The following is a 59,046-nucleotide window of genomic DNA, read 5'->3' as shown; positions in this document are numbered from 1 at the left end:
GAAAGAAATGGAAGCTAGGGATTTGACATGGAGTGGTGTAATAAATAAAGTTAGAAAGGTGGTAAATATGTGGAGGGGGAGGTCTTTGAAATTAAAAGGGAAAGTAATTGTCATAAATTCATTGTTGATGTCAATATTTATTTATGTAATGAATGTTTTAGATATGCCAGAATGGGTTTTATCTGAAATGAATAAAATTGTAGTTGATTTTTTATGGGAAGGGAAGGGGGTGAGAATAGCTTTTAAAACTTTGATTGCAGGTTATGAGGAGGGGGGTTTGAAGTTGGTAGATTTAAGTGTAAGGAAAACAGCAATTAGAGTAAAAATGGTACGGAAATATTTATTTGGTGAATTGGATTATGGGTGGAAAAGGTTTTTTAAAGAGTATTTGCAGGAGGTTGGGAGGATGGGGGACAATGGTTTATTGATGAGTATGAAGAAGGAAATGTTAGGTAATATACCTTTGTTTTACAGAGAAGTGTTTGAGGCTTGGGGGCGGTTTTTACCAAATATTTATTATGAATGTACCAGTTTAGAAAATATTTTAAATCAGCCGATATTTTTAAATCCAAAGATAAAGTGCAATAATATGATGTTGTTTTGTAAATATTTTATGAGGGCTGGGATGAGGCAGATAGGTGACATAGCATATGAGGTAATTCCTGGGTTTCTTCCATTTCAGGCTATATATGACAATGTGGTTGAAGTAGATGAAGAAATAAGTAAAACTACTGTGGAGAATATGTACAAGAAAATATTAGGATGTATTCCCGGGGAGTGGGTGATTTTAATAAACAAAGAGGTGGTCAAAAGATCTAGGGCTTTACCAGTTTTATATTATGAAAGTAATGGGGAGAAACATGATTTATCAGGTCTAAAAGTTAAAATGGTTTATAGAAAATGTATTTTAAAAGAGATAAAAAGTCCTGCTGCGGAGAAAGTGTGGTCTAGGGTGTTTCCAAACATGGATGTAAAATCAATATGGAAGAATGTAAATGTAAAATATAATTTTATAGAATGTGAAGACAATGATTTTAAATTGAAACATAATAGGATTTTTACAAATGTGGTTTTGCATCAAATAAATAGGGATATTAAAAGAGAATGTGATATTTGTGGTACGGGGGTGGAAAATTTGATGCACTTTTTTATTGAATGTAGTAGGTTGAAAGATTTTCATGAGTTTTTAAAAGGACTTTTAGTAAAACATTGGGGAGAAGAGATTTTTACTGGGGTGGAGTGGAGGAGGTTGTTTCTTTTTGGTTTAAATGGGAAAAGTAAAGTTTTAAATATTAATTTGGTGAATTTTGTAATAAGTCATGCTAGATATGCGATAAGATTAAGAAGGAATTTAGGTCATTATGAAGGGAAAATTGTGAGTGTGGAAGGTTTTTTTAGGAGCATATTAGAGAGAGATATAGAGATAATATATAGATACGGTGGAGGAAATTTTGAAAAATTGTTTGTGTGGGGGAGTACTTTTATTGAAATTCTGTCAAATGGGAAACTTGTATTTCATTATTAAGTGGATGATTGTGTTTTTTAATAGGTTTTATTTTATTTATTTTTTATTTTTTTATTTTGTAAAAGGATGAATTGTTCATCCTTTTTTATTATTGATTGAATGTTGTAAATATTATGTGTTTTTTCATAATAAAAGATAAAAAAAAAAAAAATACGCCCGATCTCGTCCGATCTCGGAAGCTAAGCAGGGTCGGGCCTGGTTAGTACTTGGATGGGAGACCGCCTGGGAATACCAGGTGCTGTAAGCTTTTTGCTCCAGTAGAGGGTTCTCTTGTGTCATGCGTGGAGCAACTGCCTTTTATTTATCGCCCTAATAATATCATGTCTTTTATTGGACTAAATGCAGTTTGTTAGTGCTTCCCTGCCCTGCCCTGATCAAATCAAATAATGGACAGTGCGTTTCCCTCAAAATGTAGGAAGTACATTCAGCATTTGTTTTTAGGCTAGGAGACTGTCAATGTCTGTAGTCCGTTAGGGCCCTGTAAAATCCCTTCAATGTTTTGCCTGATCCCCCCCCCCCCCCCCCCCCCCCAAATTCCCCCTTTTCTCCATTTACTTTTCCCCGTTCGTCCCTGTTTCTGCAGGTTTTCGCTCTCAAAATAAACCTTTTTTATTAATAGAAAAACAACACGATTGGATGTCCATGACAATGTTTAAACCCTATCAGGAGACCACTTTTGTAGTTACCCTTAAACGCAAGTGTGCGCCAGGAAGAGACCTTAGTTTGGTTAAGCGGTGTTGCTGTAGCGCTCGTGTTGTAGCGCTCGTGTTATTGCGGAGTTTGCAAAACAAATGGCCACTGGATTGATGCAAATAATCATGATATAATTCTGCCAGGCTGGCATAGGCTACTTTGCAGTTAACTTTTAATTGAGAAGGTTTTGGGGGAAGCCTTTCCTTTTCTACCAGAAGAAGGTTATATCATTAGCCTCATAAGCTAACGGCTACACAAAGTGTAGACATGCGCGCGCTCCGCACGCATGCGCACAGAAACTGGGCAGTCCTGTGCCGTTTCTGAAAGTTGCGTGGAAATACGAATCACTGATGCATTTTGTTCATGTCTTATGATTCACTTGGGCAAATGAATGCATTTTCTAACAAGTTGAAGGGATTTAGTTGACTTCCTCCTTAGTTCAACATTTTTTGAATAATGTTGAATTCCTGTTTGAATGTCTGGATTCCGTGCCGTATTTTATAGGGCCCTAGTCCATGAAGTTGTCATAAGTGTCAACATAGGATATGCCCCCCCCCCCAAGAGTGAAATATATGGCCTGGAAATGTAAGCAAGGTTTGAGCTTTTTCAGTGTGTTGAGTCACAACGTGGACATTCCTCTGTCTCCCGATGAGTGAGCGACACATTGCCTTTATATAGTGTACCAAGAGTTTGCCCTTCGCTTACGGCCATACCAGCCTGAATGCGCATTTCCTGATTGGAGAAGTGACGACAGGTGCGAGTGTCTGAGCTGTGAGTGAGTGTTTGCTGGAGAGTGTTTGCTCGAGAGCTATTTTTGTTAATTAATTGGTTTTTGCAATATAATTTATTATTTTCTTCAGTTGAATAGTTTTAAGTTTGGTTAGTCTTCCCCCTTGCAGTTTTTCTGCTTGGGGGAGAGTTTTTTGGATTCATTTTTTTACTATGACGGACAACATGGGAAAAGACAAACGGAATGGACAAAGACAACGAAAAAGGCGCAACGGAAGAAAAATGAAGATAAAGAAGAAATGAAATATGGCAAGGAATACACGGTGGCAATTGAGTTGGAAGGAGAAGACAAGGTGACGACAATGGAACTACTAAGAGCAATTAAGGAGGTGTGTGGAGAGGTGGTGGGATGCCGAATGAAAGGGGAGAAGAAGTACGAAATTACGATGAGAAATGAAAAAGGAAAAGAACGTCTAATGGATGGATTAAGAATAAAGGATACAAAGATTCTGGCGAGAGATATTAATGTGAAGGAAGTGGTGGTGTCGTTCATGAATCTCCCAGTATATGTAGAAGACGGTGTGATACTGGGCAAGCTGAGTAGCTGGGGAGTGGCGGCTGTCTCGGAGATAAGGAGGAGAGTTTGGCCAGGAACAGAGGTGGTTGACGGGACACGTTTCTGCAAGGTCAAGTTCACAGAAAAAGTGACATCATTACCTTATTCTACAAGAATTGAGACGTTGGAGGGAGCAGAATATTTCAGAGTCATCCATGACAAACAGGTCAGAGTGTGTCGTATGTGTATTCAACCCGGGCACATAGTTAAAGACTGCCCGGAATTTAAGTGTTTTAAGTGTGGCAATCAAGGACACTATGCGAGGGAATGTGATGGAGAGAAGGAAAGGAATTTTTGTGGTGGATGCAGAAAGAGAGTGGCGGAGTGCAACTGTGGAGAGGTTAGGGCTGGAGAGGGGAGTCAAACACTATTCGAGGAAGCAGTTGTATTGTCGAAAGAAGGAGAAGAAGATGGAGGAGAGGACGTGGTGGAGGGTGGAGAGACGGAGGAAGGAAGAAGGACCAGAAGATAAATGAAATTGGGAGCAGTATGGACTCAGAAGTAAGAAGAGGGAGTTTTCAGGAGGAGGGGGGGAGTGGAATGGGGGGAAGCACGGGGGACTCACAGGTTTTGGGGGAAGGCACAGCACTAACAAGTAGCTCGGGGGGTGAAGAAATGGAGGGGGTTATGGAGTTGATGACAATACCAGAGACGGTGATGAGCACGGGGAGCACAACGACTATACAAGAAGCGGAGATGAATACGGGGAGTACAACGGATGTGGATGTCAAGAGGGTGAGTTGGCTGGAAAACATGGACTTGGAAGAGATATCGGATACGGAGGATGGAGAAAAGATTGAAAGAACGAGGGAAGGATACAGGAAGAGGAAAGCGGCGGGAAGAGGGGGAGAGAAAGGGTGGAAGAGGAAAGAAACTGGATAACAGGTAGAGGAAAATGAAATTATATTTTATCATTTTATTATTTATTAGAATGGTAAATATAATGTCAATAAATGCAAATGGATTGAGGACAATGGGAAAATTTAATAGAATAATAAAAATGAAGAAGTCAGATATTTTATGTATTCAAGAGACGCACTGGGATAATGTATGTGTTTTAGAAGTTAAAAAAATATGGAGGGATTTTATATATGTAAACAACGGCAGAGGGAATTCAAGTGGGGTTGCTATTTTATTGAGGAGGGATGTGGTGGATAATGTGAAACAGATATATAATGATAATAATGGGAGGATTTTAATTGTAGATTTTGAATATATGAGTATGGTTTTTAGAATTATAAATATTTATGCGCCTAATACTGAAATAGAGCGCAAAGATTTATTTTTAGAAATAGGGAAATGGTGTGAGGGAAACTGTATTGTAGTTGGGGATTTTAATGTTAAAATGGATAGACTGGATATGACAAGAGGAGCTATTTTTAGAAGTGATGTATCTAGGGGGGTTTTAAAGAAGATGATGTTAGAAAAAGGAATAATTGATATATGGAGAGAGGAAAATCCAGAAAAAAGAGAATTTTCTAGAAGGCAGGTGGTTTTAGGGGATTTGAAACAAACGAGGATAGATCTGGTTTTAGTAAAAGAAGGTTTAAGGAATTTTATGAAAGATATTAAGTATGTTTTTACAACTTTTAGTGATCATGCAGGTTTAACATTTTCAGTGGGATTAGATAAGGAAAGAACAGGGGGTGGAATATGGTGTATGAATGCAGGGTATTTGGGAGATGAGGAATATGGGAAACAACTTAAATCTTTGATAGCATGTGAAATGGAGGATAAGCAGAAAGAGAATGATAAGTGTTCATGGTGGGATAAGGTTAAGGAAAAAATAAAAGTTTTTAGTATAGGATATGCAAGGAAAAAGAGAGGTAGGATGAAAAGAGAAGAAAATGAGTTGAGGGCTAAATTGGATAAAGAAATGAGGAAGTGTGACAGTGAACCTAATTATAATATAGGAAAGTTTTTGGAATTAAAAGCACAATTGACTAAATATGAAATAGATAAGTGTAAGGGTGCAATTATAAGAAGTAAGGCAAAGTATGTTTTGGAGGGGGAGAAATGTACTTCATTTTTTCTTGGTTTAGAGAAGAATAAACAGAGGAGAACATATATTAGAGAGATCGAAAATATAAAGGGTGAAGTTGTCAATGATTATGTAGAGGTTTTAGAAACAGTGCAGAATTTTTATAAGGATTTATTTAAGAAAGGGGAGGTGGATGAGGGGTGTGTAAAGGAGATATTGGATAGTGTGGATGTGCAAATTAATGTAGAAGGATAAACAAATGTGTGATGGGAAGATAACATTGACTGAAGTTAAAGATGCGATTAAGGGTTTACAAGTAAATAAGAGTCCTGGAGTAGATGGAATAATTGCAGAGTTTTATAAAATATATGCCAGTTTTTTAGCACCTATTTTATTGGAAGTTTATCAATATATGGAGGATAATGATAGTATTTCTGAATCTATGGTGACAGGGCTGATAACGATTTTATATAAAAATAAGGGGAGTAAATTAAAATTGGAGAATTATAGGCCAATTAGTTTATTAAATTCGGATTATAAGATTTTAGCAAAGATACTGGCAAATAGAATGAAGCAAGTTTTAAATGATATTATAGCACCTACACAGAATTATAGTGTGCCTGGTAGAGATATTGCGGATACAATTAATACAATTAGAGATGTGATAAATAAAATGAATCATGATAAGATGGGGGGAATTGTTTTAAGCATAGATTTAAATAAAGCTTTTGATAGGGTGGAACATGATTTTATGTTTAGGGTAATGGATAAATATGGTTTTGGTAATAGAATAATAGGATGGATAAAATTATTATATAAGAAGGCAAAAAGTAGGGTGAAATGTAATGGGGTTTTAACCGATTCTTTTATTCTTGAGAGATCTGTGAGACAGGGGTGTCCTTTATCAGCTTTATTATTCGTTTTATCGGTAGAACCTTTAGCAGCATTTCTTAAAAGAGATAATCTTATAAATTGTGTAGAGACTCCGCAAGGAGGTTTTAGTTTGATACATCAATACGCAGATGATACCACTATAACAGTTAGAGATGAGGGTAGTGTAAAAAGGGTGATGGAGTGTTTTAAAGTATATGGACAAGCATCGGGTGCAAAGGTTAACATGGAGAAGTCAGTAGTAATGTATATTGGGAAGATTAATGAGGGGAATTTTCCTTTTAAAGTGGTTAAAGATTATTTTAAGGTATTAGGAGTGTTTTTAGGGGTGAAAGAAATGGAAGCTAGGGATTTGACATGGAGTGGTGTAATAAATAAAGTTAGAAAGGTGGTAAATATGTGGAGGGGGAGGTCTTTGAAATTAAAAGGGAAAGTAATTGTCATAAATTCATTGTTGATGTCAATATTTATTTATGTAATGAATGTTTTGGATATGCCAGAATGGGTTTTATCTGAAATGAATAAAATTGTAGTTGATTTTTTATGGGAAGGGAAGGGGGTGAGAATAGCTTTTAAAACTTTGATTGCAGGTTATGAGGAGGGGGGTTTGAAGTTGGTAGATTTAAGTGTAAGGAAAACAGCAATTAGAGTAAAAATGGTACGGAAATATTTATTTGGTGAATTGGATTATGGGTGGAAAAGGTTTTTTAAAGAGTATTTGCAGGAGGTTGGGAGGATGGGGGACAATGGTTTATTGATGAGTATGAAGAAGGAAATGTTAGGTAATATACCTTTGTTTTACAGAGAAGTGTTTGAGGCTTGGGGGCGGTTTTTACCAAATATTTATTATGAATGTACCAGTTTAGAAAATATTTTAAATCAGCCGATATTTTTAAATCCAAAGATAAAGTGCAATAATATGATGTTGTTTTGTAAATATTTTATGAGGGCTGGGATGAGGCAGATAGGTGACATAGCATATGAGGTAATTCCTGGGTTTCTTCCATTTCAGGCTATATATGACAATGTGGTTGAAGTAGATGAAGAAATAAGTAAAACTACTGTGGAGAATATGTACAAGAAAATATTAGGATGTATTCCCGGGGAGTGGGTGATTTTAATAAACAAAGAGGTGGTCAAAAGATCTAGGGCTTTACCAGTTTTATATTATGAAAGTAATGGGGAGAAACATGATTTATCAGGGCTAAAAGTTAAAATGGTTTATAGAAAATGTATTTTAAAAGAGATAAAAAGTCCTGCTGCGGAGAAAGTGTGGTCTAGGGTGTTTCCAAACATGGATGTAAAATCAATATGGAAGAATGTAAATGTAAAATATAATTTTATAGAATGTGAAGACAATGATTTTAAATTGAAACATAATAGGATTTTTACAAATGTGGTTTTGCATCAAATAAATAGGGATATTAAAAGAGAATGCGATATTTGTGGTACGGGGGTGGAAAATTTGATGCACTTTTTTATTGAATGTAGTAGGTTGAAAGACTTTCACGAGTTTTTAAAAGGGCTTTTAGTAAAACATTGGGGAGAAGAGATTTTTACTGGGGTGGAGTGGAGGAGGTTGTTTCTTTTTGGTGTAAATGGGAAAAGTAAAGTTTTAAATTTTAATTTGGTGAATTTTATACTAAGTCATGCTAGATATGCGATAAGATTAAGAAGAAATTTAGGTCATTATGAAGGGAAAATTGTGAGTGTGGAAGGTTTTTTTAGGAGCATATTAGAGAGAGATATAGAGATAATATATAGATACGGTGGAGGAAATTTTGAAAAATTAGTTTGTGTGGGGGAGTACTTTTATTGAAATTCTGTCAAATGGGAAACTTGTATTTCATTATTAAGTGGATTTAGTGGATGATTGTGTTTTTTAATAGGTTTTATTTTATTTATTTTTTATTTTTTGATTTTGTAAAAGGATGAATTGTTCATCCTTTTTTATTATTGATTGAATGTTGTAAATATTATGTGTTTTTTCATAATAAAAGATAAAAAAAAAAAAAAATACGCCCGATCTCGTCCGATCTCGGAAGCTAAGCAGGGTCGGGCCTGGTTAGTACTTGGATGGGAGACCGCCTGGGAATACCAGGTGCTGTAAGCTTTTTGCTCCAGTAGAGGGTTCTCTTGTGTCATGCGTGGAGCAACTGCCTTTTATTTATCGCCCTAATAATATCATGTCTTTTATTGGACTAAATGCAGTTTGTTAGTGCTTCCCTGCCCTGCCCTGATCAAATCAAATAATGGACAGTGCGTTTCCCTCAAAATGTAGGAAGTACATTCAGCATTTGTTTTTAGGCTAGGAGACTGTCAATGTCTGTAGTCCGTTAGGGCCCTGTAAAATCCCTTCAATGTTTTGCCTGATCCCCCCCCCCCCCAAATTCCCCCTTTTCTCCATTTACTTTTCCCCGTTCGTCCCTGTTTCTGCAGGTTTTCGCTCTCAAAATAAACCTTTTTTATTAATATAAAAACAACACGATTGGATGTCCATGACAATGTTTAAACCCTATCAGGAGACCACTTTTGTAGTTACCCTTAAACGCAAGTGTGCGCCAGGAAGAGACCTTAGTTTGGTTAAGCGGTGTTGCTGTAGCGCTCGTGTTGTAGCGCTCGTGTTATTGCGGAGTTTGCAAAACAAATGGCCACTGGATTGATGCAAATAATCATGATATAATTCTGCCAGGCTGGCATAGGCTACTTTGCAGTTAACTTTTAATTGAGAAGGTTTTGGGGGAAGCCTTTCCTTTTCTACCAGAAGAAGGTTATATCATTAGCCTCATAAGCTAACGGCTACACAAAGTGTAGACATGCGCGCGCTCCGCACGCATGCGCACAGAAACTGGGCAGTCCTGTGCCGTTTCTGAAAGTTGCGTAGGAAATACGAATCACTGATGCATTTTGTTCATGTCTTATGATTCACTTGGGCAAATGAATGCATTTTCTAACAAGTTGAAGGGATTTAGTTGACTTCCTCCTTAGTTCAAAACATTTTTGAATAATGTTGAATTCCTGTTTGAATGTCTGGATTCCGTGCCGTATTTTATAGGGCCCTAGTCCATGAAGTTGTCATAAGTGTCAACATAGGATATGCCCCCCCCCCCAAGAGTGAAATATATGGCCTGGAAATGTAAGCAAGGTTTGAGCTTTTTCAGTGTGTTGAGTCACAACGTGGACATTCCTCTGTCTCCCGATGAGTGAGCGACACATTGCCTTTATATAGTGTACCAAGAGTTTGCCCTTCGCTTACGGCCATACCAGCCTGAATGCGCATTTCCTGATTGGAGAAGTGACGACAGGTGCGAGTGTCTGAGCTGTGAGTGAGTGTTTGCTGGAGAGTGTTTGCTCGAGAGCTATTTTTGTTAATTAATTGGTTTTTGCAATATAATTTATTATTTTCTTCAGTTGAATAGTTTTAAGTTTGGTTAGTCTTCCCCCTTGCAGTTTTTCTGCTTGGGGGAGAGTTTTTTGGATTCATTTTTTTACTATGACGGACAACATGGAAAAGACAAACGGAATGGACAAAGACAACGAAAAGGCACAACGGAAGAAAAATGAAGATAAAGAAGAAATGAAATATGGCAAGGAATACACGGTGGCAATTGAGTTGGAAGGAGAAGACAAGGTGACGACAATGGAACTACTAAGAGCAATTAAGGAGGTGTGTGGAGAGGTGGTGGGATGCCGAATGAAAGGGGAGAAGAAGTACGAAATTACGATGAGAAATGAAAAAGGAAAAGAACGTCTAATGGATGGATTAAGAATAAAGGATACAAAGATTCTGGCGAGAGATATTAATGTGAAGGAAGTGGTGGTGTCGTTCATGAATCTCCCAGTATATGTAGAAGACGGTGTGATACTGGGCAAGCTGAGTAGCTGGGGAGTGGCGGCTGTCTCGGAGATAAGGAGGAGAGTTTGGCCAGGAACAGAGGTGGTTGACGGGACACGTTTCTGCAAGGTCAAGTTCACAGAAAAAGTGACATCATTACCTTATTCTACAAGAATTGAGACGTTGGAGGGAGCAGAATATTTCAGAGTCATTCATGACAAACAGGTCAGAGTGTGTCGTATGTGTATTCAACCCGGGCACATAGTTAAAGACTGCCCGGAATTTAAGTGTTTTAAGTGTGGCAATCAAGGACACTATGCGAGGGAATGTGATGGAGAGAAGGAAAGGAATTTTTGTGGTGGATGCAGAAAGAGAGTGGCGGAGTGCAACTGTGGAGAGGTTAGGGCTGGAGAGGGGAGTCAAACAATATTCGAGGAAGCAGTTGTATTGTCGAAAGAAGGAGAAGAAGATGGAGGAGAGGACGTGGTGGAGGGTGGAGAGACGGAAGAAGGAAGAAGGAAGAAGGACCAGAAGATAAATGAAATTGGGAGCAGTATGGACTCAGAAGTAAGAAGAGGGAGTTTTCAGGAGGAGGGGGGGAGTGGAATGGGGGGAAGCACGGGGGACTCACAGGTTTTGGGGGAAGGCACAGCACTAACAAGTAGCTCGGGGGGTGAAGAAATGGAGGGGGTTATGGAGTTGATGACAATACCAGAGACGGTGATGAGCACGGGGAGCACAACGACTATACAAGAAACGGAGATGAATACGGGGAGCACAACGGATGTGGATGTCAAGAGGGTGAGTTGGCTGGAAAACATGGACTTGGAAGAGATATCGGATACGGAGGATGGAGAAAAGATTGAAAGAACGAGGGAAGGATACAGGAAGAGGAAAGCGGCGGGAAGAGGGGGAGAGAAAGGGTGGAAGAGGAAAGAAACTGGATAACAGGTAGAGGAAAATGAAATTATATTTTATCATTTTATTATTTATTAGAATGGTAAATATAATGTCAATAAATGCAAATGGATTGAGGACAATGGGAAAATTTAATAGAATAAGTAAAAATGAAGAAGTCAGATATTTTATGTATTCAAGAGACGCACTGGGATAATGTATGTGTTTTAGAAGTAAAAAAATATGGAGGGATTTTATTTATGTAAACAACGGCAGAGGGAATTCAAGTGGGGTTGCTATTTTATTGAGGAGGGATGTGGTGGATAATGTGAAACAGATATATAATGATAATAATGGGAGGATTTTAATTGTAGATTTTGAATATATGAGTATGGTTTTTAGAATTATAAATATTTATGCGCCTAATACTGAAATAGAGCGCAAAGATTTATTTTTAGAAATAGGGAAATGGTGTGAGGGAAACTGTATTGTAGTTGGGGATTTTAATGTTAAAATGGATAGACTGGATATGACAAGAGGAGCTATTTTTAGAAGTGATGTATCTAGGGGGGTTTTAAAGAAGATGATGTTAGAAAAAGGAATAATTGATATATGGAGAGAGGAAAATCCAGAAAAAAGAGAATTTTCTAGAAGGCAGGTGGTTTTAGGGGATTTGAAACAAACGAGGATAGATCTGGTTTTAGTAAAAGAAGGTTTAAGGAATTTTATGAAAGATATTAAGTATGTTTTTACAACTTTTAGTGATCATGCAGGTTTAACATTTTCAGTGGGATTAGATAAGGAAAGAACAGGGGGTGGAATATGGTGTATGAATGCAGGGTATTTGGGAGATGAGGAATATGGGAAACAACTTAAATCTTTGATAGCATGTGAAATGGAGGATAAGCAGAAAGAGAATGATAAGTGTTCATGGTGGGATAAGGTTAAGGAAAAAATAAAAGTTTTTAGTATAGGATATGCAAGGAAAAAGAGAGGTAGGATGAAAAGAGAAGAAAATGAGTTGAGGGCTAAATTGGATAAAGAAATGAGGAAGTGTGACAGTGAACCTAATTATAATATAGGAAAGTTTTTGGAATTAAAAGCACAATTGACTAAATATGAAATAGATAAGTGTAAGGGTGCAATTATAAGAAGTAAGGCAAAGTATGTTTTGGAGGGGGAGAAATGTACTTCATTTTTTCTTGGTTTAGAGAAGAATAAACAGAGGAGAACATATATTAGAGAGATCGAAAATATAAAGGGTGAAGTTGTCAATGATTATGTAGAGGTTTTAGAAACAGTGCAGAATTTTTATAAGGATTTATTTAAGAAAGGGGAGGTGGATGAGGGGTGTGTAAAGGAGATATTGGATAGTGTGGATGTGCAAATTAATGTAGAGGATAAACAAATGTGTGATGGGAAGATAACATTGACTGAAGTTAAAGATGCGATTAAGGGTTTACAAGTAAATAAGAGTCCTGGAGTAGATGGAATAATTGCAGAGTTTTATAAAATATATGCCAGTTTTTTAGCACCTATTTTATTGGAAGTTTATCAATATATGGAGGATAATGATAGTATTTCTGAATCTATGGTGACAGGGCTGATAACGATTTTATATAAAAATAAGGGGAGTAAATTAAAATTAGAGAATTATAGGCCAATTAGTTTATTAAATTCGGATTATAAGATTTTAGCAAAGATACTGGCAAATAGAATGAAGCAAGTTTTAAATGATATTATAGCACCTACACAGAATTATAGTGTGCCTGGTAGAGATATTGCGGATACAATTAATACAATTAGAGATGTGATAAATAAAATGAATCATGATAAGATGGGGGGAATTGTTTTAAGCATAGATTTAAATAAAGCTTTTGATAGGGTGGAACATGATTTTATGTTTAGGGTAATGGATAAATATGGTTTTGGTAATAGAATAATAGGATGGATAAAATTATTATATAAGAAGGCAAAAAGTAGGGTGAAATGTAATGGGGTTTTAACCGATTCTTTTATTCTTGAGAGATCTGTGAGACAGGGGTGTCCTTTATCAGCTTTATTATTCGTTTTATCGGTAGAACCTTTAGCAGCATTTCTTAAAAGAGATAATCTTATAAATTGTGTAGAGACTCCGCAAGGAGGTTTTAGTTTGATACATCAATACGCAGATGATACCACTATAACAGTTAGAGATGAGGGTAGTGTAAAAAGGGTGATGGAGTGTTTTAAAGTATATGGACAAGCATCGGGTGCAAAGGTTAACATGGAGAAGTCAGTAGTAATGTATATTGGGAAGATTAATGAGGGGAATTTTCCTTTTAAAGTGGTTAAAGATTATTTTAAGGTATTAGGAGTGTTTTTAGGGGTGAAAGAAATGGAAGCTAGGGATTTGACATGGAGTGGTGTAATAAATAAAGTTAGAAAGGTGGTAAATATGTGGAGGGGGAGGTCTTTGAAATTAAAAGGGAAAGTAATTGTCATAAATTCATTGTTGATGTCAATATTTATTTATGTAATGAATGTTTTGGATATGCCAGAATGGGTTTTATCTGAAATGAATAAAATTGTAGTTGATTTTTTATGGGAAGGGAAGGGGGTGAGAATAGCTTTTAAAACTTTGATTGCAGGTTATGAGGAGGGGGGTTTGAAGTTGGTAGATTTAAGTGTAAGGAAAACAGCAATTAGAGTAAAAATGGTACGGAAATATTTATTTGGTGAATTGGATTATGGGTGGAAAAGGTTTTTTAAAGAGTATTTGCAGGAGGTTGGGAGGATGGGGGACAATGGTTTATTGATGAGTATGAAGAAGGAAATGTTAGGTAATATACCTTTGTTTTACAGAGAAGTGTTTGAGGCTTGGGGGCGGTTTTTACCAAATATTTATTATGAATGTACCAGTTTAGAAAATATTTTAAATCAGCCGATATTTTTAAATCCAAAGATAAAGTGCAATAATATGATGTTGTTTTGTAAATATTTTATGAGGGCTGGGATGAGGCAGATAGGTGACATAGCATATGAGGTAATTCCTGGGTTTCTTCCATTTCAGGCTATATATGACAATGTGGTTGAAGTAGATGAAGAAATAAGTAAAACTACTGTGGAGAATATGTACAAGAAAATATTAGGATGTATTCCCGGGGAGTGGGTGATTTTAATAAACAAAGAGGTGGTCAAAAGATCTAGGGCTTTACCAGTTTTATATTATGAAAGTAATGGGGAGAAACATGATTTATCAGGTCTAAAAGTTAAAATGGTTTATAGAAAATGTATTTTAAAAGAGATAAAAAGTCCTGCTGCGGAGAAAGTGTGGTCTAGGGTGTTTCCAAACATGGATGTAAAATCAATATGGAAGAATGTAAATGTAAAATATAATTTTATAGAATGTGAAGACAATGATTTTAAATTGAAACATAATAGGATTTTTACAAATGTGGTTTTGCATCAAATAAATAGGGATATTAAAAGAGAATGTGATATTTGTGGTACGGGGGTGGAAAATTTGATGCACTTTTTTATTGAATGTAGTAGGTTGAAAGATTTTCATGAGTTTTTAAAAGGACTTTTAGTAAAACATTGGGGAGAAGAGATTTTTACTGGGGTGGAGTGGAGGAGGTTGTTTCTTTTTGGTTTAAATGGGAAAAGTAAAGTTTTAAATATTAATTTGGTGAATTTTGTAATAAGTCATGCTAGATATGCGATAAGATTAAGAAGGAATTTAGGTCATTATGAAGGGAAAATTGTGAGTGTGGAAGGTTTTTTTAGGAGCATATTAGAGAGAGATATAGAGATAATATATAGATACGGTGGAGGAAATTTTGAAAAATTGTTTGTGTGGGGGAGTACTTTTATTGAAATTCTGTCAAATGGGAAACTTGTATTTCATTATTAAGTGGATGATTGTGTTTTTTAATGGGTTTTATTTTATTTATTTTTGATTTTTTGATTTTGTAAAAGGATGAATTGTTCATCCTTTTTTATTATTGATTGAATGTTGTAAATATTATGTGTTTTTTCATAATAAAAGATAAAAAAAAAAAAAAATACGCCCGATCTCGTCCGATCTCGGAAGCTAAGCAGGGTCGGGCCTGGTTAGTACTTGGATGGGAGACCGCCTGGGAATACCAGGTGCTGTAAGCTTTTTGCTCCAGTAGAGGGTTCTCTTGTGTCATGCGTGGAGCAACTGCCTTTTATTTATCGCCCTAATAATATCATGTCTTTTATTGGACTAAATGCAGTTTGTTAGTGCTTCCCTGCCCTGCCCTGATCAAATCAAATAATGGACAGTGCGTTTCCCTCAAAATGTAGGAAGTACATTCAGCATTTGTTTTTAGGCTAGGAGACTGTCAATGTCTGTAGTCCGTTAGGGCCCTGTAAAATCCCTTCAATGTTTTGCCTGATCCCCCCCCCCCCCCCCCCCCAAATTCCCCCTTTTCTCCATTTACTTTTCCCCGTTCGTCCCTGTTTCTGCAGGTTTTCGCTCTCAAAATAAACCTTTTTTATTAATAGAAAAACAACACGATTGGATGTCCATGACAATGTTTAAACCCTATCAGGAGACCACTTTTGTAGTTACCCTTAAACGCAAGTGTGCGCCAGGAAGAGACCTTAGTTTGGTTAAGCGGTGTTGCTGTAGCGCTCGTGTTGTAGCGCTCGTGTTATTGCGGAGTTTGCAAAACAAATGGCCACTGGATTGATGCAAATAATCATGATATAATTCTGCCAGGCTGGCATAGGCTACTTTGCAGTTAACTTTTAATTGAGAAGGTTTTGGGGGAAGCCTTTCCTTTTCTACCAGAAGAAGGTTATATCATTAGCCTCATAAGCTAACGGCTACACAAAGTGTAGACATGCGCGCGCTCCGCACGCATGCGCACAGAAACTGGGCAGTCCTGTGCCGTTTCTGAAAGTTGCGTAGGAAATACGAATCACTGATGCATTTTGTTCATGTCTTATGATTCACTTGGGCAAATGAATGCATTTTCTAACAAGTTGAAGGGATTTAGTTGACTTCCTCCTTAGTTCAAAACATTTTTGAATAATGTTGAATTTCTGTTTGAATGTCTGGATTCCGTGCCGTATTTTATAGGGCCCTAGTCCATGAAGTTGTCATAAGTGTCAACATAGGATATGCCCCCCCCCCCCCCCCCCCAAGAGTGAAATATATGGCCTGGAAATGTAAGCAAGGTTTGAGCTTTTTCAGTGTGTTGAGTCACAACGTGGACATTCCTCTGTCTCCCGATGAGTGAGCGACACATTGCCTTTATATAGTGTACCAAGAGTTTGCCCTTCGCTTACGGCCATACCAGCCTGAATGCGCATTTCCTGATTGGAGAAGTGACGACAGGTGCGAGTGTCTGAGCTGTGAGTGAGTGTTTGCTGGAGAGTGTTTGCTCGAGAGCTATTTTTGTTAATTAATTGGTTTTTGCAATATAATTTATTATTTTCTTCAGTTGAATAGTTTTAAGTTTGGTTAGTCTTCCCCCTTGCAGTTTTTCTGCTTGGGGGAGAGTTTTTTTTGGATTCATTTTTTTACTATGACGGACAACATGGAAAAGACAAACGGAATGGACAAAGACAACGAAAAAGCACAACGGAAGAAAAAGGAAGATAAAGAAGGGATGAAATATGGAAAAGAATATACGGTGGCAATTGAGTTGGAAGGAGAAGACAAAGTGACGACAATGGAACTACTAAGAGCAATTAAGGAGGTGTGTGGAGAGGTGGTGGGATGCCGAATGAAAGGAGAAAAGAAGTACGAAATTACAATGAGAAATGAAAAAGGAAAAGAACGGTTAATGGATGGATTGCGAATAAAGGACACAAAGATTCTGGCGAGAGATATTAATGTGAAGGAATTGGTGGTGTCTTTTATGAATCTCCCAGTTTACGTAGAAGATGGTGTAATACTGGGCAAGCTGAGTAGCTGGGGAGTGGCGGCCGTCTCGGAGATAAGAAGGAGAGTTTGGCCAGGAACGGAGGTGGTTGATGGGACACGTTTCTGCAAAGTCAAGTTTACAGAAAAAGTGACATCATTACCTTATTCTACAAGAATTGAGACGTTGGAAGGAGCGGAATATTTCAGAGTCATTCATGACAAACAGGTCAGAGTGTGTCGGTTGTGCATTCAACCCGGGCACATAGTGAAAGACTGCCCGGAATTTAAGTGTTTTAAGTGTGGCAATCAAGGACACTATGCGAGAGAATGTGATGGAGAGAAGGAAAGGAATTTTTGTGGTGGATGTAGAAAGAGATTGGCGGAGTGCAACTGTGGAGAGGATCGAGCTGAAGAGGGGAGTCAAACAATACTAGAGGAAGCAGTAGTATTGTCGCAAGAAGGAGAAGAAGATGGTGGAGAAGACGTGGTGGAAGGTGGAGAGACGGAGGAAGGAAGAAGGAAGAAGGACCAGAAGATAAATGAAATTGGGAGCAGTATGGACTCGGAAATAAGAAGAGGGAGGTTTCAGGAGGAGGGGGGGAGTGGACTGGGGGGAAGCACGGGGGACTCACAGGTTTTGGGGGAAAGCACAGCACTATCAAGTACCTCGGGGGGTGAAGAAATGGAGAGGGTTTTGGGTTTGAGGACAATAACGGAGGCGGAGATGAGCACGGGGAGCACAAAGGCGACTGTACATGAGATGGAGACAAGCACGGGGAGCACAGCGATGACGGTGGCAGAAACAGAGATGAATATGGGGAGAACAACGGAGGTGGATGCCAAGAGTGGGTGTTGGCTGGATAGCATGGACTTGGAGGAGATATCGGACACAGATGATGGGGAAAAGATGGAAAGAACGAGGGAAGGATACAGGAAGAGGAAAGCGGTGGGAAGAGGGGGAGAGAAAGGGTGGAAGAGGAAAGAAACTGGATAACAGGTAGAGGAAAATGAAATTATATTTTATCATTTTATTATTTATTAGAATGGTAAATATAATGTCAATAAATGCAAATGGATTGAGGACAATGGGAAAATTTAATAGAATAATAAAAATGAAGAAGTCAGATATTTTATGTATTCAAGAGACGCACTGGGATAATGTATGTGTTTTAGAAGTAAAAAAAATATGGAGGGATTTTATTTATGTAAACAACGGCAGAGGGAATTCAAGTGGGGTTGCTATTTTATTGAGGAGGGATGTGGTGGATAATGTGAAACAGATATATAATGATAATAATGGGAGGATTTTAATTGTAGATTTTGAATATATGAGTATGGTTTTTAGAATTATAAATATTTATGCGCCTAATACTGAAATAGAGCGCAAAGATTTATTTTTAGAAATAGGGAAATGGTGTGAGGGAAACTGTATTGTAGTTGGGGATTTTAATGTTAAAATGGATAGACTGGATATGACAAGAGGAGCTATTTTTAGAAGTGATGTATCTAGGGGGGTTTTAAAGAAGATGATGTTAGAAAAAGGAATAATTGATATATGGAGAGAGGAAAATCCAGAAAAAAGAGAATTTTCTAGAAGGCAGGTGGTTTTAGGGGATTTGAAACAAACGAGGATAGATCTGGTTTTAGTAAAAGAAGGTTTAAGGAATTTTATGAAAGATATTAAGTATGTTTTTACAACTTTTAGTGATCATGCAGGTTTAACATTTTCGGTGGGATTAGATAAGGAAAGAACAGGGGGTGGAATATGGTGTATGAATGCAGGGTATTTGGGAGATGAGGAATATGGGAAACAACTTAAATCTTTGATAGCATGTGAAATGGAGGATAAGCAGAAAGAGAATGATAAGTGTTCATGGTGGGATAAGGTTAAGGAAAAAATAAAAGTTTTTAGTATAGGATATGCAAGGAAAAAGAGAGGTAGAATGAAAAGAGAAGAAAATGAGTTGAGGGCTAAATTGGATAAAGAAATGAGGAAGTGTGACAGTGAACCTAATTATAATATAGGAAAGTTTTTGGAATTAAAAGCACAATTGACTAAATATGAAATAGATAAGTGTAAGGGTGCAATTATAAGAAGTAAGGCAAAGTATGTTTTGGAGGGGGAGAAATGTACTTCATTTTTTCTTGGTTTAGAGAAGAATAAACAGAGGAGAACATATATTAGAGAGATCGAAAATATAAAGGGTGAAGTTGTCAATGATTATGTAGAGGTTTTAGAAACAGTGCAGAATTTTTATAAGGATTTATTTAAGAAAGGGGAGGTGGATGAGGGGTGTGTAAAGGAGATATTGGATAGTGTGGATGTGCAAATTAATGTAGAAGATAAACAAATGTGTGATGGGAAGATAACATTGACTGAAGTTAAAGATGCGATTAAGGGTTTACAAGTAAATAAGAGTCCTGGAGTAGATGGAATAATTGCAGAGTTTTATAAAATATATGCCAGTTTTTTAGCACCTATTTTATTGGAAGTTTATCAATATATGGAGGATAATGATAGTATTTCTGAATCTATGGTGACAGGGCTGATAACGATTTTATATAAAAATAAGGGGAGTAAATTAAAATTGGAGAATTATAGGCCAATTAGTTTATTAAATTCGGATTATAAGATTTTAGCAAAGATACTGGCAAATAGAATGAAACAAGTTTTAAATGATATTATAGCACCTACACAGAATTATAGTGTGCCTGGTAGAGATATTGCGGATACAATTAATACAATTAGAGATGTGATAAATAAAATGAATCATGATAAGATGGGGGGAATTGTTTTAAGCATAGATTTAAATAAAGCTTTTGATAGGGTGGAACATGATTTTATGTTTAGGGTAATGGATAAATATGGTTTTGGTAATAGAATAATAGGATGGATAAAATTATTATATAAGAAGGCAAAAAGTAGGGTGAAATGTAATGGGGTTTTAACCGATTCTTTTATTCTTGAGAGATCTGTGAGACAGGGGTGTCCTTTATCAGCTTTATTATTCGTTTTATCGGTAGAACCTTTAGCAGCATTTCTTAAAAGAGATAATCTTATAAATTGTGTAGAGACTCCGCAAGGAGGTTTTAGTTTGATACATCAATACGCAGATGATACCACTATAACAGTTAGAGATGAGGGTAGTGTAAAAAGGGTGATGGAGTGTTTTAAAGTATATGGACAAGCATCGGGTGCAAAGGTTAACATGGAGAAGTCAGTAGTAATGTATATTGGGAAGATTAATGAGGGGAATTTTCCTTTTAAAGTGGTTAAAGATTATTTTAAGGTATTAGGAGTGTTTTTAGGGGTGAAAGAAATGGAAGCTAGGGATTTGACATGGAGTGGTGTAATAAATAAAGTTAGAAAGGTGGTAAATATGTGGAGGGGGAGGTCTTTGAAATTAAAAGGGAAAGTAATTGTCATAAATTCATTGTTGATGTCAATATTTATTTATGTAATGAATGTTTTGGATATGCCAGAATGGGTTTTATCTGAAATGAATAAAATTGTAGTTGATTTTTTATGGGAAGGGAAGGGGGTGAGAATAGCTTTTAAAACTTTGATTGCAGGTTATGAGGAGGGGGGTTTGAAGTTGGTAGATTTAAGTGTAAGGAAAACAGCAATTAGAGTAAAAATGGTACGGAAATATTTATTTGGTGAATTGGATTATGGGTGGAAAAGGTTTTTTAAAGAGTATTTGCAGGAGGTTGGGAGGATGGGGGACAATGGTTTATTGATGAGTATGAAGAAGGAAATGTTAAGTAATATACCTTTGTTTTACAGAGAAGTGTTTGAGGCTTGGGGGCGGTTTTTACCAAATATTTATTATGAATGTACCAGTTTAGAAAATATTTTAAATCAGCCGATATTTTTAAATCCAAAGATAAAGTGCAATAATATGATGTTGTTTTGTAAATATTTTATGAGGGCTGGGATGAGGCAGATAGGTGACATAGCATATGAGGTAATTCCTGGGTTTCTTCCATTTCAGGCTATATATGACAATGTGGTTGAAGTAGATGAAGAAATAAGTAAAACTACTGTGGAGAATATGTACAAGAAAATATTAGGATGTATTCCCGGGGAGTGGGTGATTTTAATAAACAAAGAGGTGGTCAAAAGATCTAGGGCTTTACCAGTTTTATATTATGAAAGTAATGGGGAGAAACATGATTTATCAGGGCTAAAAGTTAAAATGGTTTATAGAAAATGTATTTTAAAAGAGATAAAAAGTCCTGCTGCGGAGAAAGTGTGGTCTAGGGTGTTTCCAAACATGGATGTAAAATCAATATGGAAGAATGTAAATGTAAAATATAATTTTATAGAATGTGAAGACAATGATTTTAAATTGAAACATAATAGGATTTTTACAAATGTGGTTTTGCATCAAATAAATAGGGATATTAAAAGAGAATGCGATATTTGTGGTACGGGGGTGGAAAATTTGATGCACTTTTTTATTGAATGTAGTAGGTTGAAAGACTTTCACGAGTTTTTAAAAGGGCTTTTAGTAAAACATTGGGGAGAAGAGATTTTTACTGGGGTGGAGTGGAGGAGGTTGTTTCTTTTTGGTGTAAATGGGAAAAGTAAAGTTTTAAATTTTAATTTGGTGAATTTTATACTAAGTCATGCTAGATATGCGATAAGATTAAGAAGAAATTTAGGTCATTATGAAGGGAAAATTGTGAGTGTGGAAGGTTTTTTTAGGAGCATATTAGAGAGAGATATAGAGATAATATATAGATACGGTGGAGGAAATTTTGAAAAATTATTTGTGTGGGGGAGTACTTTTATTGAAATTCTGTCAAATGGGAAACTTGTATTTCATTATTAAGTGGATTTAGTGGATGATTGTGTTTTTTAATAGGTTTTATTTTATTTATTTTTTATTTTTTGATTTTGTAAAAGGATGAATTGTTCATCCTTTTTTATTATTGATTGAATGTTGTAAATATTATGTGTTTTTTCATAATAAAAGATAAAAAAAAAAAAAAATACGCCCGATCTCGTCCGATCTCGGAAGCTAAGCAGGGTCGGGCCTGGTTAGTACTTGGATGGGAGACCGCCTGGGAATACCAGGTGCTGTAAGCTTTTTGCTCCAGTAGAGGGTTCTCTTGTGTCATGCGTGGAGCAACTGCCTTTTATTTATCGCCCTAATAATATCATGTCTTTTATTGGACTAAATGCAGTTTGTTAGTGCTTCCCTGCCCTGCCCTGATCAAATCAAATAATGGACAGTGCGTTTCCCTCAAAATGTAGGAAGTACATTCAGCATTTGTTTTTAGGCTAGGAGACTGTCAATGTCTGTAGTCCGTTAGGGCCCTGTAAAATCCCTTCAATGTTTTGCCTGATCCCCCCCCCCCCCCCCCCCAAATTCCCCCTTTTCTCCATTTACTTTTCCCCGTTCGTCCCTGTTTCTGCAGGTTTTCGCTCTCAAAATAAACCTTTTTTATTAATAGAAAAACAACACGATTGGATGTCCATGACAATGTTTAAACCCTATCAGGAGACCACTTTTGTAGTTACCCTTAAACGCAAGTGTGCGCCAGGAAGAGACCTTAGTTTGGTTAAGCGGTGTTGCTGTAGCGCTCGTGTTGTAGCGCTCGTGTTATTGCGGAGTTTGCAAAACAAATGGCCACTGGATTGATGCAAATAATCATGATATAATTCTTCCAGGCTGGCATAGGCTACTTTGCAGTTAACTTTTAATTGAGAAGGTTTTGGGGGAAGCCTTTCCTTTTCTACCAGAAGAAGGTTATATCATTAGCCTCATAAGCTAACGGCTACACAAAGTGTAGACATGCGCGCGCTCCGCACGCATGCGCACAGAAACTGGGCAGTCCTGTGCCGTTTCTGAAAGTTGCGTGGAAATACGAATCACTGATGCATTTTGTTCATGTCTTATGATTCACTTGGGCAAATGAATGCATTTTCTAACAAGTTGAAGGGATTTAGTTGACTTCCTCCTTAGTTCAACATTTTTTGAATAATGTTGAATTCCTGTTTGAATGTCTGGATTCCGTGCCGTATTTTATAGGGCCCTAGTCCATGAAGTTGTCATAAGTGTCAACATAGGATATGCCCCCCCCCCCCCCCCCCAAGAGTGAAATATATGGCCTGGAAATGTAAGCAAGGTTTGAGCTTTTTCAGTGTGTTGAGTCACAACGTGGACATTCCTCTGTCTCCCGATGAGTGAGCGACACATTGCCTTTATATAGTGTACCAAGAGTTTGCCCTTCGCTTACGGCCATACCAGCCTGAATACGCCCGATCTCGTCCGATCTCGGAAGCTAAGCAGGGTCGGGCCTGGTTAGTACTTGGATGGGAGACCGCCTGGGAATACCAGGTGCTGTAAGCTTTTTGCTCCAGTAGAGGGTTCTCTTGTGTCATGCGTGGAGCAACTGCCTTTTATTTATCGCCCTAATAATATCATGTCTTTTATTGGACTAAATGCAGTTTGTTAGTGCTTCCCTGCCCTGCCCTGATCAAATCAAATAATGGACAGTGCGTTTCCCTCAAAATGTAGGAAGTACATTCAGCATTTGTTTTTAGGCTAGGAGACTGTCAATGTCTGTAGTCCGTTAGGGCCCTGTAAAATCCCTTCAATGTTTTGCCTGATCCCCCCCCCCCCCCCCCCCCCCAAATTCCCCCTTTTCTCCATTTACTTTTCCCCGTTCGTCCCTGTTTCTGCAGGTTTTCGCTCTCAAAATAAACCTTTTTTATTAATATAAAAACAACACGATTGGATGTCCATGACAATGTTTAAACCCTATCAGGAGACCACTTTTGTAGTTACCCTTAAACGCAAGTGTGCGCCAGGAAGAGACCTTAGTTTGGTTAAGCGGTGTTGCTGTAGCGCTCGTGTTGTAGCGCTCGTGTTATTGCGGAGTTTGCAAAACAAATGGCCACTGGATTGATGCAAATAATCATGATATAATTCTGCCAGGCTGGCATAGGCTACTTTGCAGTTAACTTTTAATTGAGAAGGTTTTGGGGGAAGCCTTTCCTTTTCTACCAGAAGAAGGTTATATCATTAGCCTCATAAGCTAACGGCTACACAAAGTGTAGACATGCGCGCGCTCCGCACGCATGCGCACAGAAACTGGGCAGTCCTGTGCCGTTTCTGAAAGTTGCGTAGAAATACGAATCACTGATGCATTTTGTTCATGTCTTATGATTCACTTGGGCAAATGAATGCATTTTCTAACAAGTTGAAGGGATTTAGTTGACTTCCTCCTTAGTTCAAAACATTTTTGAATAATGTTGAATTTCTGTTTGAATGTCTGGATTCCGTGCCGTATTTTATAGGGCCCTAGTCCATGAAGTTGTCATAAGTGTCAACATAGGATATGCCCCCCCCCCCCCCCAAGAGTGAAATATATGGCCTGGAAATGTAAGCAAGGTTTGAGCTTTTTCAGTGTGTTGAGTCACAACGTGGACATTCCTCTGTCTCCCGATGAGTGAGCGACACATTGCCTTTATATAGTGTACCAAGAGTTTGCCCTTCGCTTACGGCCATACCAGCCTGAATGCGCATTTCCTGATTGGAGAAGTGACGACAGGTGCGAGTGTCTGAGCTGTGAGTGAGTGTTTGCTGGAGAGTGTTTGCTCGAGAGCTATTTTTGTTAATTAATTGGTTTTTGCAATATAATTTATTATTTTCTTCAGTTGAATAGTTTTAAGTTTGGTTAGTCTTCCCCCTTGCAGTTTTTCTGCTTGGGGGAGAGTTTTTTGGATTCATTTTTTTACTATGACGGACAACATGGAAAAGACAAACGGAATGGACAAAGACAACGAAAAGGCGCAACGGAAGAAAAATGAAGATAAAGAAGAAATGAAATATGGCAAGGAATACACGGTGGCAATTGAGTTGGAAGGAGAAGACAAGGTGACGACAATGGAACTACTAAGAGCAATTAAGGAGGTGTGTGGAGAGGTGGTGGGATGCCGAATGAAAGGGGAGAAGAAGTACGAAATTACGATGAGAAATGAAAAAGGAAAAGAACGTCTAATGGATGGATTAAGAATAAAGGATACAAAGATTCTGGCGAGAGATATTAATGTGAAGGAAGTGGTGGTGTCGTTCATGAATCTCCCAGTATATGTAGAAGACGGTGTGATACTGGGCAAGCTGAGTAGCTGGGGAGTGGCGGCTGTCTCGGAGATAAGGAGGAGAGTTTGGCCAGGAACAGAGGTGGTTGACGGGACACGTTTCTGCAAGGTCAAGTTCACAGAAAAAGTGACATCATTACCTTATTCTACAAGAATTGAGACGTTGGAGGGAGCAGAATATTTCAGAGTCATCCATGACAAACAGGTCAGAGTGTGTCGTATGTGTATTCAACCCGGGCACATAGTTAAAGACTGCCCGGAATTTAAGTGTTTTAAGTGTGGCAATCAAGGACACTATGCGAGGGAATGTGATGGAGAGAAGGAAAGGAATTTTTGTGGTGGATGCAGAAAGAGAGTGGCGGAGTGCAACTGTGGAGAGGTTAGGGCTGGAGAGGGGAGTCAAACACTATTCGAGGAAGCAGTTGTATTGTCGAAAGAAGGAGAAGAAGATGGAGGAGAGGACGTGGTGGAGGGTGGAGAGACGGAAGAAGGAAGAAGGAAGAAGGACCAGAAGATAAATGAAATTGGGAGCAGTATGGACTCAGAAGTAAGAAGAGGGAGTTTTCAGGAGGAGGGGGGGAGTGGAATGGGGGGAAGCACGGGGGACTCACAGGTTTTGGGGGAAGGCACAGCACTAACAAGTAGCTCGGGGGTGAAGAAATGGAGGGGGTTATGGAGTTGATGACAATACCAGAGACGGTGATGAGCACGGGGAGCACAACGACTATACAAGAAACGGAGATGAATACGGGGAGCACAACGGATGTGGATGTCAAGAGGGTGAGTTGGCTGGAAAACATGGACTTGGAAGAGATATCGGATACGGAGGATGGAGAAAAGATTGAAAGAACGAGGGAAGGATACAGGAAGAGGAAAGCGGCGGGAAGAGGGGGAGAGAAAGGGTGGAAGAGGAAAGAAACTGGATAACAGGTAGAGGAAAATGAAATTATATTTTATCATTTTATTATTTATTAGAATGGTAAATATAATGTCAATAAATGCAAATGGATTGAGGACAATGGGAAAATTTAATAGAATAATAAAAATGAAGAAGTCAGATATTTTATGTATTCAAGAGACGCACTGGGATAATGTATGTGTTTTAGAAGTTAAAAAAATATGGAGGGATTTTATTTATGTAAACAACGGCAGAGGGAATTCAAGTGGGGTTGCTATTTTATTGAGGAGGGATGTGGTGGATAATGTGAAACAGATATATAATGATAATAATGGGAGGATTTTAATTGTAGATTTTGAATATATGAGTATGGTTTTTAGAATTATAAATATTTATGCGCCTAATACTGAAATAGAGCGCAAAGATTTATTTTTAGAAATAGGGAAATGGTGTGAGGGAAACTGTATTGTAGTTGGGGATTTTAATGTTAAAATGGATAGACTGGATATGACAAGAGGAGCTATTTTTAGAAGTGATGTATCTAGGGGGGTTTTAAAGAAGATGATGTTAGAAAAAGGAATAATTGATATATGGAGAGAGGAAAATCCAGAAAAAAGAGAATTTTCTAGAAGGCAGGTGGTTTTAGGGGATTTGAAACAAACGAGGATAGATCTGGTTTTAGTAAAAGAAGGTTTAAGGAATTTTATGAAAGATATTAAGTATGTTTTTACAACTTTTAGTGATCATGCAGGTTTAACATTTTCAGTGGGATTAGATAAGGAAAGAACAGGGGGTGGAATATGGTGTATGAATGCAGGGTATTTGGGAGATGAGGAATATGGGAAACAACTTAAATCTTTGATAGCATGTGAAATGGAGGATAAGCAGAAAGAGAATGATAAGTGTTCATGGTGGGATAAGGTTAAGGAAAAAATAAAAGTTTTTAGTATAGGATATGCAAGGAAAAAGAGAGGTAGGATGAAAAGAGAAGAAAATGAGTTGAGGGCTAAATTGGATAAAGAAATGAGGAAGTGTGACAGTGAACCTAATTATAATATAGGAAAGTTTTTGGAATTAAAAGCACAATTGACTAAATATGAAATAGATAAGTGTAAGGGTGCAATTATAAGAAGTAAGGCAAAGTATGTTTTGGAGGGGGAGAAATGTACTTCATTTTTTCTTGGTTTAGAGAAGAATAAACAGAGGAGAACATATATTAGAGAGATCGAAAATATAAAGGGTGAAGTTGTCAATGATTATGTAGAGGTTTTAGAAACAGTGCAGAATTTTTATAAGGATTTATTTAAGAAAGGGGAGGTGGATGAGGGGTGTGTAAAGGAGATATTGGATAGTGTGGATGTGCAAATTAATGTAGAGGATAAACAAATGTGTGATGGGAAGATAACATTGACTGAAGTTAAAGATGCGATTAAGGGTTTACAAGTAAATAAGAGTCCTGGAGTAGATGGAATAATTGCAGAGTTTTATAAAATATATGCCAGTTTTTTAGCACCTATTTTATTGGAAGTTTATCAATATATGGAGGATAATGATAGTATTTCTGAATCTATGGTGACAGGACTGATAACGATTTTATATAAAAATAAGGGGAGTAAATTAAAATTGGAGAATTATAGGCCAATTAGTTTATTAAATTCGGATTATAAGATTTTAGCAAAGATACTGGCAAATAGAATGAAGCAAGTTTTAAATGATATTATAGCACCTACACAGAATTATAGTGTGCCTGGTAGAGATATTGCGGATACAATTAATACAATTAGAGATGTGATAAATAAAATGAATCATGATAAGATGGGGGGAATTGTTTTAAGCATAGATTTAAATAAAGCTTTTGATAGGGTGGAACATGATTTTATGTTTAGGGTAATGGATAAATATGGTTTTGGTAATAGAATAATAGGATGGATAAAATTATTATATAAGAAGGCAAAAAGTAGGGTGAAATGTAATGGGGTTTTAACCGATTCTTTTATTCTTGAGAGATCTGTGAGACAGGGGTGTCCTTTATCAGCTTTATTATTCGTTTTATCGGTAGAACCTTTAGCAGCATTTCTTAAAAGAGATAATCTTATAAATTGTGTAGAGACTCCGCAAGGAGGTTTTAGTTTGATACATCAATACGCAGATGATACCACTATAACAGTTAGAGATGAGGGTAGTGTAAAAAGGGTGATGGAGTGTTTTAAAGTATATGGACAAGCATCGGGTGCAAAGGTTAACATGGAGAAGTCAGTAGTAATGTATATTGGGAAGATTAATGAGGGGAATTTTCCTTTTAAAGTGGTTAAAGATTATTTTAAGGTATTAGGAGTGTTTTTAGGGGTGAAAGAAATGGAAGCTAGGGATTTGACATGGAGTGGTGTAATAAATAAAGTTAGAAAGGTGGTAAATATGTGGAGGGGGAGGTCTTTGAAATTAAAAGGGAAAGTAATTGTCATAAATTCATTGTTGATGTCAATATTTATTTATGTAATGAATGTTTTGGATATGCCAGAATGGGTTTTATCTGAAATGAATAAAATTGTAGTTGATTTTTTATGGGAAGGGAAGGGGGTGAGAATAGCTTTTAAAACTTTGATTGCAGGTTATGAGGAGGGGGGTTTGAAGTTGGTAGATTTAAGTGTAAGGAAAACAGCAATTAGAGTAAAAATGGTACGGAAATATTTATTTGGTGAATTGGATTATGGGTGGAAAAGGTTTTTTAAAGAGTATTTGCAGGAGGTTGGGAGGATGGGGGACAATGGTTTATTGATGAGTATGAAGAAGGAAATGTTAGGTAATATACCTTTGTTTTACAGAGAAGTGTTTGAGGCTTGGGGGCGGTTTTTACCAAATATTTATTATGAATGTACCAGTTTAGAAAATATTTTAAATCAGCCGATATTTTTAAATCCAAAGATAAAGTGCAATAATATGATGTTGTTTTGTAAATATTTTATGAGGGCTGGGATGAGGCAGATAGGTGACATAGCATATGAGGTAATTCCTGGGTTTCTTCCATTTCAGGCTATATATGACAATGTGGTTGAAGTAGATGAAGAAATAAGTAAAACTACTGTGGAGAATATGTACAAGAAAATATTAGGATGTATTCCCGGGGAGTGGGTGATTTTAATAAACAAAGAGGTGGTCAAAAGATCTAGGGCTTTACCAGTTTTATATTATGAAAGTAATGGGGAGAAACATGATTTATCAGGGCTAAAAGTTAAAATGGTTTATAGAAAATGTATTTTAAAAGAGATAAAAAGTCCTGCTGCGGAGAAAGTGTGGTCTAGGGTGTTTCCAAACATGGATGTAAAATCAATATGGAAGAATGTAAATGTAAAATATAATTTTATAGAATGTGAAGACAATGATTTTAAATTGAAACATAATAGGATTTTTACAAATGTGGTTTTGCATCAAATAAATAGGGATATTAAAAGAGAATGCGATATTTGTGGTACGGGGGTGGAAAATTTGATGCACTTTTTTATTGAATGTAGTAGGTTGAAAGACTTTCACGAGTTTTTAAAAGGGCTTTTAGTAAAACATTGGGGAGAAGAGATTTTTACTGGGGTGGAGTGGAGGAGGTTGTTTCTTTTTGGTGTAAATGGGAAAAGTAAAGTTTTAAATTTTAATTTGGTGAATTTTATACTAAGTCATGCTAGATATGCGATAAGATTAAGAAGAAATTTAGGTCATTATGAAGGGAAAATTGTGAGTGTGGAAGGTTTTTTTAGGAGCATATTAGAGAGAGATATAGAGATAATATATAGATACGGTGGAGGAAATTTTGAAAAATTGTTTGTGTGGGGGAGTACTTTTATTGAAATTCTGTCAAATGGGAAACTTGTATTTCATTATTAAGTGGATTTAGTGGATGATTGTGTTTTTTAATAGGTTTTATTTTATTTATTTTTTATTTTTTGATTTTGTAAAAGGATGAATTGTTCATCCTTTTTTATTATTGATTGAATGTTGTAAATATTATGTGTTTTTTCATAATAAAAGATAAAAAAAAAAAAAAAAAAAAAAATACGCCCGATCTCGTCCGATCTCGGAAGCTAAGCAGGGTCGGGCCTGGTTAGTACTTGGATGGGAGACCGCCTGGGAATACCAGGTGCTGTAAGCTTTTTGCTCCAGTAGAGGGTTCTCTTGTGTCATGCGTGGAGCAACTGCCTTTTATTTATCGCCCTAATAATATCATGTCTTTTATTGGACTAAATGCAGTTTGTTAGTGCTTCCCTGCCCTGCCCTGATCAAATCAAATAATGGACAGTGCGTTTCCCTCAAAATGTAGGAAGTACATTCAGCATTTGTTTTTAGGCTAGGAGACTGTCAATGTCTGTAGTCCGTTAGGGCCCTGTAAAATCCCTTCAATGTTTTGCCTGACCCCCCCCCCCCCCCCCCCCCCAAATTCCCCCTTTTCTCCATTTACTTTTCCCCGTTCGTCCCTGTTTCTGCAGGTTTTCGCTCTCAAAATAAACCTTTTTTATTAATAGAAAAACAACACGATTGGATGTCCATGACAATGTTTAAACCCTATCAGGAGACCACTTTTGTAGTTACCCTTAAACGCAAGTGTGCGCCAGGAAGAGACCTTAGTTTGGTTAAGCGGTGTTGCTGTAGCGCTCGTGTTGTAGCGCTCGTGTTATTGCGGAGTTTGCAAAACAAATGGCCACTGGATTGATGCAAATAATCATGATATAATTCTGCCAGGCTGGCATAGGCTACTTTGCAGTTAACTTTTAATTGAGAAGGTTTTGGGGGAAGCCTTTCCTTTTCTACCAGAAGAAGGTTATATCATTAGCCTCATAAGCTAACGGCTACACAAAGTGTAGACATGCGCGCGCTCCGCACGCATGCGCACAGAAACTGGGCAGTCCTGTGCCGTTTCTGAAAGTTGCGTGGAAATACGAATCACTGATGCATTTTGTTCATGTCTTATGATTCACTTGGGCAAATGAATGCATTTTCTAACAAGTTGAAGGGATTTAGTTGACTTCCTCCTTAGTTCAAAACATTTTTGAATAATGTTGAATTTCTGTTTGAATGTCTGGATTCCGTGCCGTATTTTATAGGGCCCTAGTCCATGAAGTTGTCATAAGTGTCAACATAGGATATGCCCCCCCCCCCCCCCCCCCCCAAGAGTGAAATATATGGCCTGGAAATGTAAGCAAGGTTTGAGCTTTTTCAGTGTGTTGAGTCACAACGTGGACATTCCTCTGTCTCCCGATGAGTGAGCGACACATTGCCTTTATATAGTGTACCAAGAGTTTGCCCTTCGCTTTCGGCCATACCTACCTGAATGCGCATTTCCTGATTGGAGAAGTGACGACAGGTGCGAGTGTCTGAGCTGTGAGTGAGTGTTTGCTGGAGAGTGTTTGCTCGAGAGCTATTTTTGTTAATTAATTGGTTTTTGCAATATAATTTATTATTTTCTTCAGTTGAATAGTTTTAAGTTTGGTTAGTCTTCCCCCTTGCAGTTTTTCTGCTTGGGGGAGAGTTTTTTGGATTCATTTTTTTACTATGACGGACAACATGGAAAAGACAAACGGAATGGACAAAGACAACGAAAAAGCGCAACGGAAGAAAAATGAAGATAAAGAAGAAATGAAATATGGCAAGGAATACACGGTGGCAATTGAGTTGGAAGGAGAAGACAAGGTGACGACAATGGAACTATTAAGAGCAATTAAGGAGGTGTGTGGAGAGGTGGTGGGATGCCGAATGAAAGGGGAGAAGAAGTACGAAATTACGATGAGAAATGAAAAAGGAAAAGAACGTCTAATGGATGGATTAAGAATAAAGGATACAAAGATTCTGGCGAGAGATATTAATGTGAAGGAAGTGGTGGTGTCGTTCATGAATCTCCCAGTATATGTAGAAGATGGTGTGATACTGGGCAAGCTGAGTAGCTGGGGAGTGGCGGCTGTCTCGGAGATAAGGAGGAGAGTTTGGCCAGGAACGGAGGTGGTTGACGGGACACGTTTCTGCAAGGTCAAGTTCACAGAAAAAGTGACATCATTACCTTATTCTACAAGAATTGAGACGTTGGAGGGAGCAGAATATTTCAGAGTCATTCATGACAAACAGGTCAGAGTGTGTCGTATGTGTATTCAACCCGGGCACATAGTAAAAGACTGCCCGGAATTTAAGTGTTTTAAGTGTGGCAATCAAGGACACTATGCGAGAGAATGTGATGGAGAGAAGGAAAGGAATTTTTGTGGTGGATGCAGAAAAAGATTGGCGGAGTGCAACTGTGGAGAGGTTAGGGCTGAAGAGGGGAGTCAAACAATATATGAGGAAGCAGTGGGATTGTCGCAAGAAGGAGAAGAAGGTGGAGGAGAGGACGTGGTGGAAGGTGGAGAGACGGAGGAAGGAAGAAAGAAGAAGGACCAGAAGATAAATGAAATTGGGAGCAGTATGGACACAGAAATAAGAAGAGGGAGTTTTCAGGAGGAGGGGGGGAGTGGACGGGGGGGAAGCACGGGGGACTCACAGGTTTTGGGGGAAAGCACAGCACTAACAAGTAGCTCGGGGGGTGAAGAAATGGAGGGGGTTATGGAGTTGATGACAATACCAGAGACGGCGATGAGCACGGGGAGCACAACAGATGTGGATGTCAAGAAGGGGAGTTGGCTGGAAAACATGGACTTGGAAGAGATATCGGATACGGATGATGGAGAAAAGATTGAAAGAACGAGGGAAGGATACAGGAAGAGGAAAGCGGGGGGAAGAGGGGGAGAGAAAGGGTGGAAGAGGAAAGAAACTGGATAACAGGTAGAGAATAATGAAATTATATTTTATTATTTTTTTATTTATTAGAATGGTTAATATAATGTCAATAAATGCAAATGGTTTGAGGACAATGGGAAAATTTAATAGAATAGTAAAAATGAAGAATTCAGATATTTTATGTATTCAAGAGACGCACTGGGATAACGTATGTGTTTTAGAAGTAAAAAAAATATGGAGGGATTTTATTTATGTAAACAATGGCAGAGGGAATTCAAGTGGGGTTGCTATTTTATTGAGGAAGGATGTGGTGGATAATGTGAAACAGATATATAATGATAATAATGGGAGGATTTTAATTGTAGATTTTGAATATATGAGTATGGTTTTTAGAATTATAAATATTTATGCGCCTAATACTGAAATAGAGCGCAAAGATTTATTTTTAGAAATAGGGAAATGGTGTGAGGGAAACTGTATTGTAGTTGGGGATTTTAATGTTAAAATGGATAGACTGGATATGACAAGAGGAGCTATTTTTAGAAGTGATGTATCTAGGGGGGTTTTAAAGAAGATGATGTTAGAAAAAGGAATAATTGATATATGGAGAGAGGAAAATCCAGAAAAAAGAGAATTTTCTAGAAGGCAGGTGGTTTTAGGGGATTTGAAACAAACGAGGATAGATCTGGTTTTAGTAAAAGAAGGTTTAAGGAATTTTATGAAAGATATTAAGTATGTTTTTACAACTTTTAGTGATCATGCAGGTTTAACATTTTCAGTGGGATTAGATAAGGAAAGAACAGGGGGTGGAATATGGTGTATGAATGCAGGGTATTTGGGAGATGAGGAATATGGGAAACAACTTAAATCTTTGATAGCATGTGAAATGGAGGATAAGCAGAAAGAGAATGATAAGTGTTCATGGTGGGATAAGGTTAAGGAAAAAATAAAAGTTTTTAGTATAGGATATGCAAGGAAAAAGAGAGGTAGGATGAAAAGAGAAGAAAATGAGTTGAGGGCTAAATTGGATAAAGAAATGAGGAAGTGTGACAGTGAACCTAATTATAATATAGGAAAGTTTTTGGAATTAAAAGCACAATTGACTAAATATGAAATAGATAAGTGTAAGGGTGCAATTATAAGAAGTAAGGCAAAGTATGTTTTGGAGGGGGAGAAATGTACTTCATTTTTTCTTGGTTTAGAGAAGAATAAACAGAGGAGAACATATATTAGAGAGATCGAAAATATAAAGGGTGAAGTTGTCAATGATTATGTAGAGGTTTTAGAAACAGTGCAGAATTTTTATAAGGATTTATTTAAGAAAGGGGAGGTGGATGAGGGGTGTGTAAAGGAGATATTGGATAGTGTGGATGTGCAAATTAATGTAGAGGATAAACAAATGTGTGATGGGAAGATAACATTGACTGAAGTTAAAGATGCGATTAAGGGTTTACAAGTAAATAAGAGTCCTGGAGTAGATGGAATAATTGCAGAGTTTTATAAAATATATGCCAGTTTTTTAGCACCTATTTTATTGGAAGTTTATCAATATATGGAGGATAATGATAGTATTTCTGAATCTATGGTGACAGGGCTGATAACGATTTTATATAAAAATAAGGGGAGTAAATTAAAATTAGAGAATTATAGGCCAATTAGTTTATTAAATTCGGATTATAAGATTTTAGCAAAGATACTGGCAAATAGAATGAAGCAAGTTTTAAATGATATTATAGCACCTACACAGAATTATAGTGTGCCTGGTAGAGATATTGCGGATACAATTAATACAATTAGAGATGTGATAAATAAAATGAATCATGATAAGATGGGGGGAATTGTTTTAAGCATAGATTTAAATAAAGCTTTTGATAGGGTGGAACATGATTTTATGTTTAGGGTAATGGATAAATATGGTTTTGGTAATAGAATAATAGGATGGATAAAATTATTATATAAGAAGGCAAAAAGTAGGGTGAAATGTAATGGGGTTTTAACCGATTATTTTATTCTTGAGAGATCTGTGAGACAGGGATGTCCTTTATCAGCTTTATTATTCGTTTTATCGGTAGAACCTTTAGCAGCATTTCTTAAAAGAGATAATCTTATAAATTGTGTAGAGACTCCGCAAGGAGGTTTTAGTTTGATACATCAATACGCAGATGATACCACTATAACAGTTAGAGATGAGGGTAGTGTAAAAAGGGTGATGGAGTGTTTTAAAGTATATGGACAAGCATCGGGTGCAAAGGTTAACATGGAGAAGTCAGTAGTAATGTATATTGGGAAGATTAATGAGGGGAATTTTCCTTTTAAAGTGGTTAAAGATTATTTTAAGGTATTAGGAGTGTTTTTAGGGGTGAAAGAAATGGAAGCTAGGGATTTGACATGGAGTGGTGTAATAAATAAAGTTAGAAAGGTGGTAAATATGTGGAGGGGGAGGTCTTTGAAATTAAAAGGGAAAGTAATTGTCATAAATTCATTGTTGATGTCAATATTTATTTATGTAATGAATGTTTTAGATATGCCAGAATGGGTTTTATCTGAAATGAATAAAATTGTAGTTGATTTTTTATGGGAAGGGAAGGGGGTGAGAATAGCTTTTAAAACTTTGATTGCAGGTTATGAGGAGGGGGGTTTGAAGTTGGTAGATTTAAGTGTAAGGAAAACAGCAATTAGAGTAAAAATGGTACGGAAATATTTATTTGGTGAATTGGATTATGGGTGGAAAAGGTTTTTTAAAGAGTATTTGCAGGAGGTTGGGAGGATGGGGGACAATGGTTTATTGATGAGTATGAAGAAGGAAATGTTAGGTAATATACCTTTGTTTTACAGAGAAGTGTTTGAGGCTTGGGGGCGGTTTTTACCAAATATTTATTATGAATGTACCAGTTTAGAAAATATTTTAAATCAGCCGATATTTTTAAATCCAAAGATAAAGTGCAATAATATGATGTTGTTTTGTAAATATTTTATGAGGGCTGGGATGAGGCAGATAGGTGACATAGCATATGAGGTAATTCCTGGGTTTCTTCCATTTCAGGCTATATATGACAATGTGGTTGAAGTAGATGAAGAAATAAGTAAAACTACTGTGGAGAATATGTACAAGAAAATATTAGGATGTATTCCCGGGGAGTGGGTGATTTTAATAAACAAAGAGGTGGTCAAAAGATCTAGGGCTTTACCAGTTTTATATTATGAAAGTAATGGGGAGAAACATGATTTATCAGGTCTAAAAGTTAAAATGGTTTATAGAAAATGTATTTTAAAAGAGATAAAAAGTCCTGCTGCGGAGAAAGTGTGGTCTAGGGTGTTTCCAAACATGGATGTAAAATCAATATGGAAGAATGTAAATGTAAAATATAATTTTATAGAATGTGAAGACAATGATTTTAAATTGAAACATAATAGGATTTTTACAAATGTGGTTTTGCATCAAATAAATAGGGATATTAAAAGAGAATGTGATATTTGTGGTACGGGGGTGGAAAATTTGATGCACTTTTTTATTGAATGTAGTAGGTTGAAAGATTTTCATGAGTTTTTAAAAGGACTTTTAGTAAAACATTGGGGAGAAGAGATTTTTACTGGGGTGGAGTGGAGGAGGTTGTTTCTTTTTGGTTTAAATGGGAAAAGTAAAGTTTTAAATATTAATTTGGTGAATTTTGTAATAAGTCATGCTAGATATGCGATAAGATTAAGAAGGAATTTAGGTCATTATGAAGGGAAAATTGTGAGTGTGGAAGGTTTTTTTAGGAGCATATTAGAGAGAGATATAGAGATAATATATAGATACGGTGGAGGAAATTTTGAAAAATTGTTTGTGTGGGGGAGTACTTTTATTGAAATTCTGTCAAATGGGAAACTTGTATTTCATTATTAAGTGGATGATTGTGTTTTTTAATAGGTTTTATTTTATTTATTTTTTATTTTTTGATTTTGTGAAAGGATGAATTGTTCATCCTTTTTTATTATTGATTGAATGTTGTAAATATTATGTGTTTTTTCATAATAAAAGATAAAAAAAAAAAATACGCCCGATCTCGTCCGATCTCGGAAGCTAAGCAGGGTCGGGCCTGGTTAGTACTTGGATGGGAGACCGCCTGGGAATACCAGGTGCTGTAAGCTTTTTGCTCCAGTAGAGGGTTCTCTTGTGTCATGCGTGGAGCAACTGCCTTTTATTTATCGCCCTAATAATATCATGTCTTTTATTGGACTAAATGCAGTTTGTTAGTGCTTCCCTGCCCTGCCCTGATCAAATCAAATAATGGACAGTGCGTTTCCCTCAAAATGTAGGAAGTACATTCAGCATTTGTTTTTAGGCTAGGAGACTGTCAATGTCTGTAGTCCGTTAGGGCCCTGTAAAATCCCTTCAATGTTTTGCCTGATCCCCCCCCCCCCCCCCCCCCCAAATTCCCCCTTTTCTCCATTTACTTTTCCCCGTTCGTCCCTGTTTCTGCAGGTTTTCGCTCTCAAAATAAACCTTTTTTATTAATAGAAAAACAACACGATTGGATGTCCATGACAATGTTTAAACCCTATCAGGAGACCACTTTTGTAGTTACCCTTAAACGCAAGTGTGCGCCAGGAAGAGACCTTAGTTTGGTTAAGCGGTGTTGCTGTAGCGCTCGTGTTGTAGCGCTCGTGTTATTGCGGAGTTTGCAAAACAAATGGCCACTGGATTGATGCAAATAATCATGATATAATTCTGCCAGGCTGGCATAGGCTACTTTGCAGTTAACTTTTAATTGAGAAGGTTTTGGGGGAAGCCTTTCCTTTTCTACCAGAAGAAGGTTATATCATTAGCCTCATAAGCTAACGGCTACACAAAGTGTAGACATGCGCGCGCTCCGCACGCATGCGCACAGAAACTGGGCAGTCCTGTGCCGTTTCTGAAAGTTGCGTGGAAATACGAATCACTGATGCATTTTGTTCATGTCTTATGATTCACTTGGGCAAATGAATGCATTTTCTAACAAGTTGAAGGGATTTAGTTGACTTCCTCCTTAGTTCAAAACATTTTTGAATAATGTTGAATTTCTGTTTGAATGTCTGGATTCCGTGCCGTATTTTATAGGGCCCTAGTCCATGAAGTTGTCATAAGTGTCAACATAGGATATGCCCCCCCCCCCCCCCCAAGAGTGAAATATATGGCCTGGAAATGTAAGCAAGGTTTGAGCTTTTTCAGTGTGTTGAGTCACAACGTGGACATTCCTCTGTCTCCCGATGAGTGAGCGACACATTGCCTTTATATAGTGTACCAAGAGTTTGCCCTTCGCTTACGGCCATACCAGCCTGAATACGCCCGATCTCGTCCGATCTCGGAAGCTAAGCAGGGTCGGGCCTGGTTAGTACTTGGATGGGAGACCGCCTGGGAATACCAGGTGCTGTAAGCTTTTTGCTCCAGTAGAGGGTTCTCTTGTGTCATGCGTGGAGCAACTGCCTTTTATTTATCAGCCCTAATAATATCATGTCTTTTATTGGACTAAATGCAGTTTGTTAGTGCTTCCCTGCCCTGCCCTGATCAAATCAAATAATGGACAGTGCGTTTCCCTCAAAATGTAGGAAGTACATTCAGCATTTGTTTTTAGGCTAGGAGACTGTCAATGTCTGTAGTCCGTTAGGGCCCTGTAAAATCCCTTCAATGTTTTGCCTGATCCCCCCCCCCCCCCCCCCCCCCAAATTCCCCCTTTTCTCCATTTACTTTTCCCCGTTCGTCCCTGTTTCTGCAGGTTTTCGCTCTCAAAATAAACCTTTTTTATTAATAGAAAAACAACACGATTGGATGTCCATGACAATGTTTAAACCCTATCAGGAGACCACTTTTGTAGTTACCCTTAAACGCAAGTGTGCGCCAGGAAGAGACCTTAGTTTGGTTAAGCGGTGTTGCTGTAGCGCTCGTGTTGTAGCGCTCGTGTTATTGCGGAGTTTGCAAAACAAATGGCCACTGGATTGATGCAAATAATCATGATATAATTCTGCCAGGCTGGCATAGGCTACTTTGCAGTTAACTTTTAATTGAGAAGGTTTTGGGGGAAGCCTTTCCTTTTCTACCAGAAGAAGGTTATATCATTAGCCTCATAAGCTAACGGCTACACAAAGTGTAGACATGCGCGCGCTCCGCACGCATGCGCACAGAAACTGGGCAGTCCTGTGCCGTTTCTGAAAGTTGCGTGGAAATACGAATCACTGATGCATTTTGTTCATGTCTTATGATTCACTTGGGCAAATGAATGCATTTTCTAACAAGTTGAAGGGATTTAGTTGACTTCCTCCTTAGTTCAAAACATTTTTGAATAATGTTGAATTTCTGTTTGAATGTCTGGATTCCGTGCCGTATTTTATAGGGCCCTAGTCCATGAAGTTGTCATAAGTGTCAACATAGGATATGCCCCCCCCCCCCCCCCAAGAGTGAAATATATGGCCTGGAAATGTAAGCAAGGTTTGAGCTTTTTCAGTGTGTTGAGTCACAACGTGGACATTCCTCTGTCTCCCGATGAGTGAGCGACACATTGCCTTTATATAGTGTACCAAGAGTTTGCCCTTCGCTTACGGCCATACCAGCCTGAATACGCCCGATCTCGTCCGATCTCGGAAGCTAAGCAGGGTCGGGCCTGGTTAGTACTTGGATGGGAGACCGCCTGGGAATACCAGGTGCTGTAAGCTTTTTGCTCCAGTAGAGGGTTCTCTTGTGTCATGCGTGGAGCAACTGCCTTTTATTTATCGCCCTAATAATATCATGTCTTTTATTGGACTAAATGCAGTTTGTTAGTGCTTCCCTGCCCTGCCCTGATCAAATCAAATAATGGACCGTGCGTTTCCCTCAAAATGTAGGCAGTACATTCAGCATTTGTTTTTAGGCTAGGAGACTGTCAATGTCTGTAGTCCGTTAGGGCCCTGTAAAATCCCTTCAATGTTTTGCCTGATCCCCCCCCCCCCCCCCCCCCCCCCAAATTCCCCCTTTTCTCCATTTACTTTTCCCCGTTCGTCCCTGTTTCTGCAGGTTTTCGCTCTCAAAATAAACCTTTTTTATTAATAGAAAAACAACACGATTGGATGTCCATGACAATGTTTAAACCCTATCAGGAGACCACTTTTGTAGTTACCCTTAAACGCAAGTGTGCGCCAGGAAGAGACCTTAGTTTGGTTAAGCGGTGTTGCTGTAGCGCTCGTGTTGTAGCGCTCGTGTTATTGCGGAGTTTGCAAAACAAATGGCCACTGGATTGATGCAAATAATCATGATATAATTCTGCCAGGCTGGCATAGGCTACTTTGCAGTTAACTTTTAATTGAGAAGGTTTTGGGGGAAGCCTTTCCTTTTCTACCAGAAGAAGGTTATATCATTAGCCTCATAAGCTAACGGCTACACAAAGTGTAGACATGCGCGCGCTCCGCACGCATGCGCACAGAAACTGGGCAGTCCTGTGCCGTTTCTGAAAGTTGCGTGGAAATACGAATCACTGATGCATTTTGTTCATGTCTTATGATTCACTTGGGCAAATGAATGCATTTTCTAACAAGTTGAAGGGATTTAGTTGACTTCCTCCTTAGTTCAAAACATTTTTGAATAATGTTGAATTTCTGTTTGAATGTCTGGATTCCGTGCCGTATTTTATAGGGCCCTAGTCCATGAAGTTGTCATAAGTGTCAACATAGGATATGCCCCCCCCCCCCCCCCCCCCCCAAGAGTGAAATATATGGCCTGGAAATGTAAGCAAGGTTTGAGCTTTTTCAGTGTGTTGAGTCACAACGTGGACATTCCTCTGTCTCCCGATGAGTGAGCGACACATTGCCTTTATATAGTGTACCAAGAGTTTGCCCTTCGCTTACGGCCATACCAGCCTGAATACGCCCGATCTCGTCCGATCTCGGAAGCTAAGCAGGGTCGGGCCTGGTTAGTACTTGGATGGGAGACCGCCTGGGAATACCAGGTGCTGTAAGCTTTTTGCTCCAGTAGAGGGTTCTCTTGTGTCATGCGTGGAGCAACTGCCTTTTATTTATCAGCCCTAATAATATCATGTCTTTTATTGGACTAAATGCAGTTTGTTAGTGCTTCCCTGCCCTGCCCTGATCAAATCAAATAATGGACAGTGCGTTTCCCTCAAAATGTAGGAAGTACATTCAGCATTTGTTTTTAGGCTAGGAGACTGTCAATGTCTGTAGTCCGTTAGGGCCCTGTAAAATCCCTTCAATGTTTTGCCTGATCCCCCCCCCCCCCCCCCCCCCAAATTCCCCCTTTTCTCCATTTACTTTTCCCCGTTCGTCCCTGTTTCTGCAGGTTTTCGCTCTCAAAATAAACCTTTTTTATTAATAGAAAAACAACACGATTGGATGTCCATGACAATGTTTAAACCCTATCAGGAGACCACTTTTGTAGTTACCCTTAAACGCAAGTGTGCGCCAGGAAGAGACCTTAGTTTGGTTAAGCGGTGTTGCTGTAGCGCTCGTGTTGTAGCGCTCGTGTTATTGCGGAGTTTGCAAAACAAATGGCCACTGGATTGATGCAAATAATCATGATATAATTCTTCCAGGCTGGCATAGGCTACTTTGCAGTTAACTTTTAATTGAGAAGGTTTTGGGGGAAGCCTTTCCTTTTCTACCAGAAGAAGGTTATATCATTAGCCTCATAAGCTAACGGCTACACAAAGTGTAGACATGCGCGCGCTCCGCACGCATGCGCACAGAAACTGGGCAGTCCTGTGCCGTTTCTGAAAGTTGCGTGGAAATACGAATCACTGATGCATTTTGTTCATGTCTTATGATTCACTTGGGCAAATGAATGCATTTTCTAACAAGTTGAAGGGATTTAGTTGACTTCCTCCTTAGTTCAATTTTTTTTGAATAATGTTGAATTCCTGTTTGAATGTCTGGATTCCGTGCCGTATTTTATAGGGCCCTAGTCCATGAAGTTGTCATAAGTGTCAACATAGGATATGCCCCCCCCCCCCCCCCCAAGAGTGAAATATATGGCCTGGAAATGTAAGCAAGGTTTGAGCTTTTTCAGTGTGTTGAGTCACAACGTGGACATTCCTCTGTCTCCCGATGAGTGAGCGACACATTGCCTTTATATAGTGTACCAAGAGTTTGCCCTTCGCTTACGGCCATACCAGCCTGAATAGCGCCATTCCTGATTGGAGAAGTGACGACAGGTGCGAGTGTCTGAGCTGTGAGTGAGTGTTTGCTGGAGAGTGTTTGCTCGAGAGCTATTTTTGTTAATTAATTGGTTTTTGCAATATAATTTATTATTTTCTTCAGTTGAATAGTTTAAAGTTTGGTTAGTCTTCCCCCTTGCAGGTTTTCTGCTTGGGGGAGAGCCTTTTTTTGGATCCATTTTTTGATATATTATGACGGACAACATGGAAACGACAAACGGAATGGACAAAGGACAACGAAAATGCGCAACGGAAGAAAAAGGAAGATAAAGAAGGGATGAAATATGGAAAAGAATACTACGGTGGCAATTGAGTTGGAAGGAGAAGACAAAGTGACGACAATGGAACTACTAAGAGCAATTAAGGAGGTGTGTGGAGAGGTGGTGGGATGCCGAATGAAAGGAGAAAAGAAGTATGAAAGTTACAATGAGGAATGAAAAAGGAAAAGAACGGCTAATGGATGGATAGCGAATAAAGGACACCAAGATACTGGCGAGAGATATTAATGTGAAGGAAGTGGTGGTGTCCTTTATGAATCTCCCAGTTTACGTAGAAGATGGTGTAATACTGGGCAAGCTGAGTAGCTGGGGAGTGGCGGCCGTCTCGGAGATAAGAAGGAGAGTTTGGCCAGGAACGGAGGTGGTTGATGGGACACGATTCTGCAAAGTCAAGTTTACAGAAAAAGTGACATCATTACCTTATTCTACAAGAATTGAGACGTTGGAAGGAGCGGAATATTTCAGAGTCATTCATGACAAACAGGTCAGAGTGTGTCGGTTGTGCATTCAACCCGGGCACATAGTGAAAGACTGCCCGGAATTTAAGTGTTTTAAGTGTGGCAATCAAGGACACTATGCGAGAGAATGTGATGGAGAGAAGGAAAGGAATTTTTGTGGTGGATGTAGAAAGAGATTGGCGGAGTGCAACTGTGGAGAGGATCGAGCTGAAGAGGGGAGTCAAACAATACTAGAGGAAGCAGTAGTATTGTCGCAAGAAGGAGAAGAAGATGGTGGAGAAGACGTGGTGGAAGGTGGAGAGACGGAGGAAGGAAGAAGGAAGAAGGACCAGAAGATAAATGAAATTGGGAGCAGTATGGACTCGGAAATAAGAAGAGGGAGGTTTCAGGAGGAGGGGGGGAGTGGACTGGGGGGAAGCACGGGGGACTCACAGGTTTTGGGGGAAAGCACAGCACTATCAAGTACCTCGGGGGGTGAAGAAATGGAGAGGGTTTTGGGTTTGAGGACAATAACGGAGGCGGAGATGAGCACGGGGAGCACAAAGGCGACTGTACATGAGATGGAGACAAGCACGGGGAGCACAGCGATGACGGTGGCAGAAACAGAGATGAATATGGGGAGCACAACGGATGTGGATGTCAAGAGGGTGAGTTGGCTGGAAAACATGGACTTGGAAGAGATATCGGATACGGAGGATGGAGAAAAGATTGAAAGAACGAGGGAAGGATACAGGAAGAGGAAAGCGGCGGGAAGAGGGGGAGAGAAAGGGTGGAAGAGGAAAGAAACTGGATAACAGGTAGAGGAAAATGAAATTATATTTTATCATTTTATTATTTATTAGAATGGTAAATATAATGTCAATAAATGCAAATGGATTGAGGACAATGGGAAAATTTAATAGAATAGTAAAAATGAAGAAGTCAGATATTTTATGTATTCAAGAGACGCACTGGGATAATGTATGTGTTTTAGAAGTAAAAAAAAATATGGAGGGATTTTATTTATGTAAACAACGGCAGAGGGAATTCAAGTGGGGTTGCTATTTTATTGAGGAGGGATGTGGTGGATAATGTGAAACAGATATATAATGATAATAATGGGAGGATTTTAATTGTAGATTTTGAATATATGAGTATGGTTTTTAGAATTATAAATATTTATGCGCCTAATACTGAAATAGAGCGCAAAGATTTATTTTTAGAAATAGGGAAATGGTGTGAGGGAAACTGTATTGTAGTTGGGGATTTTAATGTTAAAATGGATAGACTGGATATGACAAGAGGAGCTATTTTTAGAAGTGATGTATCTAGGGGGGTTTTAAAGAAGATGATGTTAGAAAAAGGAATAATTGATATATGGAGAGAGGAAAATCCAGAAAAAAGAGAATTTTCTAGAAGGCAGGTGGTTTTAGGGGATTTGAAACAAACGAGGATAGATCTGGTTTTAGTAAAAGAAGGTTTAAGGAATTTTATGAAAGATATTAAGTATGTTTTTACAACTTTTAGTGATCATGCAGGTTTAACATTTTCAGTGGGATTAGATAAGGAAAGAACAGGGGGTGGAATATGGTGTATGAATGCAGGGTATTTGGGAGATGAGGAATATGGGAAACAACTTAAATCTTTGATAGCATGTGAAATGGAGGATAAGCAGAAAGAGAATGATAAGTGTTCATGGTGGGATAAGGTTAAGGAAAAAATTAAAGTTTTTAGTATAGGATATGCAAGGAAAAAGAGAGGTAGGATGAAAAGAGAAGAAAATGAGTTGAGGGCTAAATTGGATAAAGAAATGAGGAAGTGTGACAGTGATCCTATTTATAATATTGAAAGGTTTTTAGATTTAAAGGCACAATTGAGCAAATGTGAAATAGATAAATGTAAGGGGGCATCTATTAGAAGTAGGGCAAAGTATGTTTTAGAAGGGGAGAAATGTACGTCTTTTTTTCTTGGTTTAGAGAAAACTAAACAGACGAAATCATATATTAGTGAGATAGAAAATGTAAAGGGTGAAGTGGTAAATGATTATGTTGAGATATTAGAAACTGTACAGAATTTTTATAAGGATTTATTTAAGAAAGGGGAGGTGGATGAAGAGTGTGTAAAGGAGATTTTAGGTAGTGTGGATGTGCAAATTGGTGTTGAGGAAAAGCAAATATGTGATAGGAAGATAACAGTGGATGAAGTGAAAGATGCAATTAAGGGATTACAAATAAATAAAAGTCCTGGAGTAGATGGACTAATTGCAGAGTTTTACAAAATGTATGAAAGTTTTTTAGCACCGATTTTAATGGAAGTGTATCAATATATGGAAGATAATAATACTGTTTCAGACTCCATGGTGACAGGACTGATATCGGTTTTATATAAAAATAAGGGGAGCAAAATGAAATTAGAAAATTATAGGCCAATTAGTTTATTAAATTCAGATTATAAGATTTTAGCTAAGATATTGGCGAATAGGATGAAGATGGTTTTAAATGATATTATAGCACCTACACAAAATTATAGTGTGCCTGGAAGAGACATAGCTGATACCATCATTACACTTAGAGATGTGATAAATAAAATGAATAGCGATAAGAGAGGGGGAATTGTTTTAAGTATAGATTTTAATAAAGCTTTTGACAGGGTGGAACATGATTTTATGTTTAGGGTACTGGAAAAATATGGGTTTGGAAATAGAATAATAGGATGGATAAAATTATTATATAGAAAGGCAAAAAGTAGGGTAAAATGTAATGGGGTTTTAACAGATTCTTTTATTCTTGAGAGATCAGTGAGACAGGGGTGCCCTTTATCAGCATTACTGTATGTTTTATCGGTAGAACCCTTAGCGGCATACCTTAAAAAGAGATCATTTTATAAATTGTGTAGAGACTCCGCAAGGAGGTTTTAGTTTAATTCATCAATATGCAGACGATACCACAATAACAGTTAGAGATGAGGAAAGTGTTAAAAGGGTGATGGAGTGTTTTAAAGTATATGAGAAAGCCTCAGGAGCAAAAGTGAATATGGAGAAGTCAGTAATAATGTATGTTGGGAAGATTAATGAGGGAGATTTTTCCTTTTAAAAATGGTAAATGATTATTTTAAGGTGTTAGGTGTGTTTTTAGGGGTGAAGGAACAGGAAGCTAGGGATGTGACATGGAGTGGGGTTATAAACAAAGTTAGGAAGGTGGTAAATATGTGGAGGGGGAGGTCTTTGAAATTAAAAGGGAAAGTAATTGTCATAAATTCATTGTTGATGTCAATTTTATTTATGTAATGAATGTTTTGGATATGCCAGAATGGGTTTTATCTGAAATGAATAAAATTGTAGTTGATTTTTTATGGGAAGGGAAGGGGGTGAAAATAGCTTTTAAAACTTTGATTGCAGGTTATGAGGAGGGGGGCTTGAAGTTGGTGGATTTAAATGTGAGGAAAACAGCAATTAGAGTCAAAATGGTACGTAAATATTTATATGGGGAATTAGATTATGGATGGAAAAGATTTTTTAAGGAGTATTTGCAGGAGGTTGGGAGGATGGGGGACAATGGTTTATTGATGTGTATGAAAAAGGAAATGTTAGGTAATATACCTTTGTTTTATAGAGAAGTGTTTGAGGCTTGGGGGGAGTTTTTACCAAATATTTATTATGAGTGTACCATTTTAGACAATATTTTAAATCAGCCAATTTTTTAAATCCCAAGATACAGTATAATAATAAGATGTTGTTTTGTAAATATTTTATGAGGGCTGGGATGAGACAGATTGGGGACATCTTATATGAGGTAATTCCGGGGTTCCTTCCAAGTCAGGCAATATTTGATAATGTGGTTGAAGAAAATGATGAAATAAGTAGAACTACTGTGGAGAACATGTATAAGAGAATATTAGGATGTCTTCCTGGGGAGTGGGGTGTTTTAATAAATAAAGAGGTGGCAACAAGAGCTAGGGGTTTACCGGTTTTATATTATGAAGGTAATGGGAAGAAGCATGATTTGTCAGGTTTGAAAGTTAAAAAAGTTTATGAAAAATGTATTTTAAGAGAGATAAAAACTCCTGCTTCGGAAAAAGTGTGGTCTAGGGTGTTTGCAAATATAGATGTAAAATCAATATGGAAGAATGTAAATGTAAAATATAATTCTATAGAATGTGAAGACAATGATTTTAAAATGAAACATAATAGAATTTTTACGAACGTGGTTTTACATCAAATAAATAGAGATATTAAAAGAGAATGTGATATTTGTGGTACGGGGGTGGAAAATTTTATGCACTTTTTTGTTGAATGTAGTAGATTAGATGAGTTTCATAAGTTTTTAAAGGGGATTTTAGTAAAACATTGGGGAGAAGAGATTTTTACTGGGGTGGAGTGGAGGAGGTTGTTTCTTTTTGGTGTAAATGGGAAAAGTAAAGTTTTAAATTTTAATTTGGTGAATTTTATACTAAGTCATGCTAGATATGCGATAAGATTAAGAAGAAATTTAGGTCATTATGAAGGGAAAATTGTGAGTGTGGAAGGTTTTTTTAGGAGCATATTAGAGAGAGATATAGAGATAATATATAGATACGGTGGAGGAAATTTTGAAAAATTGTTTGTGTGGGGGAGTACTTTTATTGAAATTCTGTCAAATGGGAAACTTGTATTTCATTATTAAGTGGATTTAGTGGATGATTGTGTTTTTTAATAGGTTTTATTTTATTTATTTTTTATTTTTTGATTTTGTAAAAGGATGAATTGTTCATCCTTTTTTATTATTGATTGAATGTTGTAAATATTATGTGTTTTTTCATAATAAAAGATAAAAAAAAAAAATACGCCCGATCTCGTCCGATCTCGGAAGCTAAGCAGGGTCGGGCCTGGTTAGTACTTGGATGGGAGACCGCCTGGGAATACCAGGTGCTGTAAGCTTTTTGCTCCAGTAGAGGGTTCTCTTGTGTCATGCGTGGAGCAACTGCCTTTTATTTATCGCCCTAATAATATCATGTCTTTTATTGGACTAAATGCAGTTTGTTAGTGCTTCCCTGCCCTGCCCTGATCAAATCAAATAATGGACCGTGCGTTTCCCTCAAAATGTAGGCAGTACATTCAGCATTTGTTTTTAGGCTAGGAGACTGTCAATGTCTGTAGTCCGTTAGGGCCCTGTAAAATCCCTTCAATGTTTTGCCTGATCCCCCCCCCCCCCCCCCCCCCAAATTCCCCCTTTTCTCCATTTACTTTTCCCCGTTCGTCCCTGTTTCTGCAGGTTTTCGCTCTCAAAATAAACCTTTTTTATTAATAGAAAAACAACACGATTGGATGTCCATGACAATGTTTAAACCCTATCAGGAGACCACTTTTGTAGTTACCCTTAAACGCAAGTGTGCGCCAGGAAGAGACCTTAGTTTGGTTAAGCGGTGTTGCTGTAGCGCTCGTGTTGTAGCGCTCGTGTTATTGCGGAGTTTGCAAAACAAATGGCCACTGGATTGATGCAAATAATCATGATATAATTCTGCCAGGCTGGCATAGGCTACTTTGCAGTTAACTTTTAATTGAGAAGGTTTTGGGGGAAGCCTTTCCTTTTCTACCAGAAGAAGGTTATATCATTAGCCTCATAAGCTAACGGCTACACAAAGTGTAGACATGCGCGCGCTCCGCACGCATGCGCACAGAAACTGGGCAGTCCTGTGCCGTTTCTGAAAGTTGCGTAGGAAATACGAATCACTGATGCATTTTGTTCATGTCTTATGATTCACTTGGGCAAATGAATGCATTTTCTAACAAGTTGAAGGGATTTAGTTGACTTCCTCCTTAGTTCAAAACATTTTTGAATAATGTTGAATTTCTGTTTGAATGTCTGGATTCCGTGCCGTATTTTATAGGGCCCTAGTCCATGAAGTTGTCATAAGTGTCAACATAGGATATGCCCCCCCCCCCCCCCCCCCCCCAAGAGTGAAATATATGGCCTGGAAATGTAAGCAAGGTTTGAGCTTTTTCAGTGTGTTGAGTCACAACGTGGACATTCCTCTGTCTCCCGATGATTGAGCGACACATTGCCTTTATATAGTGTACCAAGAGTTTGCCCTTCGCTTACGGCCATACCAGCCTGAATACGCCCATCCTGATTGGAGAAGTGACGACAGGTGCGAGTGTCTGAGCTGTGAGTGAGTGTTTGCTGGAGAGTGTTTGCTCGAGAGCTATTTTTGTTAATTAATTGGTTTTTGCAATATAATTTATTATTTTCTTCAGTTGAATAGTTTAAAGTTTGGTTAGTCTTCCCCCTTGCAGGTTTTCTGCTTGGGGGAGAGCCTTTTTTGGACCCATTTTTTGATATATTATGACGGACAACATGGCAACGACAAACGGAATGGAAAAGGACAACGAAAATGCGCAACGGAAGAAAAATGAAGATAAAGAAAGAATGAAATATGGAAAAGAATACACGGTGGCAATTGAGTTGGAAGGAGAAGACAAAGTGACGACAATGGAACTACTAAGAGCAATTAAGGAGGTGTGTGGAGAGGTGGTGGGATGCCGAATGAAAGGAGAAAAGAAGTATGAAGTTACGATGAGGAATGAAAAAGGAAAAGAACGGCTAATGGATGGAATACGAATAAAGGACACCAAGATACTGGCGAGAGATATTAATGTGAAGGAAGTGGTGGTGTCGTTCATGAATCTGCCTGTATACATGGAAGACAGTGCTATATTGGGCAAGCTATGTAGCTGGGGTGTATCAGCAGTCTCTGAAATCAGGAGGAGAGTTTGGCCAGGCACCGATATAGCAGATGGCACGAGATACTGCAAAGTCAAATTCACTGATACTGTGAAATCACTGCCGTACTCTACAAAGTTTGATACGCTTGAAGGTGGAGAGTACTTTAGAGTCATGCATGATAAGCAGGTCAGAGTTTGTAGGCTTTGTATTCAGCCTGGGCATATTGTGAAGGACTGCCCTGAATTTAAATGTTATAAGTGCGGGAAGCAAGGGCATTATGCAAGAGAATGTGTAGGTGGAAAGGAAAGGGCATTTTGCGAAGGATGTCGCATGAGAGCTGACGAGTGCAAATGTGGAGAGGTTGTGAATGAGGAGGGGAGCCAGGATCTTTTTGTGGAGGCTGATGTATCACCCCGAGTAGAAGAAGACGATGGAGGAGAAGACGTGGTGGAGGGAGGAGAGACGGAGAAAAGAAGAGGGGAAAAGATGGAACAGAAGACGGAGGAAATAGGAGGCAGTATGGATTCAGAGATAAGAAGAGGGAGTTTTCAGGAGGAGGACGGGAGTGGGATGGGTGGAGGCACTGGGGACTCACAGTTTTTGGGGGGGGCCTCGGGCTATGTGGGTGCTTCGGAAGGAGGTGAAGTGGAGGGGAGTGGGATGCTGACAACTATACAGGAGACGCAAATGGATACAAGCAGCACAACAGGCACAGGAAAGAAGAATTCGAGTTGGTTGGAAGAGATGGATTTAGAGGCAATTTCAGATTCAGAAGACATGGAAAAGATTGATAGAGCAAGGGTAAGCTACAGGAAGAGGAAAGTGGCGTTGGAGGTGAAAAAGGACGAAAAAGGAAGAAAACATGACAAAAGGTAGAGGAAAATGAGAAAATATATTTTCTTATTATTATTTATTGGAATGGTTAATTGTATGTCAATCAATGCGAATGGTTTAAGAACAATGGAAAAATTTCAAAGAATAGTTAAAATGAAGAATTCGGATATTTTATGCCTGCAAGAAACACATTGGGACAATGTATGTATTTTAGAAGTAAAAAAAATATGGAGAGATTTTATTTTTGTTAACAATGGCAGGGGGAATTCAAGTGGGGTTGCTATTTTATTGAGGAAGGATGTGGTGGATAATGTGAAACAGATATATAATGATAATAATGGGAGGATTTTAATTGTAGATTTTGAATATATGAGTAGGGTTTTTAGAATTATAAATATTTATGCGCCTAATACTGAAATAGAGCGCAAAGATTTATTTTTAGAAATAGGAAAATGGTGTGAGGGAAACTGTATTGTAGTTGGGGATTTTAATGTTAAAATGGATAGACTGGATATGACAAGAGGAGCTATTTTTAGAAGTGATGTATCTAGGGGGGTTTTAAAGAAGATGATGATAGAAAAAGGAATGATTGATATATGGAGGGATGAGAATCCGTACAAGAGAGAATTTTCTAGAAGGCAGGTGGTTTTAGGGGAGTTGAAACAGACACGGATAGATCTGGTTTTAGTAAATGAAGGGTTAAGGAATTTTATGAAGGATATTAAGTATATTTTTACAACTTTTAGTGATCATGCTGGGTTAACATTTTCGGTGGGGTTAGATAGGGAGGGGAAAGGGGGGGGAGTGTGGTGTATGAATGCAAGGTATCTAGGTGATGAGGAATATGGAATACAACTTAAATCTTTGATAGAACATGAAATGGAGGATAAGCAAAAAGGGAATGATAAGTGCCAGTGGTGGGAAAATGTTAAGAAAAAAATAAAAGATTTTAGTATTAGATATGCAAGGAAGAAAAGGAGTAGGATGACAAGAGAAGAAAATTATTTAAGAGCAAAATTGAATGAAGAAATGAGGAAATGTGATATTGATCCTATTTATAATATTGAAAGGTTTTTAGATTTAAAGGCACAATTGAGCAAATGTGAAATAGATAAATGTAAGGGGGCATCTATTAGAAGTAGGGCAAAGTATGTTTTAGAAGGGGAGAAATGTACGTCTTTTTTTCTTGGTTTAGAGAAAACTAAACAGACGAAATCATATATTAGTGAGATAGAAAATGTAAAGGGTGAAGTGGTAAATGATTATGTTGAGATATTAGAAACTGTACAGAATTTTTATAAGGATTTATTTAAGAAAGGGGAGGTGGATGAAGAGTGTGTAAAGGAGATTTTAGGTAGTGTGGATGTGCAAATTGGTGTTGAGGAAAAGCAAATATGTGATAGGAAGATAACAGTGGATGAAGTGAAAGATGCAATTAAGGGATTACAAATAAATAAAAGTCCTGGAGTAGATGGACTAATTGCAGAGTTTTACAAAATGTATGAAAGTTTTTTAGCACCGATTTTAATGGAAGTGTATCAATATATGGAAGATAATAATACTGTTTCAGACTCCATGGTGACAGGACTGATATCGGTTTTATATAAAAATAAGGGGAGCAAAATGAAATTAGAAAATTATAGGCCAATTAGTTTATTAAATTCAGATTATAAGATTTTAGCTAAGATATTGGCGAATAGGATGAAGATGGTTTTAAATGATATTATAGCACCTACACAAAATTATAGTGTGCCTGGAAGAGACATAGCTGATACCATCATTACACTTAGAGATGTGATAAATAAAATGAATAGCGATAAGAGAGGGGGAATTGTTTTAAGTATAGATTTTAATAAAGCTTTTGACAGGGTGGAACATGAGTTTATGTTTAGGGTACTGGAAAAATATGGGTTTGGAAATAGAATAATAGGATGGATAAAATTATTATATAGAAAGGCAAAAAGTAGGGTAAAATGTAATGGGGTTTTAACAGATTCTTTTATTCTTGAGAGATCAGTGAGACAGGGGTGCCCTTTATCAGCATTACTGTATGTTTTATCGGTAGAACCCTTAGCGGCATACCTTAAAAAAGATCATTTTATAAATTGTGTAGAGACTCCGCAAGGAGGTTTTAGTTTAATTCATCAATATGCAGACGATACCACAATAACAGTTAGAGATGAGGAAAGTGTTAAAAGGGTGATGGAGTGTTTTAAAGTATATGAGAAAGCCTCAGGAGCAAAAGTGAATATGGAGAAGTCAGTAATAATGTATGTTGGGAAGATTAATGAGGAGATTTTTCCTTTTAAAATGGTAAATGATTATTTTAAGGTGTTAGGTGTGTTTTTAGGGGTGAAGGAACAGGAAGCTAGGGATATGACATGGAGTGGGGTTATAAACAAAGTTAGGAAGGTGGTAAATATGTGGAGGGGGAGGTCTTTGAAATTAAAAGGGAAAGTAGTTGTCATAAATTCATTGTTGATGTCAATTTTTATTTATGTAATGAATGTTTTGGATATGCCAGAATGGGTTTTATCTGAAATGAATAAAATTGTAGTTGATTTTTTATGGGAAGGGAAGGGGGTGAAAATAGCTTTTAAAACTTTGATTGCAGGTTATGAGGAGGGGGGCTTGAAGTTGGTGGATTTAAATGTGAGGAAAACAGCAATTAGAGTCAAAATGGTACGTAAATATTTATATGGGGAATTAGATTATGGATGGAAAAGATTTTTTAAGGAGTATTTGCAGGAGGTTGGGAGGATGGGGGACAATGGTTTATTGATGTGTATGAAAAAGGAAATGTTAGGTAATATACCTTTGTTTTATAGAGAAGTGTTTGAGGCTTGGGGGGAGTTTTTACCAAATATTTATTATGAGTGTACCATTTTAGACAATATTTTAAATCAGCCAATTTTTTTAAATCCCAAGATACAGTATAATAATAAGATGTTGTTTTGTAAATATTTTATGAGGGCTGGGATGAGACAGATTGGGGACATCTTATATGAGGTAATTCCGGGGTTCCTTCCAAGTCAGGCAATATTTGATAATGTGGTTGAAGAAAATGATGAAATAAGTAGAACTACTGTGGAGAACATGTATAAGAGAATATTAGGATGTCTTCCTGGGGAGTGGGGTGTTTTAATAAATAAAGAGGTGGCAACAAGAGCTAGGGGTTTACCGGTTTTATATTATGAAGGTAATGGGAAGAAGCATGATTTGTCAGGTTTGAAAGTTAAAAAAGTTTATGAAAAATGTATTTTAAGAGAGATAAAAACTCCTGCTTCGGAAAAAGTGTGGTCTAGGGTGTTTGCAAATATAGATGTAAAATCAATATGGAAGAATGTAAATGTAAAATATAATTCTATAGAATGTGAAGACAATGATTTTAAAATGAAACATAATAGAATTTTTACGAACGTGGTTTTACATCAAATAAATAGAGATATTAAAAGAGAATGTGATATTTGTGGTACGGGGGTGGAAAATTTTATGCACTTATTTGTTGAATGTAGTAGATTAGATGAGTTTCATAAGTTTTTAAAGGGGATTTTAGTACAACAGTGGGGAGAAGAGATTGTTGCTGGGGTTGAGTGGAGGAGGTTGTTTCTTTTTGGTTTAACTGGGAAAAGCAAAGTTATTAATTTTAATTTGATGAATTTTGTTCTTAGTCATGCCAGATACGCTGTAAGACTAAGAAGGAATTTGGGACATTATGAAGGGAAAATTGTGAGTGTAGAGGTTTTATTTAGAAGTATGTTAGAGAAAGATATAGAAGTAATATATAAATATGGTGGATGTAATTTTGAAAAATTGTTTGTGTGGGGGAGCAATTTTATTGAAATTGAGTCGAATGGAAAACTTGTTTTTAATTATTAATTGGTTTTGGTGGATGATTGTGTTTCTAATAGGTTTTATTTTCTTTTCTTTTTTTGATTTTGTAGAAGGATGAATTGTTCAGCCTTTTGATTGTTGATTGAGTGTTGTGGGTGTTATGTGTTTCTTCATAATAGAAGAAAAAAAAAAAAATACGCCCGATCTCGTCCGATCTCGGAAGCTAAGCAGGGTCGGGCCTGGTTAGTACTTGGATGGGAGACCGCCTGGGAATACCAGGTGCTGTAAGCTTTTTGCTCCAGTAGAGGGTTCTCTTGTGTCATGCGTGGAGCAACTGCCTTTTATTTATCGCCCTAATAATATCATGTCTTTTATTGGACTAAATGCAGTTTGTTAGTGCTTCCCTGCCCTGCCCTGATCAAATCAAATAATGGACAGTGCGTTTCCCTCAAAATGTAGGAAGTACATTCAGCATTTGTTTTTAGGCTAGGAGACTGTCAATGTCTGTAGTCCGTTAGGGCCCTGTAAAATCCCTTCAATGTTTTGCCTGATCCCCCCCCCCCCCCCCCCCAAATTCCCCCTTTTCTCCATTTACTTTTCCCCGTTCGTCCCTGTTTCTGCAGGTTTTCGCTCTCAAAATAAACCTTTTTTATTAATATAAAAACAACACGATTGGATGTCCATGACAATGTTTAAACCCTATCAGGAGACCACTTTTGTAGTTACCCTTAAACGCAAGTGTGCGCCAGGAAGAGACCTTAGTTTGGTTAAGCGGTGTTGCTGTAGCGCTCGTGTTGTAGCGCTCGTGTTATTGCGGAGTTTGCAAAACAAATGGCCACTGGATTGATGCAAATAATCATGATATAATTCTGCCAGGCTGGCATAGGCTACTTTGCAGTTAACTTTTAATTGAGAAGGTTTTGGGGGAAGCCTTTCCTTTTCTACCAGAAGAAGGTTATATCATTAGCCTCATAAGCTAACGGCTACACAAAGTGTAGACATGCGCGCGCTCCGCACGCATGCGCACAGAAACTGGGCAGTCCTGTGCCGTTTCTGAAAGTTGCGTGGAAATACGAATCACTGATGCATTTTGTTCATGTCTTATGATTCACTTGGGCAAATGAATGCATTTTCTAACAAGTTGAAGGGATTTAGTTGACTTCCTCCTTAGTTCAAAACATTTTTGAATAATGTTGAATTCCTGTTTGAATGTCTGGATTCCGTGCCGTATTTTATAGGGCCCTAGTCCATGAAGTTGTCATAAGTGTCAACATAGGATATGCCCCCCCCCCCCCAAGAGTGAAATATATGGCCTGGAAATGTAAGCAAGGTTTGAGCTTTTTCAGTGTGTTGAGTCACAACGTGGACATTCCTCTGTCTCCCGATGAGTGAGCGACACATTGCCTTTATATAGTGTACCAAGAGTTTGCCCTTCGCTTACGGCCATACCAGCCTGAATACGCCTTTCCTGATTGGAGAAGTGACGACAGGTGCGAGTGTCTGAGCTGTGAGTGAGTGTTTGCTGGAGAGTGTTTGCTCGAGAGCTATTTTTGTTAATTAATTGGTTTTTGCAATATAATTTATTATTTTCTTCAGTTGAATAGTTTTAAGTTTGGTTAGTCTTCCCCCTTGCAGTTTTTCTGCTTGGGGGAGAGTTTTTTGGATTCATTTTTTTACTATGACGGACAACATGGAAAAGACAAACGGAATGGACAAAGACAACGAAAAAGCGCAACGGAAGAAAAATGAAGATAAAGAAGAAATGAAATATGGCAAGGAATACACGGTGGCAATTGAGTTGGAAGGAGAAGACAAGGTGACGACAATGGAACTATTAAGAGCAATTAAGGAGGTGTGTGGAGAGGTGGTGGGATGCCGAATGAAAGGGGAGAAGAAGTACGAAATTACGATGAGAAATGAAAAAGGAAAAGAACGTCTAATGGATGGATTAAGAATAAAGGATACAAAGATTCTGGCGAGAGATATTAATGTGAAGGAAGTGGTGGTGTCGTTCATGAATCTCCCAGTATATGTAGAAGATGGTGTGATACTGGGCAAGCTGAGTAGCTGGGGAGTGGCGGCTGTCTCGGAGATAAGGAGGAGAGTTTGGCCAGGAACGGAGGTGGTTGACGGGACACGTTTCTGCAAGGTCAAGTTCACAGAAAAAGTGACATCATTACCTTATTCTACAAGAATTGAGACGTTGGAGGGAGCAGAATATTTCAGAGTCATTCATGACAAACAGGTCAGAGTGTGTCGTATGTGTATTCAACCCGGGCACATAGTAAAAGACTGCCCGGAATTTAAGTGTTTTAAGTGTGGCAATCAAGGACACTATGCGAGAGAATGTGATGGAGAGAAGGAAAGGAATTTTTGTGGTGGATGCAGAAAAAGATTGGCGGAGTGCAACTGTGGAGAGGTTAGGGCTGAAGAGGGGAGTAAAACAATATATGAGGAAGCAGTGGGATTGTCGCAAGAAGGAGAAGAAGGTGGAGGAGAGGACGTGGTGGAAGGTGGAGAGACGGAGGAAGGAAGAAAGAAGAAGGACCAGAAGATAAATGAAATTGGGAGCAGTATGGACACAGAAATAAGAAGAGGGAGTTTTCAGGAGGAGGGGGGGAGTGGACGGGGGGGAAGCACGGGGGACTCACAGGTTTTGGGGGAAAGCACAGCACTAACAAGTAGCTCGGGGGGTGAAGAAATGGAGGGGGTTATGGAGTTGATGACAATACCAGAGACGGCGATGAGCACGGGGAGCACAACAGATGTGGATGTCAAGAAGGGGAGTTGGCTGGAAAACATGGACTTGGAAGAGATATCGGATACGGATGATGGAGAAAAGATTGAAAGAACGAGGGAAGGATACAGGAAGAGGAAAGCGGGGGGAAGAGGGGGAGAGAAAGGGTGGAAGAGGAAAGAAACTGGATAACAGGTAGAGAATAATGAAATTATATTTTATTATTTTTTTATTTATTAGAATGGTTAATATAATGTCAATAAATGCAAATGGTTTGAGGACAATGGGAAAATTTAATAGAATAGTAAAAATGAAGAATTCAGATATTTTATGTATTCAAGAGACGCACTGGGATAACGTATGTGTTTTAGAAGTAAAAAAAATATGGAGGGATTTTATTTATGTAAACAATGGCAGAGGGAATTCAAGTGGGGTTGCTATTTTATTGAGGAAGGATGTGGTGGATAATGTGAAACAGATATATAATGATAATAATGGGAGGATTTTAATTGTAGATTTTGAATATATGAGTATGGTTTTTAGAATTATAAATATTTATGCGCCTAATACTGAAATAGAGCGCAAAGATTTATTTTTAGAAATAGGGAAATGGTGTGAGGGAAACTGTATTGTAGTTGGGGATTTTAATGTTAAAATGGATAGACTGGATATGACAAGAGGAGCTATTTTTAGAAGTGATGTATCTAGGGGGGTTTTAAAGAAGATGATGTTAGAAAAAGGAATAATTGATATATGGAGAGAGGAAAATCCAGAAAAAAGAGAATTTTCTAGAAGGCAGGTGGTTTTAGGGGATTTGAAACAAACGAGGATAGATCTGGTTTTAGTAAAAGAAGGTTTAAGGAATTTTATGAAAGATATTAAGTATGTTTTTACAACTTTTAGTGATCATGCAGGTTTAACATTTTCAGTGGGATTAGATAAGGAAAGAACAGGGGGTGGAATATGGTGTATGAATGCAGGGTATTTGGGAGATGAGGAATATGGGAAACAACTTAAATCTTTGATAGCATGTGAAATGGAGGATAAGCAGAAAGAGAATGATAAGTGTTCATGGTGGGATAAGGTTAAGGAAAAAATAAAAGTTTTTAGTATAGGATATGCAAGGAAAAAGAGAGGTAGGATGAAAAGAGAAGAAAATGAGTTGAGGGCTAAATTGGATAAAGAAATGAGGAAGTGTGACAGTGAACCTAATTATAATATAGGAAAGTTTTTGGAATTAAAAGCACAATTGACTAAATATGAAATAGATAAGTGTAAGGGTGCAATTATAAGAAGTAAGGCAAAGTATGTTTTGGAGGGGGAGAAATGTACTTCATTTTTTCTTGGTTTAGAGAAGAATAAACAGAGGAGAACATATATTAGAGAGATCGAAAATATAAAGGGTGAAGTTGTCAATGATTATGTAGAGGTTTTAGAAACAGTGCAGAATTTTATAAGGATTTATTTAAGAAAGGGGAGGTGGATGAGGGGTGTGTAAAGGAGATATTGGATAGTGTGGATGTGCAAATTAATGTAGAGGATAAACAAATGTGTGATGGGAAGATAACATTGACTGAAGTTAAAGATGCGATTAAGGGTTTACAAGTAAATAAGAGTCCTGGAGTAGATGGAATAATTGCAGAGTTTTATAAAATATATGCCAGTTTTTAAGCACCTATTTTATTGGAAGTTTATCAATATATGGAGGATAATGATAGTATTTCTGAATCTATGGTGACAGGGCTGATAACGATTTTATATAAAATAAGGGGAGTAAATTAAAATTAGAGAATTATAGGCCAATTAGTTTATTAAATTCGGATTATAAGATTTTAGCAAAGATACTGGCAAATAGAATGAAGCAAGTTTTAAATGATATTATAGCACCTACACAGAATTATAGTGTGCCTGGTAGAGATATTGCGGATACAATTAATACAATTAGAGATGTGATAAATAAAATGAATCATGATAAGATGGGGGAATTGTTTTAAGCATAGATTTAAATAAAGCTTTTGATAGGGTGGAACATGATTTTATGTTTAGGGTAATGGATAAATATGGTTTTGGTAATAGAATAATAGGATGGATAAAATTATTATATAAGAAGGCAAAAAGTAGGGTGAAATGTAATGGGGTTTTAACCGATTCTTTTATTCTTGAGAGATCTGTGAGACAGGGGTGTCCTTTATCAGCTTTATTATTCGTTTTATCGGTAGAACCTTTAGCAGCATTTCTTAAAAGAGATAATCTTATAAATTGTG

General features: G+C 37.8%; 4 non-coding genes across 4 annotated transcripts; all 4 read left to right on the top strand.

Annotated features, from left to right (window-relative positions):
- Nucleotides 1-23,291: 23,291 nt before the first annotated feature.
- Nucleotides 23,292-23,410, top strand: LOC120035423. Its single transcript, XR_005474182.1, has one exon. It is a non-coding gene; the product is annotated as a 5S ribosomal RNA (ribosomal RNA).
- A 14,676-nt stretch (nucleotides 23,411-38,086) lies between these two features.
- LOC120035422 lies at nucleotides 38,087-38,205 on the top strand. The gene has a single exon (XR_005474181.1). It is a non-coding gene; the product is annotated as a 5S ribosomal RNA (ribosomal RNA).
- A 1,151-nt stretch (nucleotides 38,206-39,356) lies between these two features.
- LOC120035421 lies at nucleotides 39,357-39,475 on the top strand. The gene has a single exon (XR_005474180.1). It is a non-coding gene; the product is annotated as a 5S ribosomal RNA (ribosomal RNA).
- A 1,158-nt stretch (nucleotides 39,476-40,633) lies between these two features.
- On the top strand, nucleotides 40,634-40,752 carry LOC120035419. Its single transcript, XR_005474178.1, has one exon. It is a non-coding gene; the product is annotated as a 5S ribosomal RNA (ribosomal RNA).
- Nucleotides 40,753-59,046: the final 18,294 nt, after the last annotated feature.

This window comes from Salvelinus namaycush, unplaced genomic scaffold (genome assembly GCF_016432855.1).
Source record: "Salvelinus namaycush isolate Seneca unplaced genomic scaffold, SaNama_1.0 Scaffold1050, whole genome shotgun sequence".
NCBI classification, from domain to species: Eukaryota; Metazoa; Chordata; class Actinopteri; order Salmoniformes; family Salmonidae; genus Salvelinus; species Salvelinus namaycush.
This window is presented reverse-complemented; position numbering and strand designations above follow the sequence as displayed.